Raw genomic sequence first — 72,089 nt, forward strand, 5'->3', positions numbered from 1 at the left:
GACAACCTATCAGCCAGTGAGTGAACGAGTGAGTGAGTGAGTTGGATTTAACGCCGCTTTTAACATTATTCCAGTTATATCACGGCATGTCAGCTTAATGTGGGAGGAAAGCCCGAAGTGATGCAGGTCTCAGACGTTTACCACTTCGGTGAAACCCACGCGCACGGGTATGGTGCTGACAAACCTAGAAACATAATCGGGGTGAACCAGGATTCGAACCCACAATGATTCTGGCGTGTCAAGGGTACGCAACTCTGCACAGCGAATCGCGGCGCCTTAGACGACTGGGCCACCCGTGCCCCGTATCAGCCACAGGCGTTCCCTCCTTGAACTCCGTGAAGATCGGGGGAAGAATAGGTCTTCAGCAACCCATGCCTGCCTTAAAAGGCGACTATGCTTGTCGTAAGATGCTCATGATATCAATCACATGATTGTCTGGTCCAGATTCGATTATTAACAGACCGCCGTCATAGCGCTGGAATACTGCTGAGTGCGGCGTAAAACAACAAACCAACCAACCAACCCTCCTTGACCTTAGAAAGAGGAATGAAGAAACATTACAGATGCCTGCATGAGTGGTCTTGAGATTCAGTGTCTCGCCGATTTACGCATGTCTTCGTGCAAATGGTGGTCACATCATACACTGACCTCTTCATTTTTGGGTAGTGCTGTAATCCCCGAAGCTGCTGCTGGAACTGCCACTATCATTTATCAGTATTAAAAAAAACATGTAAACAAAAACAAAATTTATTGGCACATACAAAAACTTAAAGAGAATGGGTGAAACATGACAGCCATGGAGTGAACTACATTACGTGAAAAAAAATATATCTGTTGTACCCGAAACGTTGATAATACCTGGAATCATGTTCCGTTTTAATTTAAGCTGCCACTTAATAGCAATTTTATGTTTTTTCGGTAACTTTAGAGAATTATCTCCCTTTGGTTTTACCTGCGGTCCAACACAGTTGGAAACATGAAGAAACTCGGTAGAAGGTTAAACACACGTATGACCTGCTTAGGAGACGCATTAAGCAACACAGATACAATTTCATGTATCCGCGTGATTTTGTAGCAGGATTAAACTTTTGACACGAATGACTTTAATTCTTTATGTTCTCACACGAACATTAAACGAGAAACAATCCTTAAAACGATCGCTCCTGTTATACTTGTGGAAAACATACCAGGAACACAGGATACATATTCTGTACAATTGCTCCAATACGTCACAAAACTGCATTACAATCATATAGAATCTATATTCATGCACAACACAGAATGTAAGAATCCAAGGATACTAAGGAAGCTCGAGCGACAAAAGAAATCGGTGACAGCGTGTGGAAAGCAAAGAAAGACAACTATCACTTGAGTTATGTCATACTTTGGTGTTCTCAGGCAAGTTCACACTGTCATTTGTTTAGTGTGCCAACATTGCAGGCCTCTACACTGAAGTCACTAAGTGTTGAAGAAAGCTCCAGGGAATTCCGCATCTGAGGCAAGATTGCTCGAATTCCTTCAATATTGGTGCATGATTTGAAAGGCTTCCCAAGAACACCCTAGACATGTTCAAATGGTGACACGCACGTTGACACGTGTCTCTGGGGTGTTTTTTGATTACGTCAATGCACTGAATATAACCAAACGAACGGCTCGCCCTCTGTCATTTGCATTTAGGCGTGGCATGGTGAAATTTCTTCAGATCGATCCAAAGATGTATTTATTTCTCAACTCTGTTATTCCGAAGATTGCTTAGAGTCATCATGGTACGGGAATGGTTATCTTGCCTTTTATTTTCGAATTGCTGAAATACCTCTCCTGGTTGAAAAAAGAGATTTGTAAAGTGAAATAGATCCACATCACAAAAACTTTTGCTTTTGAGTATATTTCAAAATTACGTTTCCTGAGAAACCAAATAGAAAAATATGTCGATCTCTCATATTTCATAAGATTGTTATACGTTTGATTGAAATTATATCTGTATTTAAATATATTTTCGATTTTCATATGTTGTTAACAGAAGTTAATACTACCCTGATTTGTGTACTGTACAATTTCATAAACAGATACATAGTCCGTTCCCTCACACCATGACACAAACCTGTAAATGTCAGACTGATAAATGCGAGTGGGTAGGTTCCATGCATACCCAAATTGGACACACAGGTGGATATAAACAATGTGGGTGATAGAAGGTACTATTTTATAGATTAACGAGCACAAGAGGCTTGACCTGCCAATGACTACTGACAAATTCCCCAAAACAACTGATTTCACCTCATGCGTTTCGGTTTACAAGCAGTGTCTTCTGAGTTGCGTTTGTTGTAACACATACATGGAGCATAAAATAGCCATACTTTATCATAATATTATTTTCATTCAGAATAAGTTATTTGCTAACCTTGACGACCATCTTTATTCATTTCACTCAGTTGGTATGTGTACACAGGTAGTAGTACAGTGAGGGTATTATTGAAAAGGTATTGTTTGATCTCACTACCTGCATAGCTGAATGTCAAGGAGTCAATCATTTTAATGTTAGAGATATATGTGCAGTCATGTTTGGGTGGAGATAAGTAGGTATAACTATATGTGTGTGTGTGGGGGGGGGGGGGGGGGGGGACAAAAGAAAAGCACAACTGCACAATATCAAGACACAATTAATTAAAAAGGGCTTCACAAATAATGCATGTGGTATCAGTAGGCTGGTCTACGTCCCATAATTCTGTTTGATATAATGGTTTTGAGATAAATTTAAGTTTACAAGTTGTCACATTTATGTGAACTACTAAGGATTACTTTGTAATATTGTATTAAACATGATGGTTAGATGTCAAGATGGTGTACATATCACTACATTGATTGAAAACAGTCTGTGTTTTAAGTCTTCTGTCATTCAGAATGAACATCTTCCCGACGTGTTCTGTCTGTCAGGAGCAGTTTACCCTGAAAGGACCAGTTCCTTACTTACTGCCCTGTCTACACGCTGTGTGTGAGACGTGTGTGACATCTGCAGCTGGCGGTGTGATATCATGCTCTACATGTCAGAGGGAGGTCAACCTCACAGACACACGCCTCCAGGAGGATGCAGTCAGACAGAGGGAAATAAACCACCTGACAGTCAAACATCGCCCCAGTGAGCTCCTCTGTACAAATAACGATGACGGCAACCATGCTGTGTGTTGGTGTCAGGATTGTGAAGACTTCCTCTGCGAATACTGCCAGAACATGCACAGCAGCGTCAAACTTACCAGGAAACATGTACTTCAAAACTTCAGTGACATGGAACCGACTGTCTCGAACATTCCGACCTTTTGCAGTATTCATAAATGCCATCCAATGTATCTGTTTGATAAAAGCTGCAAGAAGTTACTGTGTGCGAGGTGTAGGATTGAAGACCATGCTAACCACCACGTTGAGACGATTGATTCTGCTGCTGATAATGTAACAAAATATTTGGATGATCATAAGAATGCTCTTTCAAAGTTACAGGCTCGCCAGCAATCACACATGGAGAGCATCAAGCAAGGAAGCGAATCCACCGACAGAACACACTACACTTTGAAAGAAAGTATCGGCCACACATTCCAAGCACTGAGATCACAACTTGACCAAAGAGAGAAGGAACTTCTGGTCGATCTTGAAAGTCATACGATGGGGACCAAAGAAGCTCTACATGAACGTCTTACTACCTGTGCAGAAGATTGGAAGACAAGCACTGGGGTTTTAGACTATATCGCCAAAGTCCTCCTCTATGCCTCAAACTCAGACATCCTGGATCTCGAGAGTTGTGTACGGAAGATGACGCAGATATGCCTGGACACCGGTATACCACAAACACATGACGTACCTACAGCTATCTACAACACCAGCAGCCTGTCAAAACTTAAATCATGTATATCAGGATTTGGTACTATTTTGACGTGTGAAATGGATGGAGAATATGTTAAAGGTATTTATATGTGAAAGTATCTGTTGGTCATTCGATCGTGGCGCATTCTCTTACAACCTCTTTCACATGGTTATACAATTTGAGATCAGGTTTGTTTGGCGATAAGTAATGCATTGTTGTAAAATTGTCAATTTTCCAGTTGTTAGACCAGCCATGTTAACCTTTGGATCATGTCTTTGTTTCAGACAAGGATACGCAGACATACGACTTTATTGCCGACTTGGAAATGAAACACAAAATGGTGAGTGTAGTCAGTGGTGATACATAATCAATTCGTGTCTGCAAATTGCAGAGAGCAACAGTTCATTAACTTTTTTTGTTTATTATATTATCTTAGTATGAGGTGATTAGCCAAGAAATCAGTTCGTATAAAACTAATTTGTGAAATCATTAAATTACTACACAAGATAAATGAGTTATTAATAAATTGTAGCTCTAGTTTAACAAGCACAACATGCAGGTAATGGAATGGGTCAAAACAGTGGCAGTAATAATGAGTAACGGGCCCTATTACATATTTCGATGGACCCATGGGCTCCGTACTTCAATCACTAGTGGTGTTGGAAGCTGCAGAGCTTTGACGTTTTCAGACAGGTATCCAATCCGCACTATGCAAGTAGATAAGACACAAGTCAGGTCGTTCAAGACTACGTATCACCATAGTATTGCTCGTATTACGGTACAGCCAGGCTTTTAGAGCAAGTCACAGAACTTCTGAACCACCAACCTCTCCTCATGTCAACAACAAACAAGGGAGGTAACTCTAACTTAAACTTCTGGTGCAGATTGGCCACTGCAGTGCTCGATATTTTCCGAACCACATAATCATTTACTGCTTCAGACATTCACTAGAAGTAAACTGTCAGGTTACATCATGTTGAAGATTTTTGTTGCAGGACATTACAGAACTGAAGATGAAAATTGATGCAGATGAGAAACATATTGAAAGCCTTAAACTGCTTACAGACCAGCTGAATGCTGAAATCAACAGCTTGAAATCGGTTTGTTTATTAACCTATGCGTGTTGATACCTTCTACCCTTATATTCAGTGAGTGAGTGAGTGAGTATAGTTTTACGCCGCTTTTAGCAATATTCCAGCAATATCACGGCGGGGGACACCAGAAAAGGGCCCTTATATTCAGAATTGTGTTATAATGTTGAAATCACAAGATGTCATCACATTACTTAAAACATTTTACAGGAGATGCTTAGTTAATGCAATGACCTCCTTTCCTTCGTTTTGAGTGAGTGAGTGAGTGAAGAGTGAGTTAGTGAGTGGTCTCTATATCAATGGCTTATTCTCAACATAGATAGTATACGTTCATTAGCGAATTATTGAACACACACATTAATGAAGGCAGACCATGACAAGCAAATATTTGTTATATATTCAGCGCATTTACGAGAAGGAAAACGTCGAGAAGAGAGCCCCCCAAATCAAGGATTTCTTGCGTGGTAAATTTCTTCCTTGTCCTCCACTAATCATGCACCTAAAATTAATCTGACGACATAACATAACAATTGTATTAATATGGTAAACATGTACGAACGATATCCTTACATAACTGACATATCAAGCAAGAAACTGTACATTGATGTTGCAGATTTAGCCAGTGAATACAGTGTTCATCTGCTGAATCCAGGAGCTGTAGACACATCCATGCTGTTGAAATGTGAGTACATTTATCATTTACCCTTTTACGATTTAACGAATGATGTACACATTTGACTAAGTAAATAGAGGTTATCACGCGAGTGTGTTTGGGGATGGTAAATATCCTGCGTTAGGAATAAACATTCTATTTAGCAAGCCTTGGCGAGCTAAATACATAGTGTTTATTCCTAATACAGGATATGTACCATCCCCAAACACACAAGCGTGATAACCTCTTTATGATATAATGTCATTCTTTAATTCTGTGCTTCAAAATCGCTTTCCCTCTCTCGAAACATTGCGAGTTTTCCTGGAATGCGCGCATTAATATTTATTACGTCACAGGGTAAGTGTTGTGTCAATCGGACAGTGACAGTAGCCAATATAGTTGCAACTGAAATCTGTTTCTTATACAGTGGCGAAGCATCATATACGCAAAACAACAATTGTTTTTAATTGCCTTTCGCGGCAATCCATCGGTCTGTCCGCTAGAGTAACTGCCCTTTGTCAAAGGGAAGCTACTCTTAACCTAGTCTATGAGACGTCACGGCCACGGTCAGACGTTGTTGACAGTCGGACTGTCATGTTATAATGATAAGAAGTGTAGTCAGATGTACACACAGCAAAAAAACGAAACAAGGTAACAATTCAAACATATTTCCGCCAAATCCAACTATATTAATTTGTGGAGGAGGTTTCAAGCCGCAGAGGTCTACAAGCACACATATGGCTACTGTGCCTCGTGCCCTCGCCAAATTGTTTCGAAATTTATATCTCCAAAGTTGCCAAAACTTATAAAATGCCTTAGCTATGTCACAGTTAGACACAGATTTTCAGTATATAAGACTGTTCTTTTGATAATGATAGCAAATATCCCTGTCGTTTATCCAGATTCCCGATGATTAATTCTGACTCGATCGCCGAATGACAAGGGCGACGCCATGTTTGTTTATAAACAGTGAAAGTAGTCCCTACTTGACCTTTGATATTTGCATCTCTATCCGCATCCGTTTTTATCCGTTGGCTTTATCCTGCCGAGAAACCTACCTATTATATGATAAAAACAGAATATTAGTGTAGTCCATACGTGTCTTGAGCAATGAAGGCCGGGTAGTGGCCATGGGTGAGTGTGTATCGCTGTGTCAAAGTGACCCATATTCATTACTTACAGCAAGATGTGATATAGACACAATATTGGTGGCAGTTTAGCACGAGATATTAACATACAAGTTGCACCAGATTGGAAATCGGGAACCAGCATGAGGCTCGTTGCAGTCTAATTTAGATAACGACAGATTTGAAACTTGAGCAATCTAATGAACATTTGTATATTTGTATACAATTGTATATTGTATATTTAATCATACTGTGTGAGACTGGGTATAAATGTTGACTCAATACTTTACCTACTTTCATTTAGACCTGTCCCCTTTTGCCACCAAGAGAATACACATAAATAATCTAACCTTTCTGCAATAACAACAAGCACGATTCCTTACTTGTAAGATAAAATCTGCCAAACCTTCCGGAAGTAGAATGAAAGGTTGATGCATTTGACACTGGAAACCAGTTTAACTTGCCAGCAGGAAAACACAGAATAGATGACATAGAACTGTTCTGAAAATGTCAAACGTGTCGTTTAAAGAATACAAAGTGATTTCAACTGCGTCAGCAATACGTTTTTAGTTTTGGAAGGTGAGGGGATTGGCAGAAATCCCTAAATTCAACACTGGATCGCTTTTTCCCTTAAAACGTCAATGGTATAGTTATCAGGTGAGAATATAACAAGGTGATTTTAACAACGTCAGCAACAGGTCTTTACTATTGGGGGTGATACTGAAATTTCCAATAACGAAACGTCTGAACATTGATGTTAAAAGACCCTCTGAAAACTTTACATGTCTGTATATAAATAGCCCTGTGTCTGGGGACATGTAAAGAATTACAGGAATTGTAAAATTGAGGGTCAGTAGATCAAAAACAAAGAACCTGCAACATGGAAATTATAATGATAAAGTGTATTGATTGACAACGTATCATTATAGATTGTTTATGAGCTCACAGACACATAAATACAAGAAAATGTTTACGCAATGTGAGTTCTAAGACTGATTGCATATTTACTTTGTTTCACTTGGACAACATAAAACGAATCAACAAAGGAATAACATCCTTTACTTGCACAAGGCCTGTTTGTGACTCAGTCTGTTTTACTGTGCATAGTTGCTCGTGCGTTTATCAGGTTCGTATGCAGTGGCATTGGCCGAATAACTTAGCGGATTTTGTTTACTGTCAAAACTGTGGCAACTATACAGTCAAGACTCGTTAATCCGACACCTGTTAATCCGACAGCCGATTAAATCAGTGCTTTTTAGGCCTGTTAATCCGCACTCCGACTCCGACAAACCAAATTTGCAACGAATTGAAATCACTTATTAAAGGGGCACTGATCTAACGCAATTCCCAATGAGTACCCGGATGTAACGCAGAAATCTAGACTAGTTCGCGACCTCTGCTGCGCCATTCGTAAGCGCATTAGTCATTTTTATGGGTAGTAATAAGAGCGTATGGTCACATTGATCAACAAAATGAAATGCAGTTTTCGAGATAATAAGGAAATGTAGGTATCTTTGTGGGTAGCATCGGTAATGGTGACGAAGTTTTGATAAGTCACTTGCTTGGTAAATGTTGCGATTTTTGTTAACACTATTTCGACTTGCAACACAAAGTAAATATTTCACCTGAGCATTTCTTTTTTTATAGTGTGTATATTATTTTACTGTCAAAATGTGTAACAAATTTATCAAACGTCTAAATATTTAGTTATTTTACAAAGTGACTAAAAAACATTTCCATCTGTATTATTATGATAACGAATTCCAACATTTTGAGGTTTAATGTCATCACCAAGAGACTGCAAATGTTACGTTGAAAAGTACATTTCTATGTTGTTTGGCTTCTAATCCTACATAATAATCTGTAATGTTTGTAGGCCCTTTTGATCGCCTAAATCAATCTGGACAGATATTTTCGTCAAAATGACTGAAATATTTACACATTTTATAAATTGCCTGAGAGAATCACATTTTACAAATTGACGGTAATATATACACGCTTACAAAGGAAAAGACCTGTGAAAACAACGTCTATCGCGCATTGAAGAATTTCCCAACCAAGACGTAGAGAAACAAGAACTAATCGGTTCAAATGAAGGAAAACAAAATGCAAATATCATAATTACAACCTACCAAATGTATGTGTATAAATTTTAAGCAGCTTCCTTGTTCGAGGAATGTTTCCGTGAATATCCACACAAAGGAAGAATATCCCACTCGTCTGCAGCTGTACAAAGAAACTTATTCGATGTCACGTGTCTCTGTAACCATCAAATATTTTAAAAGATATATATCGTTTCGGGATATTATAACCCGTGTTCGTTTCTCAACTGATCACTTGGATTGTTTCAGGTGTTTCACATAGGTGTCAAGTCTCAAAGGTCGGCTGAGAAAGCCCACGTGACAACTATTTTCATAACGTCCACGGTTCCTAAAACATACATTGAGTGATTGATAACAATAATCAATCAATCAACGTATTATCAGTTAACCCTTTGAACAAAGTATGTTGTTTTTACATCGGCACTTCACGCCATGATATGAGTGTATTCCCTTTGTTTTAGTAAACCTACACATGTAAACACTCACTTTTGACATATCCACTGTGCAAGATAACAGTGATTAATCAATCAACGTTTTTTCTGTTAATTCTTTGACGACTATGAACGATCCGTTGATTTACAAAAAAAGTAAATCAACTGATCATTCATCTCTTGCTGGGCTGCCACGTGCATATTACACAACACACATTTCATCTCACTTCAAACCTGGATTTAGATTGAATTATTACCCCAGACACAATAAATGCCAAATGGGTACCTTTGCCAGGTAATCTAAGTGGTGCTACCACTAATTGTACCTGTAATAAATTCATTAACTGAGCATCAAGTGAATGGCGACAAATACACAAGTGTAGGGTTATACGAGAAAACGTGGATGACAACAAGGGAGTAGTAATCGTATTATCGACGCAATCGGAAATCCGAAAATGCTTTCACTGCATGGATACTTTGTTTAGTAATAAACTATAACCATCTGGGGTATTTCCAAATGACGACATCCGATGAGCTCCGTCGTTCTTTTTGTCTGTTTGTTTAGGCTGAGGAAATTAATTAACATGCGCCCTTTGTCGAAATCTTTATAGATCACAGTTAACCAATCAGTGTTTATGCAAAAATGCGTCAAACAAAATATTGCCTCCAGCCTCAAAGTTTATTTAGCTGTCCTTGCAGACGGTAGCCCAGTCTCTGGTCACGCTCAGCTGCGTTGCGTATCATCCGGCTACTCACGGGGGAAAAAACAATAACAAAGGCGACAACCAGTCCGGGGAAATGAGTCTCGTTCATCCGACACGGCAATCAACGTACTCCGTGGTCATCTGCCCGCGAGTTTATAGCCCCGTGTGTTGATGCGAGACGAGTCGGCGAGTACCTGCATATTTCAACGGCTGCAGAGATACACTAGCTTACCAATAAACAATTATTGCTTTAAATAAACACAACAGGATTGATCACGTGCATAAACTACCTCAATCTAATTAAAATCGGATACAAGTTCCCGCTACCGCTGAGGACATCCCATTACACGTCACGTCAGAACGTTTATGAGTTCCTATTTACTACGAGTAACACACACTGCAAACACGAAAACGTCGTTTTTTTCCGTATATGGTCATTGGACGGAAAAACGACGTTATTTGGACGTTTTCAAACCATCGTTTTTCCGTCCAAATAACGTCGTTATTTGACATCGGAATTTACTGGGAGAGAACGATAGCGTTAAGCTCCTCCCTTTCTTGATTGACATTGTCAATCAAGCAACAGCGTCTACCGGTATTTCTACTTCTCAGTTTTCATTGGTCAGTCCCCGCGTGTTAGATTACAGGCCCGCGTTTGACGCTGCACTCGAAGCGCTTAGTGGAAGTACTGAAATCAATCGTTCTGCGCATGCGGATTACTTAATGCCTTGACCAAATTTTCCGTTCTGTGCATGCGCGATTTCGCGTATTGTTTCCTAGATTTAATGTCAACACTATTTGACAATGGTTCATAAACACAGTCACGTGAAGGTTCGGAATCGTAACGAGTGACTCCATTTAAATTGGAGAGTATCCCCAGTGATATGGGAGATTCCAAGATGAAACTATTCTATGGCTATCTAGGCTGCCACCCAAACCGATCTAAACGGGACCCGATAGCTTATTGTATGCTATATAGTCATATGGAAGTGGACAAGAACTATACATTGTATTCCGGCCGATTGTTCTTGCATTTACTTATAAGTCAGTAAAATGGACTTAAAATGGGAGTTGTTGAATGCAATTATTTTAATTATTAAATGTTGCCTATACACTAATCTGGACGAACTTCTCATTGTTCTGTTTATGTCATCCTATATACTATTAGTATGTTACCGTTCTAAAGTCAACCTCTCACATAACATTATATTGTTCATAGTATCAAAGTTTAATCAACAATATCAAGAGCAGCGATTTAAACCACTGAAACACCCAAACACAAGGCTGTTATCAAGCGCTAGTGCAGACGTGATGCATCGTAAAAACTGTATCGTGATGTCTTCAGAAATACAATTATACTACGAGATAGTACGGCTAACGCTGACTCACCGGTGGAACAAAGACAATATCGCTAATACAGATATAACGTATTTGAATGTTAATACTAAAGACAAACAATCATTATTTTTGCAGTGACGATAACTTTCATCAGTTTTGCTCTTCATTTTAATAACTTTGTTTTCACATATATATGTAGCAATACCCGACAAGCATGTCATACATAATTATGGGGCAGTTTTCAATCTTGTACTGACTTACTCTGGTGTTAATGAGCGAAGTTTATTGGCTTGTGTGTAAAACCCCGTTTTTCTGGTAATCCTATTATTACTTAGTTTATTTCTATCTAATGGCACCCTGTACTCTGGATCATGGCACCCTGATTATCCATAACAATTAAGATGAACATTCAGTTCAAGTAAATGAATGAGTTTGTTTTGACGCTACAGTCAGTCAAAAAACCAATGCTGTGAGGTTTGATAACACACTTCTACCAGGTCGAACATCGTGGATCCTCATTTTCTGCCTAAAGAGAATCATAGTTCATATGCTAATCCATCTGCGAATACCCTCCCACTCAAGATGACCTTACTTGTTGCTAAATCTATCATCTATCCCCCCAATCTCACCCCCACCCCCCACCCCGCCCCCCATCCGCACGCACGCACGCACGCACACACGCACACACGCACACGCACACACACACACACACACACACACACACACACAAACAACTGACCTAAATAACCTGGACAGGAAATACTGCTGATAGCCTCTGGTCAACTCAGCCGCGCCACCGCAGAATGTTCGTCCAACTCTGCAGGGGGCATTCTCAGTGGCTTCAAACGCGCTGAAATGTTTTCGCCTTGCATCCAAGATGCCGGACAAGTAAAAATCGTATGAAATTTGGCTATTTTGGGACCTATCTCTTTTTTGATTACCCAATAAAGTCAATTCATAGTTACACGGTTGTGAAGAAGCTTACAACTTTATAAGACGTATTCATCTCATTCCAAAAAAGCTACTCGCGCTCACAAAGTTGTAGTTATTATGTCACTGTTTTATTTCTTTAAAAATATATTACATGTTTAACAATAACAATTAAGATGAACATTCAATTTCCGATATAAGTAAATGAATAAGTGTGTTTTACGCCACAATCAGTCAAAGACCAACGTTGTCCGGTCTGATGACACACAATCTACCAGGTAGCACATTGTGTACACCCTATCCCCATTGAAGTCTCCACTGTGGGTATTCCTGGGGACGAAAAGGCCCCATGTACTTGGAATTTCATCAATACATTCATGCGCAGCATTCTCTGCCTAAAGAAGATCATATAGTTAACATGCTAATCCAACTCGAACTACCATCCCGCTCAAGATGAATGTTTTATGTAACATCCAACAGGCCCACATTTACGCACGCACGCACGCACGCGCACACACATATTTGGATTTACCAATCCCTGAATTGAGAAGACGTGCGTTACGAAGCTCCTCCAAGTCATCATCAATATCCGTATATGTCTGTGATATCATTACCCATCCAAAGCCGAATATACATTTATTGTGTTTTCTTGACAACAAATGTTATAATTGGGATAACACTTTCTGAGTAAAGTACAGATTCTCGTACTTTCTTGGGTTGAGTCCCGTCCGGGATTTGAACCCACACTGTGAGTGAGGCACCCAATCGCCAGAACACAAAGTTGGCGATCTAACCCAGCCACCGAACCAAAAATGTTAGTCCAGATGAGGTATACTTTGTGTACTCCTCTGACAAGAGAAAAATGGCACGGCTTCTATGACCGAAAGCTTTGAACCAACAATGCCTTTAAGAAAGTGGTCAACAGCAACACACATTATATTTGGATACCACTGACTCAGTAAACTACATATTTTTAGGGTGGAGATAATAGACGTTGATGGTTGATTATCAATGGACAAATTAGAGCAAAAACTTAACTTATGAATGATTGCTAATGGGAAATGGACAGTGGGCAAACGGGAGGCGGGGTAATCAGCGCCATGCCAGTTATCTGTTGGCTTCCCTTGTTGCGTTCCCTTCTTTGCTATCTTTTTACTTTTGTTGTTCTTACAGGTACAAATAAATGTTTTCTGCCTCATAGCATTTAATAATATGCACCTGATGAAGGAGAAAGTATATATTCCGAAACGCAGTGTTCCTCCGTTGACATCCATAAATATTTTTCCTTGTGTGTATCAGTTCTTAATGCCCTTCAAAGACTCAATCTAGCTTTGTTTTTAAATGTGGTGATATTTGCGTAGAATATAATATGGTCATGCCTATATACATTTGGGTCTTTGTCTACATAAGCATTTAGACATACAATTTAAAGCTAAGGACATTGCTAATTCTGCAGGCATGAAGTACACGTCATAGCAAGCTGTGATCTTTATTCATACTTAAATATTCGTAATGGAGATCTGTAACTGAAGTTTACCGTAATCTTCCGCAACTCTCACCTCCTGACCATTTGAACGTCTTAGTGCATTCAGATGCCATTGTAAAATTCCAGGCTGCCCCTCTTTCTGTGATGTTTTGACGGATGAAATCTATTGCGTTATAATAATCTCTGTTTGCTGATATATAATATGTACATGTTGTAAAATATTTACGATATTTTAAACGTGTAATTCGATGCATATGCAATGCAATGTGAACATAAGTGCGGATGCACGAAGGCGGTTATAGTCATAGTTATACTGCGATGGATGTAGGGGAATGGTAGGGGGGTGTATGTATGTATGAAAGCACGAATACCGATACATGAGGGCGGATATAGTTATAGTTCGATGGATGTTGGGGAATGGTGGGAGGATGGATTATGTATGAAAGCATGCGCATGGATCCATGATGGCTGACGTAGACATAATGGTGGGGAAAGAAGAATGTGATGTGTGTGTGTGTGTGTGTGTGTGTGTGTGTGTGTGTGTGTGTGTGTGTGTGTCTCACTCAAATACTGTTCTACGCATTTTAATGATTTTAGTGACTCAAAGGTCATACTGGCCGGGCATTCAACATATCTACCCCAACTACATACGTAGCCATATTTATGGTGTACAATTCTTCTTCTACCTCTCTCTCTCTCTCTCTCTCTCTCACACACACACACACACACACACACACACACACACACACACACACACACACACGCATTAATTGTTTTATTAAATGTATCTTCGAGAGTCAGTAAGAAACTAGAAATAACTGCCTTTGTTCTGTAAACCTCACCCAGTTTCAGCTTTCGCCTCTCCCTTTGTGGACTGAGGTTTCACATTTGTAAAATGATCTCTCTTATCTGTCTGTACCATCAACTTAACTGCCCTCACCCCCTGCAGTTTTTCAGTCCCATATTGCCAAGCAGGTGACCCACAAGGAGGAATACCGCCCTCCCTCAGTCCAGTGATACTGTGCCTAGCACAATATGTTGGGGATACGTAGCCTTGGTGTGGGCAAACATTTTGTAACAATTTGGCAAACTTTGATATGTAAACAGCAAATATTATTCAGTTTTATTTCAACAAAAACGGAAAAAATCGGATCCTACTTTTTTTGTGGATACCATAACAATAAATCAAGCCAATAGATCGTTTGAGCTGGCATGAATATAAAAAATGATTAGCAAGTCGATAGTCATAATTCCCTCTGTTGGTCCCACGTGAAATGTTCTTCATGAATAGAATAGATGGCTAATAGACGTTCGACCGAATAATATCATTTGCTAACTTCAACTGTTCATCTAATTTCCATGAATGTATGTTACATAGTTCATATGTTCATGGGCTTCTTCACTGAATGTATAGTGTGGAGGACTACTTCACTTGAGGATAAGTAACATAAATAATGATGATAATTATGATAGTATTGCCATTATTATTCCTTCAGATTATTAAAAAAAAAGTTATTATGTTTTCATAGAGAGAAAAAGGTATGGAGATTGTGAGATTATTTTTAGCATCGGAATTGTTATCATAATTCTTAAAGATATTATGTTTTGTTTGTTTGTTGTTAAATGCTGCACTCAGCAAGGTAAGGATATTAAAACATTACATTTAGGTTCAGTTGTATTTTTGTATTTGTATCATTTTGCAAATGTTACGGAGACCTGATAAGGGATATATAATAATGTGTAGTCGCTATTCTTAAAGTAAGAATATGTTAGATTTATCAACCAGTAATATTGCACACAAGAGGATAATCATATTTCATGACACTATTCAACGTCGAAGTCAACGATATTTGTGTATGTTATTGCTAAATGACACGGATACGTCATGATAAAGCAATTAGAAATTGGCATTTGATGATATACGATAGCTACGCGATAAATCACAAAGAACAAAGAAGGAAGCGATATTTATTTCACGATAAAACATTGTTCTATCATGACGTCATTTATTGAGATTCGAACATGCACTCGCAACTTGAAAAGTAAAATTTGTAAATTTGACCTTATTTTTGAGAGGTATGTGTCTAGTGAGTTGTTCCCAATAAATGTTGCTGGAGAATCCGAAAGTGAGAGTGATATGACAATCGGTATTGGGAGAAAAGGTACAGTTGATTGACGAGAAAATTGTGAGAATATGCGGGACCAAACTCAAATCCTAAAATGGATTTATCTAGCATGGCCGCTGTCGGATTCTATTCAAGGAATCATCATTATTTAAGTACGGGTAAATATTGTAAAGCGTGTATTTTTTCCTAATTTAACACCCTAAAATAGGCTGTACGTAATGTTGATATCTCATATAGAAATAAACGAGTCTCGGTCGTTGTTTATCGTACAATAAACAACTCCCACTCGCCGTTTGTTTTCTTAATTACATGACCATATACACTAACATTACATCTTTTCATGTTTATCGGTCAACAAAAGCGACATAAGCATTTCCATAATCATGAGAAACCCTTGCCAAAAGTAGCGCCAACTGCACCATTGCGACATCATCAGGAGCATGTTTCATGATTCATCATAATGAATGATGACAAAAACGCGAGCTCATTCCGATCCACTAGTGGCACCCGCCACAAACACATCCAACGGCAAGCCAATTGTTCACCCGAAAAGGCAGAGAATTGCATCTGACATCATTTTTGTCATTGATACGTCAAACCTGGAAATGCCGTCTACACGTCCAACACAAAGCCCAAGCCAGGACCCAAATCCTTCAAACCCGGCCAAAATTCTGTTAATTACAATTCATACATTTCCCCCTAACCTTAAATAATCTATATTAGTTTTGAAGTAAATCGTATTTACCCGTATGAATCGTCTTATGTTATTTATTGCCGATAAACAGAATATGCACACTTTCTGAAAGTAATGTGTGATAAGTCACGCACCAAACTTATATTCTCGATATACATGCTGCTCTTACTTAAAAAAGAATATTGGGTTAACAAGATACGTATATTAAAGTACCATGCTTTCCTGATGTGCTCTCATTCTAATTTGAAATAATGGCATAAATAGTTACCACTCATCTTTCAATATTTTTCAAGGTTGGGTTAATCACGAACATATTTGAATATGTACATAGAGGTTATCACGCGAGTGTGTGTGGGGATGGTAAATATCCTGCATTAGGAATAAACATTGTATTTGGCGAGCCTTGGCGAGCTAAATACATAGTGTTTATTCCTAATACAGGATATTTACCATCCCCACACACACAAGCGTGATAACCTCTTTATCATTTAATGTCATTCTTTAATTCTGTGCTTCAAAATCGCTTTCCCTCTCTCATAAACATTACCGAAACATTGCGAGTTTTCCTGGAATGCGCGCATTAATATATTACGTCACAGGGTAAGTGATGTGTCAGTCGGACAGTGACAGTAGCCAATATAGTTCCAACTGAAATCTGTTTCTTATACAGTGGCGAAGCAACATATACGCAAAACAACAATTGTTTTTAGTTGCCTTTCGCGGCAATCCATCTGTCTGTCCGCTAGAGTAACTGCCCTTTGTCAAAGGGAAGCTACTCTAACCCTAGTCTATGAGACGTCACGGCCACGGTCAGACGTTGTTGACGGTCGGTCTGTCCTGTCATAACGTTAAGCAGTGTAGTCAGATGTACGCACAGCGACAAAACGAAACAAGATAACAATTCAAACATATTTCGGCCAAATCCAACTATTTTAATTTGTGGAGAAGGTTTCAAGCCGCAGAGGTCTACAAGCACAGATATGGCTACTGATCCCGCTTGGCTAGGCCTCGTGCCTTCGCAAAATTGTTTCTCCAAAGTTGCCAAAACCTATAAAATGCCTTCGCTACGTCACAGTTAGACACTGATTTTCAGTATATTAGACTGTTCTTTTGATACTGATAGCAGTTATCTCTGTAGTTTATCCAGATTCCCGATGGTTAATTCTGACTCGATCGCCGAATTAATGACAAGGGCGACGCCATGTTTGTTTATAAACAGTGAAAGTAGTCCCTACTTGACCTTTGATATTTGCATCTCTATCCGCATATGACCCCAAAGGATATCGTTTTTATCCGTTGGCTTTATCCTGCCGAAAAACCTACCCATTATATGATAAAACATCTATACTTACTTATCTTTATACTTAAAGGCATTAGGTTTGTCTGTCATAAGACCCCGAAACAAATATGTCCAACACAGCCCAATATTTGGCTCTTGGCTCCTTGTTCTTATATTTTATAAGTATTGTTTAAACAACTGTTTTTTTCTGTAAAATATGTTCATTTCAGAAATTAGATGTTATTCTAGCATCAGGTCTGTGGTACGTTTACTGCATCAGCATTACATTAAAACGATATTACATTATATAAATCCACACAGAGGAAATGCTTAACATTTACCTTTTAAGGAAGAGTGCAAGACGACTTGCTTTATACATATAAATGTGGACATATATGTATGGACATTTGGATGATACAGATATATACCTCCTTAAAGATAGTGTTCGTAGATGACTGTAGAAAATGGAATAATTATGTGAGTAATCGGGTTAATACCACGTTCAGCAATATTTAGCCATATTGCGATATTGGTTTCCAATATACAAGACGGACCATGAAATTATGACTTGAATTTGGACCTGGCTTTCTGGTGTGATGTAACACCCCAGAATCTCCGATAGAAAAAGGGCTCAAAGCACGAATTAAGATCACGAGATGATACTGATGTATGCATCTGGACATATATTTGCGTAGTATTAATATTACTACCTTAATTCATCAGTATATATGTATTTTGCATAAAAGGATATTATAGGCTCGACGCTGACATGCGCATATAACCTATTCACCAGTGCTGTAATATTTCATTTCTTCTGACACATATCGACACGAGAAATTATATTTAAATTTAAAAGGAGCCCAAGTGGGATAGAAATTTGAGTCTGAACCTGTTGAACAAGGCTTGTTTCATTTTGGGCTATAGCATTGCCGCAAGGCCTGGGCGGAAGGGAACACCTGTTTGCACCCATCAGATACCAATCACAACTTCTCTCTCCAAACGAAAACAAAATACGAAAAATGTCGGAAGTGTATCCTTCTAATTTTCTATTTAGATACATGTTTTAACTTTAAAGTAATTATGTGTATCTCATGTATTATTGGTATCTGTGATGCTGGTTCCGTTTTGTTGCCATTGTGTAGCTTTTGTGGAGTTATTATGAATATCAAATACATGCCTTGAAATATGGACTTGTGAAAGAACTCATCATTGAATCATTTGCATTTAAATTAATGCATATACCATTTACTTGGCGTGTATGGACATATTATCCATCTACTTATACGTGTACACACTTATTATGGACATATACAGAATTTCATTGTACCTTATTATTTAAAGAAATACCCGTGAAGATCTGGGTTAGAATAGGCATTCAACAACCCATGCTTGTACGAAGGCGACTTGGCTCGCTGACTTGGTTGATGCATGTCATCGTATCCCAAATGCGTAGATCGGTGCTCTTGATGATAATGACTAAATTGTTTGGTCCAGACTGGATTATTTACGAACCACCGTCATATAGCTGGTATATTGCTGAGTGCGGCGTTAAACAACAAACAATCCAACAAAATCTATATAATTATTAAACACCTTCCAACAATGAGAAATTAAACTTATATTTTCTAAATATTCTGTTATATTTATAACATAATTTGATTCATAATTTAATTATTGCGTTGCTTTCTTCCCTGTCATTCAATGTGAATGTTCAAACCCCTAAACTTTTAATATTTCATTTTTCATAAATGGCTACGTTAGTGCGTTGCCTAGATCTCTCGTTACCTATTCACAAGAATAGATTAAAATAATTTGTTTTACTATCATATTTCTGTTTATCTAATTCATAATACGAAATTGATAATTCATTTATAATAGTATAGATCATATTCGTGTATATCACTATCTGATGCTAAGGTTTTATTTCAGAAAATATAATTAATTCAAAATGTAGAAAGATACACAATTTGCCATTATTTGACTTTTAAACTGTACAAAGTATGATATAATGATCAGAATGCCTGTAACGGGTAGTATTTAAGAGAGAAATATTTGTCGAGAAGTCCCATTTTTCAGATATGCCCTTCAGTAGTATTATTGCATATCTCCAGAGAGAGGTTTACATTGTAGTTCTCATTATTTGTGGATAATTCAAAAAGCAACATAGAAAATATATATGCTACCATGACGAAAGAATACAGAGTATACATAACTCGCAATTCTATATATTCAGCAAACAGCCCAAAACCGAAACTCCACAACATATCCGATTACACTGATTAAGGCTGTCCCAGTTCTCCATGCGATACTGACGCCCGTTCGTCTCCCAGACCATACAGAATAAATTTAAAAGGAATCCAGCTCAAGTCTAGAACGATTTGGCAAGCCTAGATTGCCTTAATTCTATCCATGAAAGTAAGCATTAATAAAAAAATATTGTTCTTGTCTGCTTCAGATTATATTTTGTAGATACTTATTTTAACTAGGAAAATTGTACTGACACCGGCGCTGTCCCTATTGAAGCTATCCATAAGAATTTCCAATTGCCGTCCATTGTTCGATGTCAATACATCGATGACAAGTGAGGATATCATAAAGTAATCGTTGATGCCGCGCTACACTTTGATAAAAATTATAATCAAGTTGACTGGTGTGTACATTACTACAGTGAACATGTACATGATCATGCCCTAATAATCAAATGCCGTAATGTCAAATACTAATTTATTATTGTGTGATGAATTTAACTGGATCAGTGGTAACATGTGATATTAATATTCCATCAATTTCTTTCCTGGTTGGTCCATCCATGTCTACAAAATGAAAATAATACAAATAAAATGGAGCATAGAACAATTCTTAATTTCAGGCTAGAGCTGTGGAAATCTAGACTTTCCCAATCATTATAGACTTGAGTTGGTCTCATGTTTTACATTATTCTCTTGGGTCAACGTCACAGCTCATACCATACACTAACAAGACCAGCTTGCCCCCCGCCGGAGCTCCCGGATTTTGGTTATATCATCTAACATGGCCAACTCTGCTCTTAAGTAAACAAGAACCTAATCAGAGAGGGGTCCTTTATCATCCCTATGTGGCTGCTTATAAAAATCTGATATCTTTTCCCAAAGACCTGGTTAATAATGTATTTTCTGCTGAATATTCGAAACAAATAGAGTGAGTTGGTACTACATGTACATATATATACGGTTCTATTTTAAATGACTGCAGCGCTCCTTTATGAAAGCAATTTGTTTTAACGCCGCTCTAGATCTCAGCAGTATTCGAGTGATATATGACGGCGGTCTGTTGTATATGAAATATATGCAAATTGAATCTTGAATCTTGAATCTTGAAAGTTGTAACATTTCCGCAAATAAGTATCACATGCAGTATACAGTATATCAATTGCATCAGTATACAGTGTGTCGCGAGCTCTGCGCTGGGCTGGAGCACACATTTCCTACACCTCTCCCTTCGGCAAACACATCACGAGGGTTGCAACGAGGTCACAGGTCAGGCGTGCACTCGTCAGTTGTCTAATACGGTCAAGAGTAAGATCTTCCGGAAGACCACTGCACTGGAGGTATGTGGATTATTGAGGAGGTATTACGTGTTTGGAACTGGGAGTTGAACACTAAGCACTTTAGAGAAGAGCTCACAATAAAACGTTATGGACTCGCGGACGGACTTGTGTTTTCATTTCAAGACGTACATTTATCAGGTTGAACTTCCTAACTGTAACAATAACTGAACTTTACGCCTTTTATACACATTTGTGATGGGGCGACAATGCGACAACGAGACATATTTTGACCTTGAAAATGTCGCGTTACGGCATCGTCGCCCTTTTGTAAAATAAAGAAAAGGATTATCAAAGAGCGACAATGCGAACACGCGACAATGCGACAAATGGCCAATTGTCGCGCTTTTGTTAATTTTGACAAGTTTTGCTTGTTTTTGTAAAGGCGTCAATGCGACAATGCGACAACGAGACAATGTCCCTTCCATAGTAATCCGTGCAAATTAAAACTGAGTAATGAAATAGAAGTCTGACATGCCAGTTAAAAGATAGAGTGTTGCAGCTTCTGATTTCATAGATCTTTAAGAAGGGTTATCAATAATGGGATGGGTGATGAGTTCAACTGCATACGCTGTGATTAACAATAATGCTCCGAGTCAATACATTTTGTCAAATGTATGACATGTATTACGTGAATGAACATATTGTTTATACTCGTCGATGTTTTTGACGGACAAAATAATTTACATGCTCGGTATAACTGAGGACGGGCATCATTGTGTGTTTCCGTGCTTTGTTCAGGTGAACAATTGACTTGTCCTTGCATGTGTTTGTGACGGGTGCCACTTGTGTGGCAGGATACGCTCACCTTTTCCCGAACACCCATTGGATGACCTGAACCACTTCGGATTTTTATCCCACATCAGTCTGATACACCATGATATAACTGAAAAACTGAAATACTGTACAGTTGAAAATGATGTTTAATGCGATTACCGTAGTGTGTTACTGCAACTGTTCATATTTTGTGCAGTGATGTTATTTAATATGTAAAAGAAAGCATATTTTAAATTATCCAATTGATTTGAATAGAATACACTTGCGTCAGTGTATTTTATTAACGCCCCAAATCGTAATTTAAACACATAAAATAACAGATCACGCATGGTGCCTTGACTTTCTGCTAGATTTAATGGGCCACCCCGGAATAAAATAGTTCCCCCCAAAGCGAGGAACATATGTTTTAGTATGTTTACAAGAAATATATTCCAAACAATATCCTCATTAGATGAGAAGATCTTTTACAGATTTACCTCAGTAAGTCAATTACAATGACAGAGCGTCGTAATACATTTACATCAAGTACAATACGTCAAAATGGCCGACACGATAAACGTGACGGGAGATATTTTCGAAGTTGTTAATTAACCTGTGGCTATTTCAAGCCTTTGGCATCACTGATCAATTGGCCGATCATTGAAAGGTGATTGTGAAGATGTGTCAAATAGATACTAAGGTAAATTCATAGATTTCTGTAAATTGTCACTGCGACAGTTTGGATTTTTTTTCGTGTTTTTTCTCTCTGGGATGGGTTGTAGCGAGGGTATCCTTAAATGGGCTTGCAACCACACTTCTGTATGAATTCGTACCAGGGAATTCCAAGGGTTTTCCCCAGGAATGTGGAAGTAGTCAGTGTTTACGCCTTTTCAAGAATACAGTCACGTGAAGAACGCCATGTGACCGACCTCCCGTCCAAGTCGTATATCTTGTAAACTTCACATTAAAAAAATAGTTATTGTTATAACCAAATGAAACACAACCCATTATCCGATAGGGGTAACTGTACATAGCCGTTACCACAATAAACTTAGTAACATTGTTTGGTTTGACTTCTTGGCGCGTGTCTGAATTCCATTAACATGTAACATATCCTAAAACTAGCTTATCAGCAAATCTCGCTGCACTGCGCGCGACAGATACTAGAGCAAGGCATGCCAGAAATACGAAACCTAAAGCTTCCGAAAGGAAGCCTTGGACATCACGTGCGTCGGGGGACCAGCGCCATCTGATTGGCCGTAAACAGTTGTACAAGGCGGAGCAAAAAGCATCGTTTTTCCGTCCATTTTACGCTTGAAAAACTCGACCCTTTTCTGGACACTTTCTAGACGCTGACCAATTAATCAATTTTAATGAATTTTTAGTCGTTTTTCCGTCCAATGACCATATACGGAAAAAAACGACGTTTTCGTGTTTGCAGTGACAGGGAATTACATTTGTATATGGGGTTGAAACACAACTTCCCCTTATCCAACTACCTAGCTCTTATAATCTATTGATGGTTGACAGCTGTCTGTCATTTTATGTCAGTCAGGCGGAGAAGTTGACAGGTGTCGCCTCTGTGTGTGAGTGAGTGAATGTTGCTTCAGGTTTCATGTAGCAATATTTTACCCGATTCACGGTGGTAATCGAGTCTGGGCAGGATACATCGTTATTTGATGGTCTCAGCAACGATCAACGTTGTCGGGGTACGATGACACACGATCACCCAGGTCAATCATTGAACCCAACACTTTCTAGTCGCACGTCCAAGTCCCAGCTTCGATTCCCCACATTGGTACAAGACTTGAAGCGCATTAAGGGCGTTCCCCGCCGACATAATGCTGGAATATTCCTTAAGGCGGCATTTAACTCACTCACTCAATCTATATTGTCCCCTGTTACAACAAACATGTATGTGAAGGGGATGTATTCTGCCTCCGACGTCCCCCAGGTGATGTGCATCGTGCAGAATACACGTACAATCCAGTGCTGCATAGTTTACCCTTGAATTATGAGCACCATGGGTTAACGTGATATGTGATATTTACATGGCAAGTGTTGGTGTCATTATACATGGACGATTGTGTTACATCTCATCTAAACGTAATCTGTTTATTTAATAGTTGCATTCAACTGAAAACACTCGTACAAGCCACATGTCATGCTGTGTCTTGCTCACTCTCAATTATTTTCAGGCTTCCGCGATAACGCTATTCTTAACTATGAGTTAGAACAAAATGCAGTTACTGCAATCATCCCCACCCCGCATAAAAAATACTATTATCAATCAACCTGGATGTATCCTAGTTCTTGTGGCCAGCACATCCAGAAGATATCCCCATGCATGTGTACCTCGTCTCTCAGAGGTTTTCGTAGGTATTAAGTTGTCATTATATTTTTATTCATTATGAATCGAGAAGATAAATCAATGTTTTGGTATACCTAATGACGTGCGCGTGACCACGTGACAGATACTATGGATACGTTTGCGACAACGGGTACTGTACAGTTTGTTATATTTCCATTGTTTTCGTTCCCACTTGTCGCTGTGTAACAGACCCTCTCAAACCTTTCTCCTTGAACCAAGATGAGCGCGTTTCCTCCTAGTTCCACAAAAATCAATGTCGGCAGTACATTGAACATTGAAGTTAGAATAATCCTGAACTAAAGTGTTGACGACGGCGCCAAGTGACCGTCTGCTGATTTCTAAAACGAGAACATTCAAATCGAAAGCGCCTCAGCAAGAGCGGTGTCACCATGGTTTTACAGTCGTAATCTATTTCGCACGTGCTGCACGAAGTTTCTTGTCACAACAAGACGCGTAATCAATTTTATCAACAATCTCCAGGCTGGTATGTATACTACCAAATAAGCCAGGTGCTGTATGCCCATAACAGTATATTATCATGTAAAAAGCAGAAGGACATTATCACAATAATGACAATTCCGGAAAATGTTTGAATGATCTTCAAAGCATGCGCCTAGAACACTTCACACAGCTGCCGAATGAGGCCGCCTGGCCACGTGACATAGTGTTATTTGTTTGCAATGTACATGTTGCTCGTTATACCGTGTTTCTGTTATAAGACGACGTGTGGGAGCAGTAACTCTCTGTCATCGCCTTCAGCGTGATTATCACGCAACGTTTAAGCCTAAGTAAATCAAAATAGCATCCGCAATTATATCTGATGATGTAGTATCATTTTATAATGTTGATATATTGATATGTTATATATCAAAATGCCTTCTTCACTTCTGTGATGTGATTGTTTTTTTGTTACATTATTTGTAGTTGAGTAGATTGTAGTTATTTATAAATCACGAAACCATCTAAATATCACGATACACCTTAATCATCACTGTTTGTTTAAGTACATGTAAACTACATTCATATGTTGTAGGTATACATCTGAAGTATGACAAAGACAGAGTCAATCTCGACAAAGTCCACATCAACACAGAAGGAGACCTGGTCAACAGCAAGTCGGACACCAGACCTGCAGGGGATGGGAGACTGAAGAAGTACAAGGGCACATGTAGCACTGCCCCCCTCCCCCGGGCTGGCTGTCCCCAGTACTGGGAGATGGTAAACAGGGTCAGTCTGGACAAACCACTCACAGGGGGCGACCTCATCCTGGAGGTTGGTATATGTGGGGAGGAGCAGAGGGACGTGCATCATTGTATCAATCCACAACCCAGCTCCTACAGCCTGGATGTCTCCCGCTGTCCTACACACGGCGGGATATGCAGGTGGACATGGAAGGAGGGGAAGTATGTGCTGTGTCTGCCTGACACTCTCCCCAACACAGCAGGGGCATCACACACACTACATTACGGTGTTGTCTATGATGACGCCAGGAAGAAGATTGTCTTCATTGATGTGAAGGAGAATAAAGTGATGTCGACGTTAGACAATGTAGACTCCAGTCAGCCACTGTGGCCGATGTTCGGGGTGTATAACCCATCTCGCCTCACTGTCAGCATGACACTTGTAGTGGGCAGCGACATCAACATGACAGAGGAGAAGAAAGCAATGATTGTCAAGGCACTGTCGTGATGGTGACAATGATTGTCAAGGCACTGTCGTGATAGTGACAATAATTGTCAAGGCGCTGTTATGATGGTGACAATGATTGTCAAGGCGATGTCGTGATGGTAACAATGATTGTCAAGGCGCTGTCGTGATAGTGACAATGATTGTCAAGGCGCTGTCGTGATGGTGACAATGATTGTCAAGGCGCTGTCATGATGGTGACAGTGATTGTCAAGGCGCTGTCGTGATGGTCACAATGATTGTCAAGGCGCTGTCATGATGGTGGCAATGATTGCCAAGGCGCTGTAGTGATGTTGAAAATGATTGTGACGGCACTGTCGTGATGGTGACAATGATTGTCAAGGCACTGTCGTGATGTCGTGGCGTCAGAGAGGTGGCCATGATGGGGATATTGAACAAACAAAGACACAGATATTTACTACTCAGAAACAACTATATGACAAACAAATAACTTATATGTGACGGAAGGATTTCAGTATGAGCTGACGGTATAAGATATCCTCGTGTATCCTTGTAGTGGCCATGTATTCTACTAACAGTTAAGAACAACTGTCATTGAGAATTATGAATAGTTAAGATGAAACAGATAGTATTTTCCAGTTACCGACAGTCAATCTGAAGGCGACACACATCCAATGTTACCACAGAAGAATGAAGTAACTGAAGCGTTCGTAAAATGCACGAGATGAACAATTTTGAGAGGCAGATAGTGACAACAAAGATGAGAACAATATATTTTGACTTACTATAAATAAAAGTGAGTTAGTGAGTTAGGTTTAACGCCGCTTTTAACAATATCCCAGTTACATCGTGGCGTATCAGCTTAATGTGGGAGGAAAGCCCGAGGTCTCAGACGTTTACCACTTCGGTTAAACCCACGAGCACGGGTATGGTGCTGACAATCCTAGAAACATAATCGGGGCGAACTGGGATTCGAACCCACAATCATAGGTTTCTGGCGTGCCCAAGGGACGCAACTCTGCACAGCGAATCGCGGCGCCTTAGACGACTGGGCCACCCGTGCCCCCTATAAATAAAAGACGATCGGGGGATCTAAATTTGATATCCTATGTACGCATTTATTATTATTATTTGGCATGGTCGTGCTTTGAATAATAATGTTGACACTTTTTGCTTGTTTAGTACAAGCGACAATGTCTCTTACAGGATTTCAAAGGTGACAAAGACATGTTTTTGGAACATTCAAACAGAAATGTTAAGACATTTATCAACAAGACTGATTCAATAAATTCAGTCAAAATGTTTACATTATTATTCAATGATTCAATGTATTTTTGCACCCGGGATATATATTGTATGAATTAAATCAATACAGCTACATCGAATGTAGATGTAATGTACGTGATCGCTACACTTGAGCAGCAAAACTTTCTAAAAGTCCCCTGAGATTGATACACAGCCTGTTTATATAATTCACGTACTATCAATATGCTCTGAAATGAACATACATGTATATCAATAATTTGGTAATGAATCATCTCATGAAAGGTATCATCTACTCCATACTGATGTGGATATATTGTTTCGGGGTCGTCCCAATAGCCCGGCTAGTGGATAGGTTTGGATAGGTTTACCCCGTGTTGTTTCACGCATCAACATTAAAGAGTGGCCGACTCTAATCTGTTTCTATTGTCCAGTAAATACATCAACTTGTTAAATACACAACCTGATGAGGGAATAAGCATATGCTCCGAAACGTTGTGTTCCTCATAATAAAGAAGTTGATATCCATTTATTCTCTTCCTTATGTGCATCACTTCTTTATGCCTTTCAAAGACTTCTTAAACTTAATTTTCAGTATTAAGAACCAGTCAGGTGTGATATAATGCAACAACACAACCGATAGCACATTTCTGTCAGTTCTCAATTTGTCTCTTGTATACGGCCAGGGCATTGTCCAATTCTGTATATTTCTCTTTGCGCACCTGTCTGTGGCCACCACCGCTTAGCTGCATCACAGCTCAGTTTTCAGATGGGATGGGAGCCGGCAGTATGAAGACTTAGTTTCCCATGCCACCCCTTGACATGATTAGTTGTACCTGGACCAACGTTGCCGTAGTGGTTCCACAAACTGCGATCATGGCCACCTTCCTTTCCAAAACGTTTCTGTTTCTGATAGCTGAACTGTTGTACCATATATTTCACATAGGGCTAAGAGGTTATATGAAATACTTTGTTGTAAACCCGTCCCCTTTCTCAATGTCAAGGTTCAATGTCAACTACATGTATGTCCACTGTTAATGTGTATATGTTGTACTTTTGTCCAATTATCCTTATACACTAATAAGATATATATATATATATATATAATACACAACAAAAAATACTGTGATCCTATCAGTTACTGATCAGTGAATATCTTTATATGATATAACTGCTAAGTCTCCTAACGTTGCACACAAAAAGCCGCGTCCATGTTGTAGTGGATAGAGAGGGGGGCAGTGTTTCGATCCCCTGACCACGTCATACCAAAAGACATTACAGAATGGTATTTCTTGTTACCCTGCCTGGAGCGCGACATTAAGTGTACTAGCACTACAAAAACAGCGCATCCGCACACATACAAGCTGCCAGACACGTGCATGCAACAATCATGATCTCATTCTCACCTTACCATGTTGTGTTTCAATAACTCAATTAACCTATCGTTACATGAGTCAAAACTTTTAGCGCTAGGATGTACAGGCCAGAATGGACAAACCAAGGACTGGTCGGCTCGGTGTCTATACTGTGTCTGAGTGGGGTGTCAATGTTAAACTGCGGCATCGTATCTCAGTTGGCTAACGCTATAAAACAAACATGATATAAGTATGGACTGGTACAAACAGCCACACATGTGTAATCCTTATTTGGTAATAAATAATTAAGTCCCCTTTACTCCTGTGAAAAACACAGAATGGAGAGGCATAATGTTAATTAGAAATCAAACTCAATCTAAAATCTGAGTGAAGCCTATTGCCCGAATGAACACTTGACTCTATTGTGTAAGTTGAATGCTTCTTGCCATCAACATGTGATGGATGAGGATATGATCAAAGTAATCTTTTGTTGGGTGAAGTACACATGAGTTTTCACGTCATGTATTATTGCATTTTGTTTCATGCAGAATGTTATGTTAGAAGTGACTGGCTTGACGAATGTCTATGTGTAGTAATATGGTAGTTACACAAATATGACATACAGTAAAATCAGCTGAAAAGACTTCTTGTACACTGACCATCGTTTGCAGTTTTAAGTTGTGGGAGATATAGGACTTGATGTTGATGAAGCACCACAATCACATGTACCGTTATCTCACATACACTTGTATTATTGATGTCATATAGTCTAAATATATATTTTATCATATGATTAAAATGATTTCCCAAAATGTTGATGGCCCTGAATGTTGTTTAAAATATTTATTCATTCTACCTCTGCTCGTGGGTTTCAACAAAGTGGTAAACATCTGAGACCCGCATCACTTGATTGCAGTCAACATGAAGCTGACACACCATGATATAACTGAAATACTCAAGTGACCCTTAACCCCACTCACTTAGTAATGATCTATCAACATGATGGGTTAACGTGTACAATATCTTCAAACATGCACTTACATTTCAATATCTGTGACAGGCCCATGACCAGAGACGAGGTTACTCTTGTCCTAACATAGACTTACAGACTTACATGCATCAACAGTCTCGCACAGATGCAGACAGACAGTTTTGCTGATTTGCCTGATCCAGGTCGCATGACATGTTCATGGTCTATATCCAACGAATAACTCATGCTGGGTTGTATGTTCAGTATCAACCACTGATGTACCTCTCCCATGCTGGGTTGTATGTTCAGTGCCGACCACTGGTTTACAACTTATATGCTGGGTTGTATGTTCAGTATCAACCACTGGTTTATCTCTGCCATGCTGAGTTGTATGTATAGTATCAACCACTAGGTTACCTCCCATATACTGGATTGTATGTTCAGTAACAACCACTGGTTTACCTCCACATGTTGGGTTGTATGTTCAGTATGAACCACCGGTTTACCTCCACATGTTGGGTTGTATGTTCAGTAACAACCACTGGTTTACCTCTCCCATACTGGGTTGTATGTTCAGGAACAACCACTAGTTTACCTCCCACATGTTGGGTTGTATGTTCAGTAACAACCACTGGTTTACCTCCATAAGGTTGAGTTGTATGTTCAGTAGCAACCACTAGTTTACCTCCCACATGTTGGGTTGTATGTTCAGTAACAACCACTGGTTTACCTCTCCCATACTGGGTTGTATGTTCAGTAACAACCATTAGTTTACCTCCCACATGTTGGGTTGTATTTTCAGTAACAACCACTAGTTAACCTCCCACATGTTGAGTTGTATGTTCAGTAACAACCACTAGTTTACCTCCCACATGTTGGATTGTATGTTCAGTATAAACCACTGGTTTACCTCCCACATGTTGGGTTGTATGTTCAGTAACAACCACTGGTTTACCTCCACATGTTGAGTTGTATGTTCAGTATCAACCACTGGTTTACCTCCACATGTTGGTTTGTATGTTCAGTATCAACCACTGGTTTACCTCTACATGTTGGGTTGTATGTTCATTATCAACCACTGGTCTACCTCTCCAATGCTGTGTTGTATGTTCAGTATCAACCACTGGTTTACCTCCACATGTTGGGTTGTATGTTCAGTATAAACCACTGGTTTACCTCTCCCATGCTGGGTTGTATGTTCAGTATCAAACACTGGTTAACCTCTCACATGTTGGTTTGTATGTTCAGTATCAAACACTGGTTAACCTCTCCCATACTGGGTTGTATGTTCAGTAACAACCATTAGTTTACCTCCCACATGTTGGGTTGTATTTTCAGTAACAACCACTAGTTTACCTCCCACATGTTGAGTTGTATGTTCAGTAACAACCACTAGTTTACCTCCCACATGTTGGATTGTATGTTCAGTATAAACCACTGGTTTACCTCCCACATGTTGGGTTGTATGTTCAGTAACAACCACTGGTTTACCTCCACATGTTGAGTTGTATGTTCAGTATCAACCACTGGTTTACCTCCACATGTTGGGTTGTATGTTCAGTATCAACCACTGGTTTACCTCTACATGTTGGGTTGTATGTTCATTATCAACCACTGGTCTACCTCTCCAATGCTGTGTTGTATGTTCAGTATCAACCACTGCTTTACCTCCACATGTTGGGTTGTATGTTCAGTATAAACCACTGGTTTACCTCTCCCATGCTTGGTTGTATGTTCAGTAACAACCACTGGTTTACCCCTCATAAGCTGTGTTGGATGTTCCGCATCAACCACTAGTTTCCCTCTCCCATGCTGGGTTGTATGTTCAGTAACAACCACTAGTTTACCTCCCACATGTTGGGTTGTATGTTCAGTAACAACCACTGGTTTACCTCCACATGTTGAGTTGTATGTTCAGTAGCAACCACTAGTTTACCTCCCACATGTTGGGTTGTATGTTCAGTAACAACCACTGGTTTACCTCTCCCATACTGGGTTGTATGTTCAGTAACAACCATTAGTTTACCTCCCACATGTTGGGTTGTATTTTCAGTAACAACCACTAGTTTACCTCCCACATGTTGAGTTGTATGTTCAGTAACAACCACTAGTTTACCTCCCACATGTTGGATTGTATGTTCAGTATAAACCACTGGTTTACCTCCCACATGTTGGGTTGTATGTTCAGTAACAACCACTGGTTTACCTCCACATGTTGAGTTGTATGTTCAGTATCAACCACTGGTTTACCTCCACATGTTGGGTTGTATGTTCATTATCAACCACTGGTTTACCTCTCCCATGCTGGGTTGTATGTTCAGTATCAAACACTGGTTAACCTCTCACATGTTGGTTTGTATGTTCAGTATCAAACACTGGTTTACCTCCACATGTTGGGTTGTATGTTCAGTATAAACCACTGGTTTACCTCTCCCATGCTGAGTTGTATGTTCAGTATCAAACACTGGTTAACCTCTCACATGTTGGTTTGTATGTTCAGTATCAAACACTGGTTAACCTCTCCCATACTGGGTTGTATGTTCAGTAACAACCATTAGTTTACCTCCCACATGTTGGGTTGTATTTTCAGTAACAACCACTAGTTTACCTCCCACATGTTGAGTTGTATGTTCAGTAACAACCACTGGTTTACCTCCCACATGTTGGGTTGTATGTTCAGTAACAACCACTAGTTTCCCTCTCCCATGCTGGGTTGTAACTTCAGTAACAACCACTGGTTTACCCCTCATAAGCTGGGTTGTATGTTCAGTATAAACCACTGGTTTACCTCTCTCATGCTGGGTTGTATGTTCAGTATCAACCTCTGTTTTACACATCACAAGCTGGGTTGTATGTTCAGCATCAACCACTGGTTTACCTCCACATGCTGGGTTGTATGTTCAGTATCAACCACTAGTTTACTTCCCACATGTTGGGTTGTATGTTCAGTAACAACCACTGGTTTACCACTCATATGTTGGGTTGTATGTTCAGTATCAACCACTGGTTTACTTCCACATGTTCGGTTGTATGTTCAGTATCAACCACTGGTTTACCCCTCATAAGCTGTGCTGTATGTTCAGCATCAACCACTAGTTTCCCTCTCCCGTTCTGGGTTGCATGTTCAGTGCCTACCAATGGTTTGCCTCCCATATGTTGGGTTGTCTGTTCAGTATCAACTATTGGCTTACCTCTCACATGCTGGGTTGTATGTTCAGTATCAACCATTGGTTTACTTCTCACATGCTGGTTTGTATGTTCAGTATCAACCACTGGTTTTCCTCTCTCATGCTGGGTTGTATGTTCAGTATCAACCACTGGTTTACCTCTCACATGTTGGGTTGTATGTTCATTATCAACACTGGTTTACCTCTCCCAAGTTGGGTTGTATGTTCAGTATCAACCATTGGTTTACTTCTCACATGCTGGGTTGTATGTTCAGTATCAACCACTGGTTTACCTCCCACATGCTGGGTTGTCTGTTCAGTATCAACCACTGGTTTACCTCTCACATGTTGGGTTGTATGTTCAGTATTAACCACTGGTTTACCTCCTACATGCTGGGTTGTATGTTCATTATCAACACTGGTTTACCTCTCCCAAGTTGGGTTGTATGTTCAGTATCAACCATTGGTTTACTTCTCACATGCTGGGTTGTATGTTCAGTATCAACCACTGGTTTACCTCCCACATGCTGGGTTGTCTGTTCAGTATCAACCACTGGTTTACCTCCCACATGCTGGGTTGTATGTTCAGTATCAACCACTGGTTTACCTCCCACATGTTGGGTTGTATGTTCAGTATCAACCACTGGTTTACCTCCCACATGCTGGGTTGTATGTTCAGTATCAACCACTGGTTTACCTCTCCCATGTTGGGTTGTATGTTCAGTATCAACTATTGGCTTACTTCTCACATGCTGGGTTGTATGTTCAGTATCAACCATTGGTTTACTTCTCACATGTTGGGTTGTATGTTCAGTATGAACTACTGGTTTTCCTCTCACATGTTGGGTTGTATGTTCAGTATCAACCATTGGTTTACCTCTCACATGTTGGGTTGTATGTTCAGAATGAACTACTGGTTTTCCTCTCACATGCTGGGTTGTATGTTCAGTATCAACCACTGGTTTACCTCTCCCATGTTGGGTTGTATGTTCAGTATCAACTATTGGCTTACTTCTCACATGCTGGGTTGTATGTTCAGTATCAACCATTGGTTTACTTCTCACATGTTGGGTTGTATGTTCAGTATCAACTACTGGTTTTCCTCTCACAGGTTGGGTTGTATGTTTAGTATCAACCACTGGTTTTCCTCCCACATGCTGGGTTGTATGTTCAGTATCAACCACTGGTTTACCTCCACATGTTGGGTTGTCTGTTCAGTATCAACCACTGGTTTACCTCACCAAATGTTGGGTTGTCTGTTCAGTATCAACCACTGGTTTACCTCACCACATGCTGGATTGTATGTTCAGTATCAACCACTAGTTTACCTCACCACATGCTGGGTTGTATGTTCAGTATCAACCACTGGTTAACCTCTCCCATGCTGGGTTGTATGTTCAGTATCAACCACTGGTTTACCTCACCACATGCTGGTTTGTATGTTCAGTATCAACCACTAGTTTACGTCTCCTATGCTGGGTAGTATGTTCAGTATCAACCACTGGTTAACCTCTCCCATGCTGGGTTGTATGTTCAGTATCAACCACTGGTTTACCTTCACATGTTGTGTTGTATTTTCAGTATCAACCACTGGTTTACCTCTCACATGCTGGGTTGTATGTTAGGTAGAGGTGACAGTGACCCGGTCGTCACGGGTACTGCAAATCACTCGTAGAATTGATTTTCAGGATAAGACTATATATTCAAATCCCAGGTTACCGTGTGATCGATCATACGTTTGTTTGATCCATGCATACTCTTGTGATAAACGTGATAAGACTTTAGGCTTTCCTCCCTTTTAAACTCATACTGACATATATAAACATGGAAGATGTCAGTGGCTTATTTTTGCTTCGATTTCATCATAAGTTTAGATGATCAGTATGTTAATGTTTCCATCTGTATGGGGGAATGTAAGACCATTCTGTACCTTGGAGTTTGTCATCCGTGATCTATATGTCTTGTTTCCTTCTATGTGGATTGACATAGGAGCACTCTGGACCTTGGAGTTTGTCATTAGTTCAGATGATCTATATGTCTTGTGTCTTTCTATGTGGATGGACATAGGAGTACTCTGGACCTTGGAGTTTGTCATTAGTTTAGATGATCTATATGTCTTGTATCCTTCTATATGGATTGCCATAGGAGCACTCTGGACCTTGGAGTTTGTCATTAGTTTAGATGATCTATTTGTCTTGTTTCCTTCTATATGGATTGACATAGGAGTACTCTGGACCTTGGAGTTTGTCATTAGTTTAGATGATCCATATGTCTTGTTTCCTTCTATATGGATGGACATAGGAGCACTCTGGACCTTGGAGTTTGTCATTAGTTCAGATGATCTATATGTCTTGTTTCCTTCTATATGGATTGACATAGGAACACTCTGGACCTTGGAGTTTGTCATTAGTTTAGATGATCTATATGTCTTGTTTCCTTCTGTATGGATGGATACAGGAGCACTCTGGACCTTTGTGTTTGTCATTAGTTTAGATGATCTATATGTCTTGTTTCCTTCTATATGGATTGACATAGGAGCACTCTGGACCTTTGTGTTTGTCATTAGTTCAGATGATCTATTTGTCTTGTTTCCTTCTATATGGATGGATACAGGAGCACTCTGGACCTTGGAGTTTGTCATTAGTTCAGATGATCTATTTGTCTTGTTTCCTTCTATATGGATGGACATAGGAGTACTCTGGACCTTTGTGTTTGTCATTAGTTTAGATGATCTATATGTCTTGTTTCCTTCTATATGGATTGACATAGGAGCACTCTGGACCTTTGTGTTTGTCATTAGTTCAGATGATCTATTTGTCTTGTTTCCTTCTATATGGATGGATACAGGAGCACTCTGGACCTTGGAGTTTGTCATTAGTTCAGATGATCTATTTGTCTTGTTTCCTTCTATATGGATGGACATAGGAGTACTCTGGACCTTTGTGTTTGTCATTAGTTTAGATGATCTATATGTCTTGTTTCCTTCTATATGGATGGACATAGGAGTACTCTGGACCTTGGAGTTTGTCATTAGATTAGATGATCTATTTGTCTTGTTTCCTTCTATATGGATGGACATAGGAGCACTCTGGACCTTTGTGTTTGTCATTAGTTCAGATGATCTATACGTCTTGTTTCCTTCTATATGGATAGACATACGAGCACTCTGGACCTTGGAGTTTGTCATTAGTTCAGATGATCTATTTGTCTTGTTTCCTTCTATATGGATGGACATAGGAGTACTCTAGACCTTTGATTTTGTCATTAGCTCAGATGATCTATTTGTCTTGTTTCCTTCTGAATGGGTGGACATTGGAACACACTGGGTTGTCATTATAAGTATGTCCATGAAAGACATTCATAAAGCAGAACAATGAAACAAACGTACACACGAATCTGAAACAGTGCAGTCTGTAACTTTTTTATTTCATACTAAAATACATATAATTAACAATAGATCTAGATTAACCACAACAATCATCCTACAATAAAACAAACTGCAATGCATGAAGTACCAGCATATGCATAAATAATTTTTTGCTGACATAACAACAAATGGCAACAAAAACGTTGCTTAAAAAGAAGGCTAAACTACAATTTAACTTATCCAAACCAATTTAAAAATCAGCTCGACAGTCTTCAAACAAACACACATAAATCAAATTTTTCTAAAACATATCACAGACTTCATACAATTCATAGTTTGTTAGAGCAAAATGGTATTTTTAATGGCTGGGCTTTCACAGAGAAATAAATAATAATCTGAAATAACAGCTGTTTTTATTTCTGTTTGTTTGTTTGTTTCACGCCGCACTCAGCAATATCCCAGCTGTAAATAATCAAGTATGGACCAGACAATCGAGGTACTGACATCATGTGCATTGATCTACGCAATTGGGATATGATGACATGCATCAACCAAGTCAGTGAGCATGACCACCTGAATCTCTAAGTCGCTAAGTTCCTGAAGACCATTTCTAAACGAGATCTTCTCAGGTCGTTTTCCTTACTGATTTATTTGCCAACTACTTCCAGTACTGAATGTGAGTGAGTAAATCTTGTTTACCTCCACAGCAAGAAATAAACATGCCTTAAGTTGTGGGTTATTATTATCTAGTTTCGGCCATGCAAACCAGAGACCGATGTATGTTCAAGGATCCAAACCAGTTAGGCACGAAGTCACCGAGACTTATCACCATTTTAGCTGTTTGTTAGGATAAGCGTGAGGTACAGCCAATTTATTGCTTATAACCCGATTTTAACAGGGGCAGGGATGAGCAAAGGAAGCATCAAAGTAGGCAAATAGTTTAAAGTGCTAAAACTTTCGATTTTCAGTTAATGTTTTTGAGAAAAGTTGAATTGTTTTGTCATCCATAAACCAAGTAATCTAACAAATATAAAGTTGTGTTGACTCATATTATTGCATTTGATTTCTGATGATCTCATAAAATAAAATGCATTTCTGAAAAAAAAACAATATACAAGATTCAAAATGTTATTGATGTGATTAAGGTGCTCCACATGTGAAATGGCAGTGGTTTACGCGAAGGGCTAATGCATATATACATGAATGTTGAGTAGGTTAGGGATCTATATAACAGTCTTAATACCTACACGTGGACTGGTCATCATTTTAACAGTAGAACAATGGGGATGTCTGTTCTTAAAAGAAAACAACTCATAATACCTCAACTAAACTAATACCTTGTATTAACTGATGACGAGGATACTGACTGTGAATCATGATACTGTGATGCACTCTGCATCCTTTGCTGATGAGCACATCCAGTGTATTATCAACACGTGCTACCACACACAGTGTTCGAAACGTATCTGTTTTAGTATCACATATATTATCTAACACATCAAATTGATTTAATGACTAACATCTTCTTTAAAAACGACGATGATCATGACTGTTATTGTTTAACAAACAACACTAAATAACACTAATTCTGTCATCAGAACATTATCTTGCATCTAACATTCCCCTTAAGGAACAGTATGTGGAGTATTATACTTTCAAGTCATAGAGCCCCATATGATATACATCAAGGATACCAACATAGTGCCCACTTCTCCCAAGGAGAATACATAGAAGATACCATGTGTAAGACAGATTCTGATATCAAATGTAGTCAAAATCAGAATTTGATATTAACATACATACAATATTGTTATTTTTACTTAATCTTCTAATTTCCACACATATTACCAAAAGGTAAGTGAGTGGGTGAGTTGGGTTTACTGTCGCTTTCAACAGCACTATCGCAGTGTGCCAGATTAATGTAGGAGGAAAGCCCGAGGTGATACAGGTCTCAGACGTTTACCACTTCGGTGAAACCCACGAGCATGGGTATGGTGCTGACAAACCCAGAAACATAATCGGGGAAACCAGGATTCGAACCCATAATCATAGGTTTCTGGTGTGCCTAAGGGATGCAGCTCTGCACAGCCAATAGCGGCGCCTTATAATAAGATGACTGGGCCACCCATGCCCACTTAAAGGTAAGGATAGGGTGGAGAGCAACCTGTGCCTTGGTAAACAATGCTGTGTGACGTCTCCCAAACATCACTGGCACAATGTGCCGGCAACAGTCTTCTAGCCACAGTCAGTAATAGACATTTATGCATAAGTGGAAACCATGAACTTTAGGAAATCAATTTGTTCATGAAGGTTGATAATGTTTGCTATGAGGGTCAATATGAATATGCCCTGTCAGAGATTTATTTGCAAATATAAGATAGCTACACGATAACTGCAAAGAATAGTGAAGAATGAAGCCTTGCTTATATAACGATAAAACATTGTTCTATCATGACCTCATATGTCAAGATTCGAACATGCGCTCACAACTTGAAGACATCGTATATATGACGTTATGTTTGAGAGGGGAGTGTCTAGTGAGTTGTTTCTCAAAGATGTAGCTGGGCAACACAGATTAACGCGATGACCCAACGATCATATCCCAAAACGGGAGATATATGGTAATTGTTATTTGGAGAAAAGGTACAGATAATCGACGTGAGGATAGTGAGAATATGTGGGAAATACCCATAAAATGGACCTTCTATTGAGGGAGTCATCATTATTTGAATACAGGTAAATATTTTTAAAGCTCGTACATTTTATCATCATTCTTAAAAAGGCCATACATAATGTTGATATCTCATATAAGAAATAAACGAGTCGTGGTCATTGTTCATCATTCAATAAAACACTGCAGGGAAAAAAAAACATGGGGGGGGGGCAGTGTTTTATTGTACGATAAACAACAACCACGAGTCCTTTTTTACCTAAATGTTCTACAAGCTACCATAATGAACAGGGTGCAAGATATCACATTTGCCATCTAATAATGAGATTCATACAACTGATGGTTAACTGGTCAACACTTATGATCCACCGCTGATTAGGATAGGTAAAATATATTACACATATTGTCAGAGAAGTACATATCTTGGCAAAAATATTGCATCTTTTGCGCAGAAAAAAGGTCAGCCTTTCAGAGGATTCGTTGAAATATTGTGATACTAACGCAGTACACCATCAATGCTTCAATGTCAGTATTAGGGCCAGGTACTAACAGAGTATACCATCAATGCTTCAATGTCAGTATTAGGGCCAGGTACTAACGGAGTATACCATCAATGCTTCAATGTCAGTATTAGGGCCAGGTACCAGTGCAATAGACCATCAATACTTCAATGTCAGTATTAGGGCCAGTACTAACGGAGTATACCATGAATGCTTCAATGTCAGTATTAGGGCCAGTACTAACGGAGTATACCATCAATTCTTCAATGTCAATATTAGGGCCAGGTACCAGTGCAATAGACCATCAATACTTCAATGTCAGTATTAGGGCCAGTACTAACGGAGTATACCATCAATGTTTCAATGTCAGTATTAGGGCCAGGTACCAGTGCAATAGACCATCAATACTTCAATGTCAGTATTAGGGCCAGTACTAACGGAGTATACCATCAATGCTTCAATGTCAGTATTAGGGCCAGGTACTAATGGAGTATACCATCAATGCTTCAATGTCAGTACTAGGGCCAGGTACCAGTGCAATTGACCATCGATACTTCAATGTCAGTACCAGGTCCAGGTAATAGTCCATTGAATATTTCAATGTCAATATTAGGTCAGAGCACTAGTTAAGTATAAATGCTTCAATGCCAGTATTGTCCCCAGGTGCATCTAGTGAAATGTTTCAATGACATAAGTAGGCCTTTATACTAACACAGTGGACCATCAATGCTTCCACGTCACTAATAAGGTCAATGTGCTCTTTTACATGGCCATTACTTCCAAGAGGACTTTAATACTGAATTACCAATGTGTCCGATCCATGATAGTACATGCTTATTTCAGTGTACTGTTTCCACTCAGTACTTGGAGAAGGGGCCTGGTTCGTGTGGCAGCAACACTCGGTGTGGGTAGAAGGAGTGGTCCACTGAGTAGTGGAGCAGGTTTGTCAGACTTGACATGTACATGTCAGCAAACCGGGCCAGGCGTCGAGTGAAGTAAGTTGGATTGTGGTATGTCCGAAACAGACTGCCAAACCGTGGATTGAACACGCCTTTTGTGTAGTTTCTGCCACAGAAGTAAAATAATGATTATTAAATTCAACTGATATTATGGAAATGTGAAATATTCATAACATTCAACTCATTGAAAAGATCACATGTTGCAATATACTGACTATGATAAACCAAACTCTAAGCATAGAAATTAACATTCACAAAGAGGTGATTACGAGAACACTGTTTGAAAGACATCTTCATGTTTACTGCAAACCATCAAGAAAGAGGAAAGGAAGTCAAACAGTCTTGCTAAATATATGGAACAAGTATTTTATTTTATTTGCAATGGGTAGAAGGTAGCCCAATGGAATGATGAAGTGAAACTTTGCTGCATTCTTCATTCTCGACATTACAATCTATTCCAAGCCTGGCCCCAGATGGTTTCAGACAGCCTCACCTGAGTTCATCTCTCTCCTTCAGCCATGCCTGTATCACTTCTCTCTGTTCAGGGCTGTCCTGACACTTGGAAATAAACAATACTGTTAGTTGGGTTTCTCAAGATCCACACAACCATCAACCATTTAAAATCATCATAATTTTAGTCTCTACTTCTATATGATTCCACATGTGAAGTACCACATAAATATGCTTTCACATAAACTTAATATCTCATATTCGTCCATTTGGTGACATTCCAAAAGACAAATTTTCGAAAATATCAACTCTCCAAACCATATTACCAATACTTCCTGGATAGAATTGGTTCCTGAGAGTATAAGGTCATAACCATGTAACAACTTTGACTGGTTGGCGAGGGACTTTGATGTGGCTGATTTTGATCATCATGTCCTGATGTTATGGACCGTTGCTCATGCTTTCAGTCACCAGTTTGCCTGGTCCAACTCGATTATTTACAGGCCAATGTGACAAAGCTGTACTATTGCTGACCGTGGCCACAAAAGAAAAACTACATCAAACTATTTCATTGAGTGACCTTAAAAAGTGTCATTGACATTTCACTCAGCCATGACTTATTCAAACAGCTGGTGATTTAGTTCTTTATAGATTATTCTTCACAGATTACAAAATGCTCTGTATTATCAAGAATAAAGCCACATATTTAAGGTTTTCAACATGTTTCTATTTTGAGCTTTGGTGCCATTGACTTTATATGGAGGTCACATCAACACTGATGCAATCCAGGCATCAACAAAGAGGTCATGAGTCCTAAGTTTCCTCAAATGCCAATTTTAAATACTCCAAATATTGTGAACACATGCTCTTTCAGGATGACCTTAACTTCAATATTCCTGAATATCAATACCGTGAATGATTCAACTCAATGAGATAAACAGTGCACTTACCACTACCACTACCACAATTACACATCCTCTACATCTCACCTTGTGGTGCATAAGAAAATAACTATACTCATATGACAAGAATATCTCAACTGATTGTATATCAGACTGCAGGGAGATTGTCAACTCAATGAGATAAACAATGAATATAACAATACTCATATGACAAGAGTATCTCAACTGATTGTATATCAGACTGCAGGGAGATTGTCATTCCAACACTGTATGATTTCTCACCAAGCAGTGTTTAAGAACATAACAATACTCATATGACAAGAATATCTCAACTGATTGTATATCAGACTGCAGGGAGATTGTCACTCTGACACAGTATGATTTCTCACCTTGTGTTGCATAAGAATATAACAATACTCATATGACCAGAATATCTCAACTGATTGTATAACAGACTGCAGGGAGATTGTCACCCTGACACAGTATGATTTCTCACCTTGTTGTGCATAAGAATATAACTATACTCATATGACAAGAATGTCTCAACTGATTGTATGTCAGACTGCAGGGAGATTGTCACTCTGACACAATATGATTTCTCACCTTGTGGTGCATAAGAATATAACTATACTCATATGACCAGAATATCTCAACTTATTGTATATCAGACTGCAGGGAGATTGTCACTCCAACACTGTATGTATTCTCACCTTGTGGTGCATAAGAATATAACTATACTCATATGACAAGAATATCTCAACTGATTGTATATCAGACTGCGGAGAGATTGTCACTCCAACACTGTATGTTTTCTCACATTGTGGTGCATAAGAATATAACAATACTCATATGACAAGAATGTCTAAACTGATTGTATATCAGACTGCAGGGAGATTGTCACCCTGACACAGTATGATTTCTCACCTTGTGTTGCATAAGAATATAACTATACTCATATGACAAGAATGTCTCAACTGATTGTATAACAGACTGCAGGGAGATTGTCACCCTGACACAGTATGATTTCTCACCTTGTGTTGCATAAGAATATAACTATACTCATATGACAAGAATATCTCAATTTATTGTATATCAGACTGCGGGGAGATTGTCACTCCAACACTGTATGTTTTCTCACCTCGTGGTGTGAAAGAACATAACTATACTCATATGACAAGAATATCTCAACTGATTGTATATCAGACTGCAGTGAGATTGTCACTCCAACACTGTATGTTTTCTCACTTTGTGGTGCATAAGAATATAACAATACTCATATGACAAGAATATATCAACTGATTGTATATAAGACTGCAGGGAGATTGTCACCCTGACACAGTATGATTTCTCACCTTGTGGTGCATAAGAATATAACAATTCTCATATGACAAGAATATCTCAACTGATTGTATATAAGACTGTAGGGAGATTGTCACACCAACACTGTACGATTTCTCACATACTGATGCATATAAAGGATATTACAATATTAATAGCATTGTAAATTTTACATCAAATTGTATATGTATATCACAATATATCCTCATCCCATCTCACACCATGCATTTATTCCTGACATCGATTTTGATGTCGACCCTCAGGAAAGGGGTGTCATTGTCGCTCAGATGTCGACCCACAAGTGGAGGGAATCATGTCAATCCTGATGTTGATCCGTAGACAATAAGTATCGATGTCCATCCTTAGAAGATTGGTATCAATGTCGATCTCTTAATCAGCCAGGTGAGGGCCCATTTGCATATCGTTGTCAAAACTGATGGTGGTGTATAGCGATAGTAATAAGACATAGATTTGCAATCCGAATATGATGTGTATCGATCGTAATGGCCAAGCGATGGGTAAAGGTCAGGCGTGTGAAGGTATCGATCCAGAGAGGGAGGGGTATTGATCCCAGCTGTGATGGCAATCCCTATAAACGTTACGTCAATCCCCTGCTGAATGTTGATAGGCATGGTGTTGTGGTTCTTGGTCAGCGCAACAGTCTTCGTCAGTACAATGTCGACCATGTTGATCTTGATGTATGGCATTCTGTGTCACTATCAGTCTGTATCGATGTAGATCTGTAGAATGTTGATCACTCTAACATCGATCCCTCGAATGTAGAACCCTCACATGTCGATCCTGGTCAGAGGGGCGTGATCTATCTCAACGCTTCCTTTCTGTAGGTGAAGGGTGAAGACAAGGCATCAAAGTATGCTGGGGTCCATACTACAGGAGTAGTCCCGGGAGCACTAAAACATCTCAAGGGGGAGCGAGAGATGACAGACAACTTTCAGCTGCGGGTTGGGGAATGCTTGGAGGGTTTGTAGCAGTAGTTGTCACGGTTGCCATGCTTGTCGTGAAGGGACTGTCTTTTGCCAAAACTGTACATATGTCTGTAGTTGTTGTAACATGTGTGCAGGTGACAGTCAACAGTCATTGTCAACTGATAATGAAGTCAGGGTGGACACATGAGGTTGTATTACGACTGCAACAGCAGAGGAAATGGTTGGTTGTGTCACACGTTAGAATTGTTAGACGATGAAGGCCCAAGTTCCACGTCCTAGATGTAAACTGTCTATCGATGTTGCGTTTCTGGCATTTGCCAGAGATCACGAGGACCAACTGGAGAATAAGAACGTCTGAATATCTTGCAGGACGGGTGTTTATCATGATCATTTCCAATAATTGGCCGTAAATGTTTATAAGATGTAAGAGGAAGCCCTTTAATAAAACAAGAGTCAATTCTCTATTATTCAAAACACGTCCCTACACAATGGTGATGAGAAAGAGAGTGATGTGGCAGGGAAAGTCAGATGATAAAGTCGTGTAAGGTGACTTTAGGTCACACACAGGGAATTACAGTGAGTGACCCATTTGTTTGGGGAAGACCATGGTGATGCTGGGATGTGTTTGGGTGAAATGTTTTTAGAAGCTAGAAACTTTGTTCAAGCACGTTTCAACATAAAGGTTAAAAGAAGAAGGAAGAAATGCATAGGATAAGTATATAACTCAGGAATATCTCAACTGATGGTATCTCTGACTATAGTGAGATTGTCACACAGACACAGTGTGTCTCACACATATACATGATGGTATTTCATCTGGTGATGCAGCTGTGTACAGCTAGAAGACACACATACTCATGATGTTAGGATGATATCCCACCTGGTGTTTTTCTATGAGTTGTTGTAGAGATACCAGCCACCTCACAGCTGACTTGTATGCAGGGTCGTTCTGCTGTTCAATCTCAGCCTGAAGTAGACATTAAATGTTATGCATTTCCCATTGTCTAGAAGGAGTTCTTGCTTTCCTGATTTATAGTGATAAATGGGCAGTTTCACTGGGTTTTTATCGTTTGTTATACTTTGCCCTGAGATGTTTCTGAGAGAGAAAGTATGGGTGTGACTGTAGCTATTTTCATATGCCATCACAAGAAGGTTGACTAAAGAAGCAAACACATCGTTGTTTACTGAGTGTCACAAATCTCCATTCTATTATGAGGAATCCCCTGGACTCAATAGCCACCGAAGCTTTGTTTCCAACGTCATGCCTTCACTGACTTTCTCTCACTCATGAGTGTAGTTTGATCAGACAGCTGCATTTAACGAAGCTGTGGTTGCGAATGGGTTCAGGATTTGTATAACAGATGATACTAACATAATGTATGTTCAATACTATGTTGAGTACGTAAAACTTTCCAACTGAGTTGAAATTACAACATGACAGCGTACCTCCAGCTCAGGAATGATAGCACCAGTTCTCCAGCCATGGCGTAGTGAGGGATCCTGGATGTAGAGGAAATTATACCCAGTGAACTTCAACCATCATTGATATTATACATGTCTACAGACAGAACTGTGTTGGCAACATACCAGCCCTGAAATGTCAGCCTGCAAATAATCAAGTCTGGTACAGACAACATTTGATGGGGACCTCTGTAATAACACTGACTGGCATTTGGAAATACTTTTAGTTGCTTCTTTGATTAGAAGGCATTTAGAAGTTGGAGTACTAAGTAAGGATAAGAATTTATGTATAAACAAGTGATGATAACTTGCTTGATAATGGTGTTAGAACCTACACCGAAACGTCGCTCTTAATTGTAATATAGAAGTTGTTTATCCATAAATATTATCTTTACTTAAATTTGATTGATTTTAATGCAAGAAGTATAATACTGTATCACAATGTATTTCTCCCTGTACATGAAGTACTACAGCGTTCGCTCCCTTTATCCGCACTACTCACAGCAAGATCACTGTACACATGGTCACCAAAGTACAGAACCCTTGAGCCGTACCAGCCGGTCATCTGTGTCAGGAGGTAGAAGTTACCCTGGTAAAAGAGATTGCGGTAAGTCACAGAATCAGCATCAAACAATGAAAATAACAACATTCAGTTCTTTGGTTGACCAGTAGTACATTCATTATCAGTACTTCAGACTGCAGGCAACAAACATAAAGACAAACTCCCTTGCCAGGTCAACGAAACTAGGATGTTGATCTGGAGATACCTGCTGTTTCGTTCCAGTGAACTAAACCATGCATCATTACCATATTACCACATCTTGTCCCAAAAAACACAGCGGTGTAGAAGGGGGTGCTCATTATACACAAAGACATTACCATGAGCATGTAACACCTGAAATACCATGTCAACAAATCCGTACTGAAGTATGCAAATTAATCATGTAGTAACACTGTCTTGTTTCAAAAATGTTCATTGTATATCTGGACTTATGTTTGTAACCAGCGTCCTACCATAGATCTGATTCCTACATATATAGTAAAGCTGCAATGAAAACAACATGATATTGAAATATATTATTCCTGATAAAATAACAGTTTCAAATACAATTCTGATGATCATTGCATAAAACAAATGTAACTTATATTATTGGGTAATTTCTAACCGATTCATCGGTAGAGTGGGAGAAAACGGGTGTACAACTGATTGCTCTTACTGGCTTAGTTTACAATGGTTTACAAGAAATGCACACGATAATCTTAATGTCTGCATATAAAACAATACCTAGTAGAACACAATTTTAACAGTAATCATCTTGTCTAGTTACATTTTGTTTGTTATCATCTGTTTGTTTACCTGAATTCGCCGATGGGAAAATGTAATATTTTTAAGTGCATAAAACTCGAAACATTTTGCTTTTTAAAATAACGAATCCCCTAGAGGGGGGCTGCACACTTTAGTCAAGAAATATGATACTGTCTTACAGACTTCGATGATCTGGAGATATCTTCTGATTATATCCTGGTGAACTAATCCGTGCATCATTGCTGTCTTATTGACTGAGACGATCAGATAATGATCTATAATTACCGTATTCAACGTAATAATCGCCCAGGGCGCTCTCGAAATTAGAAGTAGGGGGCTCTTATTAGAATATTATTTTCCTGAAAAAAACAGACTAGAATTTTATTGCCCATAATTAATGGTGCATATAACACTTGAGTGCATATTGTATGCTTATAAATAAGTCTTGTGAACATTGATCAATCGGAAGGGGTGCTAATTGGGATTGTTCACTAGCCAATATATTAGCAAATACCGGCGTGGGCACTTGTTAGATCGGGGCGCTTATTACGTCGAATACAGTATCTGCTGTTTATATCCAGAGGGAGCCAAGTACCTGTTGATAAACTTTGCCTTTCTCCAGTGTCTGAACCCGGTCCCAGGATTGGCTGAACAAGGCTGGATCGTAGGTGCGGAATGGCCTGAAAGAACATGTGTGAAGCTGTCCATAAAATACTGTCCAAGGCCACCAGCTTATCATTGAACCTGTGAAGATTCGGGGTAGAATAAATCTTCAGCAACCCATGCTTGCTGTAAAAAGCGACCATGCTTGTCGTAAGAGGTGACGAACGGGATTGGGTGGCCATTCGCTGACTTGGTTGATGCATGTCATCGATCCCAAATTGTGTGGATTGATATTCATGATGTCAATCACTTTTACAAACCTGTAGAGGTAATGAATTCTCTGATGAAATCCTCCTTGGGGCACTTGCTCAAGAAAATCTACATGACATAGTTGTGACCATTTTCCTTAATAAAAAATATTACCACACAAAAAACTTCGTTTTTGTATGATATACGACCACCCTTATGGGGCCTCACCCCCCACGGCGCCTCACGCCAGGGGGAGCAACTCTCACCCAAATCACTTTCCATATGTCAAATGCTGACGGAATGTGGGGAAGTGGGTGGCCGTGCCCCAAGGAGGATTTCATCAGAGATTTCATAACCTCTACAGGTTTGTAAAATTCTCTTTCAGATTAAATCCTCCTTGGGGCACTTATTGCATCAAGACAGACTCCCAAAGATAATCGAGGAAGTGGCATCCATCAGCAACAGGCGTAAATAAATACATCGTATTTGATTATTCAACAGAATAAAATATTGAGTTCAATAAATGGAACCAACCTTATCGTGAGGCACCACCGTCGAAAGGCGGGGGCTAGAGACAGGGCGTGGTCAACCATATATTATGATGAAGCCTGTTTTTGCGGCTTGTTTTCATAAGTTGAGAACTCGAAACACCCCCCAACCCCCGCCCCCCGCCCCCCCCCCCCAAACTTTTTTTGAACAAGTGATATAGGGGCGTAGATCACGAGACTATAACCCGCGCTGAGCTAGGCCAGAGGGTCCCCGAGGATCGAAGGAGTGCGTGTGCAAAATACGAGTATTATCGAGTAGTAAGGACTGATATTTATCGACCGCAGAAGATAAAATCCGGACCATTACTGAGCAGTATAACCGGAGGACTGTCTAAAATCTCGAATGCTCAATCGGCTAGAGATTAGAACTTTGCCCAGTTCGGAGAACTGACTGACCAAACCGAGCACGCTCGCTTGAGTGTTTGTCGAGTTGGTAATGCTTGATGAACATGCTCGGCTGGCTCCAAACAGCCGCGGAACAGATGTCCTCAATGGGCAGAGCCGTGGCGTACGCTTGTGACGTAGCCACTGCTCTAACCGAATGAGCCTTCAACCTGGTAGGGGGGTCCCTGCCTGTAAGCGTATACGCTGTACAAATGGTTGAAACTATCCACCGCAAGGTAGATTGTTTGCTCGCAGGTGAGCCAGCCTTCCAACCGCCGTAACAGCAAAATAGTTGGTTATCCTTACGGATACCCATAGTTCTGCTGATATAGGCCTTGAGGGTCCTGCGGACATCCAAGACATGTCTTGCAATGGTCCCCAATGAGGAAGGCTGTGAAAGAGCAGGTAGCTCAAAAGGAGCCGTTCACGTGGAAGGCGTGTGCGACCTTAGGACGGTAAGAGTCCGGTAGTCGAAAACCCCGGTGGAAAACAGTTATTTCGGGATCGGCTGACACACCACAAGGAACGCCGTCTTCCAGCTCAACAGCTGCAGAGAGAGAGACAACAGATCTCGAAAGGAAGGACGGGACAGCCAATCGAGAACGATTGACAAGTCCCAAGGGGGACTGATCCGCCAGACTGGCGGTCGGATCCTGTCCACACCTGCTAAAAAGCGCTGCACTAATGGGTGTGCACCCAGAAGTGCCCCGTCGACAGGGACGTGAAAAGCTGCGATAGCTGTAAAGTACCCTCGGACTGTTGATGCGGCCAGGCCGTCATCTAGTCGCGACTGGAGGAACTCAAGCACGGCTACAAGATCTGCAGAAAAAAAATCTGCAATCCCTCTATCGACACACCAGCGCGCATAGCAGGCTTATCTATCCTCGTACTGATCGTTTGTCGAATCCCTCCGCGAAGCCAGTATTGTGTCTGCAACTCGTGCAGGAATACCGCTTTTCTGGAGGTGATTCCTGACACTGGCCAAGCCACCCATTGAATCCTGGGATTCGGGTGGAGGGCCCCGTTCTGGGATAGGAGGTCCGGTCGTAAAGGTAATATAACAGCAGGCTGAGCCAGAAACCTGAGTATTACTGGAAACCAACTCTGCGCCGACTAAAGAGGTGCCAGGAGCACAATTAGTCGTGCAGGCTGAGTGCCTAGCTGAGACAGGTCCTTGGAAATCAGAGGTACTGGGGGGGAATGCCCACAGAACTGTCCGTACAAACTAGCTGGAAGGCGTCCGGTGCCACTGACCTCGGGTCGGTGACTCGGGAGCAGAACGTTGGTGTCTGGTGGTTCACCCCAGATGCAAACAGATCCACCTGTAACGACCTGTATAATAGGGAGAAAATCCCGAAGATCCCCAGGTCGAGCCTCCACTGGTGAGGAGCGAGGATCCGGCGAGACAGAGCGTCCGCACGGACGTTGTCCATCCCCGGGAGATAAACAGGTAGCACCCTGACACTGCAAACACGAAAACGTCGTTTATTTCCGTATATGGTCATTGGACGGAAAAACGACGTTATTTGGACGTTTTCAAACCATCGTTTTTCCGTCCAAATAACGTCGTTATTTGACATCGGAATTTACTGGGAGAGAACGATATCATCAAGCTCCTCCCTTTCTTGATTGACATTGTCAATAAAGCAACAGCGTCTACCGATATTTCTACTTCTCAGATTTCATTGGTCAGTTCTCGCGTGTTAGATGACAGGCCCGCGTTTGACGCTGCACTCGAAGCGCTAAGCGGAAGTATTGAAATCAATCGTTCTGCGCATGCGTATTACTTAATGCCTTGTCTAAATTTTCCGTTCTGAGCATGCGCGTTTTCGCGTATTGTTTCCGAGATTTCATGTCACCCCTATTTGACAATGATTCATAAACACAGTCTCGTGAAAGTTCGGAATCGTACAATTCCAAACTGGTGATGCCTATTCACACTAAGGCATATTCTTCCCCCCCCCCCCCCCCCCCCCCTAAATAACCTTGACAGGAAATACTGCTGATAGCCCCTGGTCAACTCAGCCGCGCTACCGCAGAATGTTCGTCCAACTCTGCAGGGGGGCATTCAAACACACTGAAATGTTTTCGCCTTGCATCCAAGATGGTGGACAAGTGAAATCGTATGAAATTGGGCTATTATAGGTCGCTGTCTCTTTTTTGATTACCCAATAAAGTCACTTCAACATTCAATTTCCGATACCAGTAAATGAATAAGTGTGTTTAACGCTACAATTAGTCAAAGACCAACGTTGTCTGGTTTGATGACACACAATCTAACAGGTAGCACATTGTGTACACCCTATCCCCATTAAAGTCTCCACTGTGCGTATTCCTGGTGACAAAAAGGCATAATTTACCTAGGAATCTCATTAAAACATTCATGCACGGCATTCTCTACCTCTAGAAGATTATATAGTTAACATGCTTATCCAAGTCGAACTATCATGCCGCTCAAAAATCCAGCACACACACACACACACACACACACACACACACACACACACACACACACACACACACACACACACACACACACACACACACACACACACACACACACACACACACACACACACACACACACACACACACACACACACACACACACGGACCTAAATAACCTGGACAGGAAATAATGCTGATAGCCTCTGGTCAACTCAGCCGCGTTACCGCAGAATGTTCGTCCAACTCTGCATGGGGCATTCTCAGTGGCTTCAAACGCCACAATCAGTCAAGGACCAACGTTGTCTGGTTTGATGACATTATGTACACCATATCCCCATTTAAATCTCCACTGTGCGTAATCCTTGGGACGAAAAGGCCCCATGTACCTGGGAATCTCATTAATACATTCATGCGCGGCTTTCTTTACATTAAGAAGATCATAGTTAACATGCTTATCCACCTCGAACTACCATCCCGCCCAAGATGAATTTTGATTTACCAATCCCTGAAATGAAAAGACGTGCGTTACGAAGTCGTTACCAAGTCGTCATCAATATCCGTAAATGTCTGTGATATTATTACCCATCCAAAGCCGAATATATTTATTGTGCTTTCTTGACGACAAATGTCATAATTGGGATAAAACTTTTTTAGTAAAGTACAGATTCTCGTGTTTTTTTGGGTTGACTCCCGTCCGGGGTTTGAGCCCAAACTGTGAGTGAGGCACCCAATCGCCAGGAAACAAGTCAGCGATCTAATCCATTCTCAGTAAACTACATATTCTCGTAATATTTAAGGTTGAGATAATGGACGTTGATGGACAAATTAAAGCCAAAGCCTAACTTATGAATGATCGGTAATGGGCAATAGACAAGGGGCAAACGGGAGGCCGGGGTAATCAGCGCTAATTATCTGTTGGCTTCCCTTGTTACGTTTCCTTCTTTGCTATCTTTTTACTTTTGTTGTTCTTACAGGTACATGTATATGTTCTCTGCCTCATAGCATTTATTCACCCGATGAAGGGATGAGTATATACACCGAAACGTTGTGTTCCTCATAATAAAGACGTTGACATTCATATTTTTTCCTTATGTGTATCACTTCTTAATGCCCTTCAAAGACTCAATCTAGCTTTGTTTTTTAAATGTGGAGATATTTGCTTAGCATATAATATGATCATGCCTATAAACATTTGGGTCTTTGTCTGCATGAGCATTTAGACATAAATTTTATAGCTGATGACATTGCTAAATCTGCAGGGATGCAGTACACGTTATAGCAAGCTGTGATCTTTATTCACACTTTAAATATTCGAAAGGAGATCTGTATGTTTATCGTAATCTTCCGCAACTCTCACCTCCTGACCAGTTGAACTTCTTAGTGCATTCTGATGAATGAAATCTTTTGCGTTATGATAATCTCTGTTTGCTGATATATAATATGTACATATTGTAAAATATTTGAAACGTGATATTCGATGCATTCTACATATCTATTCGAACTACGTAGTCATTTTTATGCTGTACAATTCTTCTACTTCTTCTTCACACACACACACACACACACACACACACACACACACACACACACACACACACACACACACACACACACACACACACACACACACACACACACACATTCACATTAATTGTTTCATTAAATATATCATCGAGTATCAGTAAGAAACTAGAACTAACTGCCTTTGTTCTGTAAATCTCACCAAGTTTCAGCTTTCGCCTATTCCTTTGTGGAATAAGGTTTCACATTTGTAAAATGATCTCTCTTATCTGTCTGCACCATCAACTTGACTGCCCTCAGCCCCTGCAGTTTTCCCATCCCATATTGCCAAGCAGGTCACCCACAAGGAGGAATACGGCCCTCCTTCAGTCCAGCTATACTGTGCCCAGCACAATATGTTGTGAATACGTAGCCTTGCTGTGGCCAAACATTTTGTAACAATTTGGCAACAGCATATATAATTCAGTTTTATTTCAACAAAAACGGAAAAAAATCGGATCTTCTTATTTTGTGGATACCATAAAAATAAATCAAACCAATGGATCGTTTGAGCTAGCATGAATATAAAAAAGTAATTAGCAAGTCGATAGTCATAAGTCCATCTGTTGGTCCCACGTGAAATGTTCTTCATATATACTGTAAATCATGAAATTAATGCAATCATAAGACAGCACATTAATGCGAGTATAGAACCCTGGCCTAAAATGCGTCATGACATTTATGAAGGTAGCCTTGCAAAATCACTGTGGAGTCACAATTCAATAATGTACTATTGCCTGATAGACGTTCGACCGAAAAATATCATTTGCTAACTTCAACTGTTCATCTTATTTCGATTAATGTATGTTACATAGTTAATATGTTCATGGGCTTCTTCACTGAATGTATAGTGTGGAGGACTACTTCACTGTAGGATAAATATTTTAAAACGTGTACTTTTTCCTAATTTAACACCCTTAAAAGAGGCTGTAAATAATGTGGATATCTCATATAGAAATAACAAGTCGTGGTCGTTGTTTATGGAACAATAAACAACTCCTACTCGTCGTTTGTGTCTTAATTATATGACCATATACACTAGCATTATATCTTTTCATAAGCATTTCCATTACCATAAGAAACCCTTGCCAAAAGTAGCGCCAACTGCACGATTACGACAAGACCAGGAGCACCAACATATTAAAATATATACAACAGCTGTACTTGCTTATCTTTATACTTAAAAGCATCAGTGTTGTCTGTCATACAGACCCCGAAACAAATATGTCCAACACAGCCCAATATTTGGCAAAATGAAGAAGGTCTCTCGGCTCCTATTTATTATATTTTATAACTATTCTTTTATAACTGTTTTTTTTTCCGTCAAATATGTTCCTTTCAGAGATTAGATGCTATTCTAGCATCAGGTCTGTGGTACGTTCACTACATCAGAGTTGACATTAAAACGATATTTACATATATAAATACATACAGAGGAAATGCTTAGCATCTACCTTTTAAGGAAGAGTGCAGGACGACTTGCTTTTTACAGATATGTCTAGACATATATGTATGAACATTTGGATGAATATAGATATACCTCCTTATAGATAGTGTTCGTAGATGATTGTAGAACGTGCATGAAGAAAATGGAATAATTATGTGAGTAATCGGGTTAATACCACGTTTAACAATATTCAGCCATATTGCGATATTGGTTTCCAACATACAAGACGGACCATGAAATTATGACTTGAATTTGGAACTGGCTTTCTGGTGTGATGTAACACCCCATAATATCCTGTAGAAAAAGAGCTTAAAGCACGAATGTTAATTCATCAGTATATATGTATTTTGCGCAAAAGGATATTGTAGGATCGACGCTGACATGCGCATATACTAGTAACCTATTCACCATTGCTGTAATATTTAATTTATTTGTATTTTGACACATATCGATAGGAACATGGAGAGTCTGTCTGAAGATATATAGACACGCATGGGATCTTTTGGATAGTTGTACCTCACGGCTAGACTAACGCTCAGTCTCTGAAAATATATTACTTTGATTAAAACGAGAAACTATATTTAAATTTAAAGGAGCCCCAGTGGGATGGACATTTCAGCCTGAACCTGTTGAACATCTAGGCTTGTTTCATTTGGGGCTATAGCATTGCAGTGAAGCCTGGGCGGAAGAAAAAAGCTGTTTACACCCATCAGATTCAAGTCACTACTTCTCTCTCCAAACGAAAATAAAATACGAAAAATGTCAGAAGTGTTCAATCTTAATCCTTCTAATTTTCTATTTAGATACAAGTTTTAACTTTAAAGTAATTATATGTATCTCATGTTAAAAAAATGTATTATTGGTATCTGTGGTGCTGGTACCGTTTTGTCGCCATTGTGTAGCTTTTGTGGAGTTGCTATGAATATCAAATACATGTCTTGAAATATGGACTTGTAACAGAACCCATCATTGAACCATTTGCAGTCTAACCCATCTAATTGCCGTGTATGGACATATTATCCATCTACTTATACATATTTATTATGGACATGTACATAATTTCATTGCAACATATTATTTAAAAAAATACCCGTGAAGATCGGGGTTAGAATAGGCCTTCAACAACCCTTGCTTGTACAAAGGCGACTCACATCATCGGGTGGTCAGGCTCGCTGACTTGGTTGATGCATGTCATCGTATCCGAATTGTGTTGATCGGTGCTCTTGATGATCATAACTGGATTGTCTGGTCCAGACTGGATTATTTACGAACCACCGTCATATAGCTGGTATATTGCTGAGTGCGGCGTTTAACAACAAACACTCAAACAAAAACTATTATTAAACACCTTCCAACAATGAGAAATTAAACTTATATTTTCTATATATTCTGTTATATTTATAACATAATTTGATTCATAATTTAATTATTGCATTGCTTTCTTGTCTGTCATTCAATGTACATGTTCAAACCCCTAAACTTTGAATATTTGATTTTTTTCAATAATGGTTACGTTAGTGAGTTGCCTAGATCTCTCGTTTATCTCTCACACGAACAGATTAAAATAATTTGTTTTTACTATCATATTTCAGTTTATTTAATTCATAATACGAAATTAATAATTCATTTATCACAGTATAGATCATATTCGTTTATATCACTATCTGGTGTTAAGGTTTTATTGCAGAAATTGTAATGAATTCAAAATGTAGAAAGATACACAATTTGCCATTATTTGACGTTAATACTGTACAAAGTATAATATAATGATGAGAATTCCTGTAACGGACAGTATTTAAGAAAGAAATATTAGTCGATTAGTCAGATATGCCCTTCAGTAGTATTATTGTATATCTCCAGAGAGAGGTTTACATTGTAGTTCTCATTATTTGTGGATAATTCAACAAGCAAAAGTAGAAAATATATATTCTATCATAACGAAAGAATACAGAGTATACAATAACTCGCAATTGTTCAAAAGAGATTTCAAATCACAATAACATATCTTATATAAACAGAGGTGCTAATGGTTTAATCTCTACATTGTGCCCATGTTCGTGAGCCGTTGTTCTATTCAGCCAACAGCCCAAACCCGAAACAGCCCTTATCCGATTACACTGACCCAGTCCTCCAGTTCTCCATGCGATACTGTCGCTCTTGTACGTCTCCCAGTCCATAGAGAATAAATTTAAAAGGAATCCAACTCAAGTCTAGAACTATTTGTCAAGCCTAGATTGCCTCAATGCTATCAATGAAAGTAAGCGTTAATAAAAAATATTGTTCTTGGCTGCTTCAGATTATATTTTGTAGATACATATATTTAACTACGAAAATTGTACTGACGCCGGTGTCCCGGTATAAACACTCCCCCGTACAAATTCTACCCCCGGAGATTTTATACCGGTACAGATTCTCCCCCGGAGAATCTGTTGTGAAATAAAATCTCCCCCGGGCGGATATATTTCGCGCCCCCCTCAGTATTAAGTCTCCCCTCTGATTATTCGGTTTGCTGCAATGTCTTTAAGTACTATATTCTTTAAATAGTTATCTTTAATGTAAGGAGGGTTACTTTAAAAATATACTAGCCACATAAAGAAACTGTGCACGGAGAAAATATATTCTGGACTGAAATACAACACAGCAAGAACAAAATGATGCAGATGCTGTAGCAGCTGAATGATCGGACCATAAGAAAATGTCAACGGGACCTGAACAACATCTGTTACGATGACGTCAGAAGATCAAAATGGAGTAGAGGGTCAAACGACAAAGTCAAAAAGTCAATAACGGGTATGACCACCCTGTGCGTGAATCACAGCAGTGCATCGGCGACGCATGGAGTCCACCAAATGGGCATGGAAGGCCTGGGGAATGGCCTGCCATATCCTCCTCAAATCCTGTGCCAAGTCACGGACGTTATCTGGAGGATGTGGAAGCTGACGCAGACAGCGCTCCATTTCATCCCACACATGCTCTATTGGGGAGAGATCTGGAGGATTTGCAGGCCATGGCAGTAACATGACATTGTTATGGTGTAGGAAATCCATTGCGACCCTAGCCGTGTGAAGACGAGCGTTGTCCTGTTGAAATGTCAATCCCGGGCCATGACGTTGCAGGAAAGGAATGACTACAGGCCTCAGAATCTGATCTCTGTAGCCAACACCGGTGGGATTGCCCTGAACAACCACCAAAGGGGTTCGGTGCCGTGCCGTTATCCCAGCCAAAATCATCACAGAGCCACCTCCAAAACGATTTCTCTCCACAATACAGTTGCGTGCATAACGTTCTCCCAAACGCCGGTAGATACGTTGGCGCCCGTCACTTGTGGAAATGTTGAACCTCGATTCTTCTGTAAAGACAACATTTCTCCACCATATTCGAGGTTGGCGAACATGATTTCGACACCATCTTAGACGGTTGACTCGATGACGGTGTGTCAGGATGGGACGTATGGCAGGGCGTCGTGGTCGAATCCCGTACTGACGTAAACGATTCCTGACAGTGTTGGGATGGATACGCGCAGTCCAGGAATTGTCTGGGACGTCGTTACTGCCGTTTGGAACTTGTGTCGGAGATGTGTAACTCGAATCCATCTGTCCTGTCTTGGCGTCGTTACTCGGGGACGTCCTGAACGTGGTTGGTCGGCAACGTCATTTGTGTTCTGATAACGCCTCACCAATGCCGATATCGTGTTACGATGGCATTGGAAATGTGTTGCCACCTGTTGTTGCCTCATTCCCGCTCGGATCATTCCAATGGCTTCATGACGCTGTGCAGCTGTCAATCTTGGCATGATTTGCTTGTGATATGCTTGTGTCTGCGCCTGAGAAGTTTTGAATTTTTGAATGACCACAGATTATGCTTTCCAAAGTGACAGCGAATTTTGAGTTGCACATGCTGTGTACAGCTGCACAGGATGCACGTGCAGTAACACATTGCACGTCCATAGGCCCCCATCAATGACGTCATATCGCATGGCACGTGCACGAGCGTTTGAATGTCTCAAACCTATATTTCATATATGGACGGTGTGCCCTTATATCTTTATTTTCTCCGTGCACAGTTTCTTTATGTGGCTAGTATAGATTATGAAATATGGTCATAATTAATTGATATTTCAGCATATGTTATTTGGTAACTGTACCTTCCATCCTAAAATAATTATAAGACATAATCATACCAAACAAATTTGAATTAAAAATAACTTAATGTGACAAATACATGTACGGTTACTGTTGTAACTGAAATTCAGAAATCTTATTAATCCTCGCAAACATTCGGTTTTAACACGTACAAACTGTCAACATATCCACGCGCGCCTCCAGCTCAGGCTGTCCGTTATACTCTGATTTAAGATCTAAAATATATTCCTTAATACAGGCTACGATTTGAAAATGGTATCGGTGTAGGTGGGGTGAGGTGAAATGGGGTTTAACGTCGCGTCCAAGATTATTGCACTTATATAGCGACGTGCATGCACGCGTGTGCATGTGTGTGGCTGCTTGTACTAGTCCGGACTGATGCCGATTTATATGCTAGTTCACTGACATACCATGCCGCAGTTGAATGAATACCCCACTCAGACACAGTATACTGACTCCGAGCCGACCAGTCCTTGCTTTAAACATACAACATCATAACTATCTAATTCAGCAGTGATTAAATCTACTGTGTCTTTAAGACAGCGTACGTTTAGATGTATACTCTTTAAATCTGGACTATGCAAAGGTCCTGGATTCGGACTATTTTATCGCAGCAAAAGAGAAAAAGTAAAACTAAGAATGATAATCGGAAATTTTATAAGCAAAGTAACCCAAAATATAGAGAAATGTGTATCATCTTTCCGAAATGATTAGCATGTAGAATAAATTCTAAAACACCCACCGCCAGCCTATATTGAACAACATCAACCGGCATCGTCAAAGCAAAGTGCACATGTAATTGTTACAATCGGGCTGGCGGTGAATCTTAATGAAAAACACCTTGTTAAAAAGACACACCGAAACTGATTTGCATAACTGATGACCACAACATATTGAAAAATATCAAAACAGTAAAAATGATACAGTATAACCTCATAATCAATCGCCAGCTGTCAATATACAAAACAGAATAATACATCAAGATGACAGTTTTCATGTAAAGATTAAGTATTTCTAAGCAAATTAAAGATACATATATCTAGATATTGTGCATATCTTTAAGTTGCTTAGAAATACTTAATTTTTACATGGAAACTGCCATCTTGATGTATTATAATGTATTGTATATTGACAGCTTGTGATAAATTGTTACCAGATGGCTTCAGCTGGTGTAGCAGACAACACACTTTCCAACAATGGGGAAAAGGGTAAAAATATGAGTAGGCTGGTTATCATAGAGCAGACGGCTCACCAGTCTAAGATGTATTGAAAATACACACACTTAATTCTCAACCTTATCTAATGTTAATTCAACAATTTATCATATACTTAGCAGTGGGATATTCTGTTAATAATCTCTCATAATACTATTGAATGGTTATGTACATTCTATCAATGTTTATTTGTACAAAGCTGTTTTATGTATGTACAGAAGTGGGACATTAATACATTATTGTCTGTCTGTCTACAATGTATACCTTACAATTTAACCGATTACACACGCATGGCAAGTATTTATATAAACGACCGAAAAGGGAGGGGGGGGGGGGGGGGGGGGGGGGGGATATTCTGGGGGGATATTTTATTTCGTAGGTGGGGGGAGAGTTTATTTCGAGAGGGGCGGAACAGTACCGGTATAAATTCGCCGGGGGGGGGATATTTTATTCTGGGGGCGAATATATTTCGTGACAGGGTCCCGGCACACAATGACAAGTGAGGATGCCGCGCTACACTATAATGAAAATTATAATCAAGTTGACTAGCGTGTACATTACTACAGTGAACATGTACATGATCATGCCATCATAATCAAATGTCGTAATATCAAATACTAATATATTATTATGTGATGAATTTGACTATATCAGTGGTAACATGTGATATTAATATTCCATCAATTTCTTTCCTGGTTGGTCTATCCATGTCTACAAAATGAAAATAATGCAATTAAAAAGGAGCACAGAACAATTCTTAATTTCAGACTAGAGCTGTGGAAATCTAGACTTTCCAAATCATTATAGACTTGAGTTGGTCTCATTTTTTACATTATTCTCTTGGGTCTACGTCACAGCTCATGCCACACAATAACAAGACCAGTTAGTCCCCCGGCGGAGCGCCTGGATTTTGGTTATATCATCTAACATGGTCAACTCTGCTCTTAAGTAAACAAGAACCTAATTAGCGAGTGGTCCTTTATGATCATACTGGGTCTTTGTCCTTTGCTTGAACAATAATGTAACTTAACTTCTTTTATTGAGTCGTTTATTTGTAGATAATTTCGTATACAGATAATTCATCTAACATGGTAATTATAATCATAACTATTTTTCAATAATAATGGTATGCACAGTTCTTTATGTTGTTCTGTACACGGATTCCCAAGAGGCTATATTGCATCATATAGAATACTCATGGATGTGTATGCCACTGTACCAAATTAATTATGATCATATTCTATATTATTATCCCATTCAGACCCTACATTTTAACAAGAACACACAGAGATATAGTTCAGAAACACTAGACTGAATTTAATCCAATATGATTCCAAAATTATTAGATATATTTATGATTAATTTCATTGTGAAATAAGAAAACAATTGTCAAATAAATGGATTTTAATGTGAATAAAATCCAGAGGCCAAATATCGGAACCAATAACAGACCCTATCATTAAACACGATTGTTAAGGATACTGGGCGTTCAATAATTCCGCTAAACCACCATTTCACAATGGGAAAATACGGGACATAATCGGCGATATTTACTTCATCAAATGAAGATCGTATTATGTATACGATTTCGTGTTAACAGTGAGCTGACACGAAATATTAACGCACTTATCACTGTCGAAAATTTAGTGTGTGTCATTGTTTACATTTCACTGATTTGAAGAACACTTTCGAGTCTCGAAACAGCTTAAATAATGTTTTCCTTCACTAAAAGTAACAACGGACGTTATTCTCGTGACATATACTTGCAAGAGCATTCATAAAAATGCTAAGAAAAAATATTTAACAACCCGTTCTAGCGTTTTTCTATAGTATATACATGGCGTGTCAGCCATGTTTGTTCGTCTAGTGGAGGCGGCCATTGTGCAGTCATTGCCTCGGTCACTGTAGCGCCAGCGCCGCATACCAGGGGAACCAGGCTGCTTCAATTACCCAATTGATTTGATTAGAAATACGTGCGTCAGTGTATTTTATTAACCCCCCAAACCGTAATTTAAACACATTTAATAACAGATCATATACACGCATGGTGCCTTCACTTACTACTAGCTTTAATAGGCCATCCCGGAATAAAATAGTTCCCCAAAAGCGAGGAACATCCCTTTTAGTCTGTTTGTAAGAAATGTATTCCAAACAATATCCTCAGTAGATGAGAAGATCTGTTAAAGAATTGCCTCAGTAAGTCAATCACAATGACAGAGCGTCGTAATACATTAACATCAAGTACAATACGTCAAAATGGGCGACACGATAAACGTGACGGGAGATATTTCCGAAGTTGTTAATAAACCTGTGGTTATTTCAAGCTTTTGTCATCACTGATCAATTGGCCAATCATTGAAAGGTGATTGTAAAGATGTGTCAAATAGATACTAAGGTAAACTCATAGATTGCTGTAGATTGTCACTACGATAGTTTCGATGTTTTGGTTTTTTTCGTTTTTATTTCTCTAGGATGGGTTGTAGCGAGGTATCCTTAAGCGGGCTATGCAACCAAACTCTCTGACTTATCCCAGACTAAGCTAAGACGCTAAGTTCAAAATTAAAGGGTCTAAATGACGAGAAACAACGCTTCTGTTTGAATTCGTACATGTACCAGGGAATTCCCAGGGTTTTCCCCAGGAATGTGGAAGTGGTCAGTGTTTATGTCATTTCAGGAATACAGTCACGTGAAAAACGTCATGTGACCGACCTCTCCTCCAATGGAAAAGCCGTATATCTTGTAAACTTCAACTAAAAAAATAGTTACTGTTATAACCAAATGAAACACAACCCATATCCGAAAGAGGTAACTGTGCATAGCGGAGGGATATGTTATCACAATAAACTTTGTAACATGGTTTGATGATTTGACTTCTTGGCGCGTGTCTGAATTCCTTTAACATGTTACATATCCTAAAACTGGCTTATCAGCTAATCTCGCTGCACTACGCGCGACAGATACTAGAGCAAGGCATGCCAGAAATACGAAACCTTATGCTTACCGAAAGGATGCCTTAGGCATCACGTGCGTCGGGGGACCAGCGCCATCTCATTGGCTGTTAACAGTTGTACAAGGCGGGGCATAAAGCATCGTTTTTCCGTCCATTTTACGCTTGAAAAACTCGACCCTTTTCCGGACACTTTCTAGACGCTCGCCAATTAATCAATTTTAATGAATTTTTAGTCGTTTTTCCGTCCAATGACCATATACGGAAAAAAATGACGTTTTCGTGTTTGCAGTGATAGTTTCTGGGCATCTTATTTGAAACATAGTATTCTGTCCCATATACTTGTTTGTAACATCGATACATTCTCAATTTATTAAGCCCATTTCGCCCCTCTTCCTTTCTTAACATATCGCTCAAACGGGTAACATATTCATTTTTACACCATTGTTCCACCTGTGTTCAAACAGAAAATTTATCAATAAAACCTGTAGCGTTTAATATATGTCCTAAATCCATATTATTAAACTTCTTTCTTACCCTACCATTCCAATTTTTACAACCATTTACAGCGTATCTATCAGCCCAGTTAAACATGTGTTTGTTTAACCTACTAGACATATTCTTAAGGCGACACCATTGTCTTGCTACACTTTTCCACTGTCTGACAACAGGCGGTATCCATCCCATGTCCCCATTTATAGCGACGTTAGGGGCGTATTTGCCGAGTCCCAAATAAAATCTAATGGCTCTATGGTGTACAGCATTTATTGCTGACACATCATAATTACCCCAGATAGCCGCCCCGTAGTCAAGAACAGACCACACCATACTATCGTACAATTTGGAATAGGTTTGGAAATGCATACCGCCTATTGTCTTAACTTTGGATATCAACAGACACAAAGCCCTATTAGCAGACTTCGCTGCTGCACGTGCCATTGCAATAAAATCTAAGTGGTCTGTGAACAGTAGACCAAGATAATTATATTTAGCAGCAATGTCTAAAATCATATTTCCGACATTAAAAACATGCTTTGTCTGTATGACAGACGGATTTCTAAAATGGACAATTTTAGACTTTTCCTTATTGATCTCGATCTTATTTGTGCAACACCAAGTATGTAAAACATCTAACAGTAGACTGAGATCAGCTTCATTCTCAGCTAGCAATGCTAAATCATCTGCATATGCTAATGCTGCAATATTAAAATTGTCTACAGTAACACCAATATTAAGACTGTTGAGAGTATATAATAAATCATTTATGAACAAGTTAAAAAGCAAGGGAGATAACAAACACCCCTGTTTTAAGCCACGGTTTACCGTGAACCAGGAAGTAAAGAAACCATTCACTCGAACACTGCATTTAACACCCTTGTATAATGATTGCAAGGCAGGCAACATTTTGCCTCCAATACCATGGTGAGTAAGTTTATCCCATAAAATGTTTCTATTAACACAGTCGTAAGCTTTCTTAAAATCTATGAATGCAACAAATGTAGATTTCTTTTTTACTTTTCTGTTTTCTATAATTGCTGTTAGCGTTTGGACGTGATCGATAGTAGATCTTTTTTGTCTGAATCCGTTCTGTGAATCATGGAGTACGTCGTTAGCTTCTGCCCACAGTTGTAGTCTTCTGTTAAGGATACTACAATACAATGGCATCAGAATGCACTAAGACGTTCAGCTGGTCAGGAGGTGAGAGTCGCGGAAAATTACGATAAACTTCAGATCTCCATTACGAATATCTAAAGTGTGAATAAAGATCACAGCTTGCTATAAAGTGTACTTCATCCCTGCAGATTTAGCAATTTCCTTAGCTATAAAATTCATGTCTAAATGCTCATGTAGACAAAGACCCAAATGTTTATAGGCATGACCATATTATATTCCTCGGAAATATCTCCACATTTAAAAACAAAGCTAGATTGAGGCTTTGAAGGCATTAAGAAGTGATACACACAAGGAAGAAAATGTATGGATGTCAACGTCTTTATTATGAGGAACACAACGTTTCGGAGTAAAAACTTACTCCTTCATCAGGTGAATAAATGCTATGAGGCAGAGAAGATATATATGTACCTGTAATAACAACAAAAGTAAAAAGATAGCAAAGGAGGACACGTAACAAGGGAAGCCAACAAGTAATTGGCGCTAACTACCCCGGCCTCCCGTTTGCCCATTGTCCATTGCCCATTACCAATCATTCATAAGATAAGTTTTGGCTTTAATTTGTCCATTGATAATCAACTATCAACGTCTATTTTCTCAACCCTAAAAAGTACGAGAATCTGTTTCTTAAATGAGAAAGTGTTTTCCAAATATAACATTTGTTACATTTGACCACGTTCTTAATGGCATTGTGTGTTTGAAGCTTTCGGCCATGGGAGCCGTGCCATTTTTCACCTGTCAGAGGGGTACACAAAGTACGTGATCTGGACTAAAAGTTGTCTGACTTTTATTTTTGGTGGAAGCATCAGTGGCTGGGTTAGATCGCTGACTTTGTGTGCTGGTCATTGGGTGCCTCACTCACAGTGTAGGTTAAAATCCCGGACGGGACTCAACCCAAAAAGCATCTGTACTTTACTAAGAAGGTGTTATCCCAATTATAACATTCGTTGTCAAGAAAGCACAATTAATATATTCGGCTTTGGATGGGTAATAATATCACAGACATTTACGGATATTGATAACGACTTGAAGGAGCTTCGTAACGCAAGTCTTCTCAATTCAGGGATTGGTAACTGCGGTCTGTAAATATCGAGTCTGGACAGACAATCTTGTGATTGATGTCATGAGCATCGATCCACGCAATTGGGATACGATAACATTCATCAACCAAGTCCGCGAGCCTGACCACCCGATCCCGTTAGTCGCCTTTTACGACAGCATTGTCGCCTTCTATGGCAAGCATGGGTTCCTGAAGACCTATTATGCAATGCCATATTTCTTATCGCCAGGGATCACAGGTGTGATACCAGTCTCCCTCAAGGAGACGTCTGATTAAACTCTTTGCTTCGTCAATGCTTCGTCTTGCCCAAACTGCTAACTGGTACCACTAGCAACGATACAATGGCGTACAAAGACTTACAATGAGTCAAGCATCCGTCACTCGATTTCCATTTTCTTGCATTTAGAAAGCACGATTGATTGTTTGATTGATAAATTGTTTCAGTTAATTGATTGGTAGATTGATTGAGTTAGCTGATTGAGTTGTTTGATTGAGTTGTTTTATTAAATTGTTTGATTGAGTTGTTTTATTGATTGATTTACTTGTTATATTGATTGTATTGTTTTATGAAGTTGATTGATTGTTTTATTGGTTGTTTGAGTCATCCATGCGGATAGCGTAATCTCGATTAATGTATTCAGGAACCTCTCGTGAACAACATTTATTGAAAATGCTACCGAAGAATCAAACAACTTAAAGATTTGGCTTCTGTGGAGGAATCATTCTAATATTTCACATAACCGTTAACGTACTTCTTGAATGTTGTCACGCCATTCATTCAGACAGATCTCGAAAATGTGTTAATATTTATGCGAGGACAACGGATTAGACATCGCGAGGCCGGTTCACAAGCCGTAAAAGCCTGTGATATGTCATGAATAGCCCATTGCATCTCCTGTACAAAGACTTTCTTTTGTACGTGTTGTCACAGAGCCACAAACTTCGCTCAACGGATCAGATAAAAGCAGGACTGCTGGAATCGGTGAAGGTCAACTTCCCATGACATAAACCCCTACTTGACAAACGCTTTAAGAAAGTGCCGCCATTCATGTACACAGCCCTGTGGATGAATGAACGACCTAGCGAGGCCAGTAGCGCCACCTAGTGAGATATAATGGAAGAAGACCAACCGAGAGTTGAATCTTCACATACTCTGCAGAACCTTGGTTAGCAATGGCACAGTAATTTATGAGAGTTTGTGAGTGAGTCGGATCTTACACCGCCTTAGCAATGTTCCAGCAATATCACGGTCGGGAGATTCCCACATTGTGCCTATGATATGCAGAGAATCGAACCTGGGCTTTCGGCACGAGGAGCGAACGCTTTTACCACAAGGCAACGCCAGCGGCCTTGATGATATGATCAACTTCATGTGTTTTCATTTTTCAAATGTTAAAGTTTGCTGTCACAGATAATGTTTATCACCACTGTAAAAAGCAAGGATATCAGCATATCATAACCATCACCATCATCATCGTCGTAAACCATCATTATCATCACCACCACCATCAGCATCAGCATCGCCACCGGTATCGTTATCACAGGTATATACGGTACTCCACACAGAGATTAACGAAGGGCATCTTTTTGATCAGGGGTTATTTAAATATATATAATAGCTGTGTGTCAGTATATCCAGTTTCTGTCAGTGCAGAAAAATACCAAGTCGGTCATCTGTGAACACGGTTCTTCAGCATCGGGCATCAGCTGATTTTCTTACGTCCTTGACACACAAAGACCTCTTGACATGAGGTAACTTACCAGGAAGAGGGGATAGTCGGATTGCAGACACGAGGTGGATGTCGTCCCAATCTCATTCAAATCAGACCTTAGTTCTCGCTACCGCTAAACAAAGATCTGAGGACATCCAATTAGGGGTCACGTCAGAACGACCTTTCATCCGACTAATCAGTACGTCGCTTACCAGATTATGAAAGTGACAGTCGGAATGTGATTTCTAATCACGCAGTCTCTAAAACTTTAACACGGGGTATTCTGAACGATAGTAACGGGTTTAACGACTGAATCCTTACAATCTAGACCATATATTAGCCAATCCAGAATGTTTTTTTGTTCAGATTTCAAATTTGTAATCGGGAATTTGTCAAAATATGTTTCGAAGCGTAGTCGCCAATTTGAAATTTGTGCTGTAAGCTGCCTTCTGATTGGTAATTCCTTTTGTCGGTCAAAGTTCGCGCATAGTAGGCCTGACGTGACCCGTAATGGGATGTCCTCAGATCTTTGTTTAGCGGTAGCGAGAACTAAGATCTGATTTTAATGCGATTGATTTGGTCCAAATAGTGTTACGAACTACCAGAAGCCATTTCATAGATCATGCTTTCTGTCTAGGAAACTATTCATTACTGCTGTACAGTATCAAATATTAGAACAGTAAAAGAAAATAACGGCACCAATTCTCAAACTGTTTAAAATTATATTCCCAGGATATATATATACACAACCGGGCAAAAGAAAATGCCTGCCATTTTAATATCACTTTGACTGATTGTGGCGTAAAACACACTTATTCATTTACTTGTATCGGAAATTGAATGTTCATCTTAATTGTTATTGATGAACACGTAATATATTTTTAAAGAAATAAAACAGTGACATAATAACTACAACTTTATGTGTGTACGAGTAGCTCTATTGGAGATGGAGATGAATGAGTGTTATAAAGTTGTAAGCTTCTTCACAACCGTGTAACCATGAATTGACTTTATTTGGTAATCCAAAAAGACATATCGGCCTAAAATGGCCAAATATCATACGATTTCAGCTGTTCACCATCTTGGATGCAAGGCGAAAACATTTCAGCGCGTTTGAAGCTACTAAGAATGCCCCCTCCGAGTAGGAAGAATATTCTGTGGTAGCGCGGCGGTGTTGACCAGAGGTTATCAGCAGTATTTCCTGTCCAGGTCATTGAGGTCCGTTTTGCGTGCGTGCGTGCGTGCGTGTGTGTATATGTGTGTGTGAGGGAACGGTGGGGGGTGGGGGGTGGGGGTGGGGGGTGGGGGGGTGGCGTAGGGGTGAGAGTGAGGGGATAGATGATGGATTTAACAACAAGTAAGTTCATCTTGAGCGGGACAGTTTTCGTAGATGGATTAGCATATGAACTATGATTCTCTTTAAGTAGAAAATAAAGATCCACGATGTTCGACCTGGTAGAAGTGTGTAATCAAACCGCACAGCATTGGTCTTTGATTGACTGTGGCGTCAAAACAAACTCATTCATGTTCTTGATCTGAATGTTCATCTTAATTGTTATGGAAGGTCACGGAGCCGTGATCCAGAGAACAGGGTGTCATTAGATAAAAATGAAGTATAATAGGATTACCAGAAAAACGGGGTATAACACCCAACCCAATAAGCTTCACTCAGGAACGTCAGAGTAAGTCAGTACAAGATTGAAAACTGCCCAGTAAGTAAGTATGACAGGCTAGTCGGGTATTGCTACTTGTATATGTGAAAACAAAGTTATTAAAAAGTATAGCAACACTGATGAAAGTCACCAATAAACGTGTATAAGTGTTATATCGTCACTGAAAAAATAATGAGTGTTTGTCTTAAGTATTAACATTCAAAAACGTGATATCTCTATTAGCGATATTGTCTACGTTCTACCGGTGAGTAAGCGTTAGGCTTACAATCTCGTAGTATAAATGTCCAGTTTGGAATTTGAAACTAATCTGTTTACAGTAACAGGACACTGCTTAAGTGTCATGTACAAATGAGAAAGTGGAATCCCGCCAATTAGGCGGACGAACCTTAAAACTATTAATAAACATTGAAATAAGCAATATCGGAAAAATGTATATGCATATAATATCTGGCAATATACACCAAGATCACCTTCTGCAAAAATAAGTTTTAAAAGCCGGTTGATATTCGTTTGCGTATTTGACGATAATATAACTTTCGAAAGTATTAATCCTTTTCCTATACTCAGACGTTCCTGAGCCTTGCGCTTTCCTACTTATTTTGACTAAAATTATTACCGTTATCATTGTATTAGTTAATGGGAAATGCGTGCCGATCAAGTACGTGCCATAAATTAAAACGACATTGTACGATTCCGAACTTATCACGAGACTGTGTTTATGAATCATTGTCAAAAAGTGGTGACATAGTGGAAACAATACGCGAAATAGCGCATGCAAAGAACAGAAAAGTTGGACAAGGCATTAAGCAATCCGCATGCGCAGAACGATTGATTGCAGTACTTCCGCTAAGCGCTTCGAGTACAGCGTCAATCTCGGGCCTGTAATCTAACATGCGAGAACTGACCAATGAAATATGAGAGGTAGGAATACCGGTAGACGCTGTTGCAATGTCAATCAAGAAAGGGAGGAGCTTGATGATATCGTTCTCTCCCAGTAAATTCCTATGTCAAATAACGACGTTATTTGGACGGAAAAACGATGGTTTGAAAGCGTCGAAATAAAGTCGTTTTCCCGTCCAATGACCATATTCGGAAAAAAACGACGTTTTCGTGTTTGCAGTGTTTGTAGAATTATTAAGAGAAAGTTTTGTGTGGGACTTTACATTTATCACTAATTCTATGAGGATATTGGAAGTGAATATGAACAGCCATTTTGTCTCACTGTTGATAGAATTTTAGATCTTCACAATCACCGAGTGTGACCATGTACACAGAACCGCGTTAGGGTTTGTGTTTTTTACATTTGCCCAATCACCCTGGTGAGTGTTGTTGGGGATACCAAAGGTGACAGTTTACTATCAGAGGAAATTGGTTGTGAGTGCTTATTCCATTTGGATAGGATTTTAATCCTTTCTTTCTCTGTGGGTAATCCTGTCACGTTGAAGGAAGGAAGTCACTCAACCAGGTCATGACAATGGTTATGCGCAAGGCTCGGAATCGCGAAAAGATCACTGGAGGTGTTGATGGAGGCTGGACATGCAGCATACAGTATTTCCAGTGTAGGCTGGCACCTCGTCTTTGTTTCACTTGGTATTTAAAACCTTGACCATTCACAGGTGCATTTGTCTATTTACAATGAAGTTGTTTAGCGTTCCCAGTATTTCTATACTATCTCACTGATTACTTGTTAATTGGCCACTGCAAGTGCCTAAATTATGTAAATTTCAGAGAACTGAGTTTATTCACATGTTAGCTTTCAAAGGTTGTGATGGATACTTGTATAATCCTCAGTTGAGTTTACTCACTAACGACTGTGAGCGTTTTGGCATGACTTCTGTATAACTTGTATAACTGCTAAAAGCGGCGTAAAACCATGCTCACTCACAGTAACTGTTAATCCTCTCCATTGTGCTGGCAAACTGGGGAAAGATCTGTGACGATCAAACTTAGTTGGAATCCTTGTTTATCTGTGACATCTTCCAACTGGTGACATTTTAGTAAACTTCAAAAGTGATGATGAATTTTAATATTCATATTATTATAGTTTTTCAAATTGTAAATAAAACTTTGATAAAATTGTGCTACACTCTCTGGGAAAATGCATTGTCTGTGGGTAAGTTTATATGTCACGTCACATCAGCATTTATTCAGTTATATTGCGGCGAAATAATTGCAAGTTTGCAACAATAGATGAATAAGTTGATAAATTTGGACCGCAGTTACCGATTAACAACTTAAGACATAGAGACAGGTCGTCGATATTAGAACAAACGTTATGATCCTGTTAAGACGATTGACAGTTAGAATGTTGGAGTAAATGGCCATATATTGTAGGGTCAATCGCTTTTGACATGTTTAAACTCACTTTAAGGCACACGACAAGTCAACACCTGCCGCCCTGATTATGTTCTTATGTTTGACAGCAACTATGCCCGTGGATTTCAGAGAAAGATATGATTTTTACCTTGATGTTATTGCAATGAGCGAAAATGTCTTCAAAGTCCACAGTTTGTTAAATAGTACAAAAATAAGAGTGTTAAAAATGAACGTTTTCTTTTATTGAACACAATATTTGAACTGTATTGCTGTAAATAATCTAGTCTGCTGCCTATGTAACTGAAAGATATTTATGTATGATCTTCATATGCCACGTCTTATGACCTCTATTATTCCTGCTGACGCTATCATAATGTTCAATTTCAGTCTGGCACTCCAAGCGTGAATAAGCATTACACATATGTTAACATAAACCACACTGACGCATATACAGTTTTGTAGATATGAAACATTCTAGCTATTCTATTTTATTCTAGAATGTTACCCTATGAGATATGTGATCTACAGGTTCAGCCATTTCCAATTTCCTCCACTAGTTATTGGAAACGTTCAGGAAAATATTTCCTTTCTCCCTTAATCCCATCTGTCATGCATGTAACACATATACTTAGTGAGAGCTTTATATAAATCCATACAATAAACTAATGTTCATTAATTATGATATTGATGGGTGTAGGGAACAGTCATTGAACAGTATTGACAAAGACTCTAAAATATATGACTAGTAAACCATTAATATACGTTGAAGAATATAAATTGTAAATGCCAGAATGATGTATCTAGGATCAAGTAGAAGATATATGGACAGTAACGCTGGGAATTTATTCAACAAGCCCGTGAAAACAACACTGCTTCAGCTCAATGTTTACCACTCCTGGCGGCCATTATGCAACGCCATCTTAAACACAACCCCGCGCTCACGTCTACAGGTCTTTTCCTGATGTACGGTAATTAGTAGAACCTCCTCCCTCAAGTGTATCCTCCATGATATAACCTACTCTCATTAATTAAATGCTGCCCTTTCCCAGCATCACGACTATAGAGCTGAGACAAAGAGACCCAAGCATCATAAAGTAATTAGGGTCTAATAAAAACAATGCTCCACCAAACCTCATAAACATGATCACTGAAAGTCGTGCTGCAGACGTTTAATGTCAACTCACAAAAAAACCCATTTAAATAGCAATAACATTTAACAGGAACATGTATTCTCTTAACTTCATCGCAAAACATCATGTAGAAGCCACATCAGTAATCATGTCTAAAAA

General features: G+C 39.5%; 3 protein-coding genes across 3 annotated transcripts in view; 2 read left to right on the forward strand and 1 right to left on the reverse strand.

Annotated features, from left to right (window-relative positions):
- Positions 1-2,632: 2,632 nt before the first annotated feature.
- On the forward strand, positions 2,633-26,322 carry LOC125377442. Its single transcript, XM_048390900.1, has 6 exons — positions 2,633-3,952; positions 4,138-4,193; positions 4,849-4,953; positions 5,348-5,408; positions 5,558-5,626; positions 25,557-26,322. The coding sequence occupies exons 1-6, from the start codon at positions 2,902-2,904 to the stop codon at positions 26,210-26,212; spliced, it is 1,998 nt and encodes a 665-aa protein (XP_048246857.1). The 5' UTR covers positions 2,633-2,901; the 3' UTR covers positions 26,213-26,322.
- A 12,822-nt stretch (positions 26,323-39,144) lies between these two features.
- Positions 39,145-56,242, reverse strand: LOC124125003 (5'-nucleotidase domain-containing protein 2-like). Its single transcript, XM_048391091.1, has 7 exons — positions 56,188-56,242; positions 47,422-47,540; positions 46,023-46,109; positions 45,506-45,559; positions 44,940-45,026; positions 40,916-40,980; positions 39,145-40,528 (listed from the first exon to the last, which is right to left on the reverse strand). Exons 1-7 carry the CDS (start codon positions 56,240-56,242, stop codon positions 40,321-40,323), a joined length of 675 nt encoding a protein of 224 aa, XP_048247048.1. The 3' UTR covers positions 39,145-40,320.
- A 15,836-nt stretch (positions 56,243-72,078) lies between these two features.
- The window catches only part of LOC125377496 (guanine deaminase-like), a 4,112-nt gene continuing 4,101 nt past the window's right edge, over positions 72,079-72,089 (forward strand). Inside the window, exon 1 of the mRNA XM_048391092.1 lies at positions 72,079-72,089. This exon is cut by the window's right edge and continues 14 nt beyond it. Coding sequence (XP_048247049.1) covers positions 72,079-72,089 — 11 coding nt within the window.

Source organism: Haliotis rufescens, unplaced genomic scaffold (genome assembly GCF_023055435.1).
Source record: "Haliotis rufescens isolate VD_foot unplaced genomic scaffold, xgHalRufe1.0.p SCAF_9, whole genome shotgun sequence".
Taxonomy (NCBI): domain Eukaryota; kingdom Metazoa; phylum Mollusca; class Gastropoda; order Lepetellida; family Haliotidae; genus Haliotis; species Haliotis rufescens.

Excerpts from the sequence above, each read along its gene's own strand:
- LOC124125003 (XM_048391091.1), bottom strand. The coding sequence starts at position 56,242 with ATGGACTGGGAGACGTACAAGAGCGACAGTATCGCATGGAGAACTGGA. Across the intron at positions 46,110-47,421 it reads AAGGCAAAGTTTATCAACAG|GGTAACTTCTACCTCCTGAC; the intron begins GTACTTGGCTCC and ends CTCTTTTACCAG. Across the intron at positions 40,529-40,915 it reads AAGGAGAGAGATGAACTCAG|AAACTACACAAAAGGCGTGT; the intron begins GTGAGGCTGTCT and ends CTTCTGTGGCAG.
- LOC125377442 (XM_048390900.1), top strand. The coding sequence starts at position 2,902 with ATGAACATCTTCCCGACGTGTTCTGTCTGTCAGGAGCAGTTTACCCTG. Across the intron at positions 5,409-5,557 it reads AATCAAGGATTTCTTGCGTG|ATTTAGCCAGTGAATACAGT; the intron begins GTAAATTTCTTC and ends TTGATGTTGCAG. Across the intron at positions 5,627-25,556 it reads CACATCCATGCTGTTGAAAT|GTATACATCTGAAGTATGAC; the intron begins GTGAGTACATTT and ends CATATGTTGTAG.